Source organism: Centroberyx affinis, unplaced genomic scaffold (genome assembly GCF_046629955.1).
Source record: "Centroberyx affinis isolate AG114_WGS23_722 - 3 ecotype Tasmania unplaced genomic scaffold, CSIRO-AGI_Caff_v1 ptg000428l_1, whole genome shotgun sequence".
Taxonomy (NCBI): Eukaryota; Metazoa; Chordata; class Actinopteri; order Beryciformes; family Berycidae; genus Centroberyx; species Centroberyx affinis.
The window spans coordinates 520,001-578,058 of record NW_027279092.1 but is presented as its reverse complement, the minus strand read 5'-3'; the positions used below and the strand labels follow the sequence as shown (position 1 = coordinate 578,058).

Genomic DNA, 58,058 nt, shown 5'->3' with positions numbered 1-58,058 from the left:
AAAGTGTTGATCCAAGCTGCTTTGTCGTCCCCTGCTCGAAGTGTTTGCCAGCCTTGACAGTAAATCATCTTAACATGTCTGATGGAGTTTTAAAATCTAGTTTTATGCAAATTCGTTTATACATACACACACACAGAGAGACTCTCTCTCTTTTACACACACACACTCACATACACACAAAAAGACATGGTGCATCTGCTCCCTAGGGTGAACGGATGGGAGAGAGATTTACGGATTTATGACACACCCACCTCTGGTCAATGCGAGAGAGCCTCTCTGTCCCTGGAAAATAGCAGCGTGACCCCTGTTTCAACTCTGAGCCTTTATGCAGCTGCCATGGCTGCCGTTTAAACAGACTACACCATAACAATACTCTCGTCTCGAACCTTTCATTACGAACCAAAGTGGTTGAAGAAGACACTCACCTGAGACGAGTGGAAAATATTTTACTTTACCAATATCCAATAGACGGTACGCTAGGTAATAAACTTTACCATGGATAGCTGACATTTTTTGTTTCGTATTTGGTCTTGTTCAAACAATTTGATGGGTGTTTGTGTAAAGTTTTTATATCTTCCAAGAGAGATCCCTCGCCTGAGGCGCTCATAAATCAAAGTGAGCCTGCAGCAGCGCAATGTGAGCTGAAAATCATGTGAGATTCAACAATCTCAAATCATAAAAGGAACCAATGCAGCAGCATGCGTTAGTCTGACTTAGTGTAGAGGAATTTAAACAGTGAGCTTCAAACAAATAAAATAGACTATATTTTTGCAAGGTGGTAATATTAGGAATAAGTGCCATTTCTGAAAGTTATTAGCTTCAGCTGTAGCCGAAAATAATGGGCTAGGTTAAGCAAAATAGGCAGATATAAATGAAAATCAAAAGGGAGACTGTTTATCTTATAGCCTACTTTATCGGTATTAAGGAAGGCCATTCAATCGATTAAAAAAACAGATCAAACATGCGGCTATTTGGTAGCCACGGAATATGTTTTCATTTATGTTGTTGATCTTCTGACAGGTAAGGCTGCCTAAATGCCTTTGAGTGAATAGATTTTAGGATTATTTGCTTGCTTAGAGAGTGATTACAGAAAAGTAAACTTAAAAAGTACAAGCTGAGTGTTTGTCTATCCCCAAATATTATGATGGCATATGACTGTGTAAATATTGAGAAAGTTTCCATTGCGTGGAGCAGAAGTCTGTACGCATTAGCCTAAGGTTTAATAACAAAACGCGAGAGGCGAGACTGATTTACGACTGACGAACGACATGAGCTTTTGTTGAACTTTTTAACAATAATTTTAAATCAAATGTTGTTTATTTCCATAATAAATTAAACAAGGCCTAATAGGGGCCTTTTAGTTAAGCTCTTGGCAAAGCTAAGTCAATGTGGAAAAGATCTGCAAATTATGCATGATGCAGTCTACATTACACAAATCTCCGTTTGCAAGTGATTAAACTGCGATTATATTCTGTATACTGCACGAAATGAAACATACCATCATTGTTTGCAGTGCTACTGGTAATTTGGGCTGCACCTGTAGCCTCGGCTGTATGAGGAGGCTGAATTATCACACACAAATAATAGACACTGTGATTACTAGTGCAGGCTTCAGTGCCAACAGGGTGTCCAGTTTATCAACATTCAGGGAAGAAATGATGTCGAACATTTTGCCACTATAATCAGTGCTGCAGGTTTGGTCATGGACACATAAAAACCAAGAGAGACAATTCCTGAATTGATATTGGTCTCATTGGGGCCATTCGTGAAGAAGAAAACGTGATACTAGTGTGCTTTGCAAAACAAGCATATCATAATAAAATATAAGGCTGCTTGCACCAAGAACAGTGAGATTAAGAATAAGAAGAATAAGATTTCACAAATAAACCTTAAACAGTGACGCATATTTAGAAGACCCATATCAATAGCCTATTTGGTAATATCTCAGGTTGGCAGCATTGCTCATATTTGCAATTTTGTTTGTTTGGTTTTATTATTATCACCATTATTTTGGTTTTTATAACAGATTGCACTTTTTAATGGGACAGAACAAGAATTCATTTGTGAGCTATATAGTCGTATGCACGCTGCCTCATATGAGAATAGTTTACATGTGGCTAAAAATCAAAGTTATGGATGCGTGGACTCTCTCAGGAAAGTTTGCAGGATCCGATTCTAAAATTGACCACAGTGACCAACTTTTCTGACTTTCCCAATACATGCAGAGGCCCTCTAATTGGTAGCCTACTTTGGAATGGAATTGCTGACCTGAGGCCAGTTTTCCTCTAAAGTCATACAGAAGTCATTTGACCCTACCAGTGATACTATTCTGACTGACTTATTATTTTTGCAACTTTAGAAAATGCAAGTAGTACCTGGAATGCTGTTGTCGATTTCTTACATTTTAGTGAAATTATAATTTAAGATGCACACAAGTTACACCGTATTGATAATGTTGGAAAACACAAAAAGCCACAAATTAAAGTTATGAACATTCATTGGCCGAGATTTCTAATATTGTGTCAGACAGGCTCTGTTACAGAATCACAGCCAGTTAACACAGAATCAAAACCGTGTGAACTAGCCTACAAATTGAACCTTTATCATAATCACTCAATATCACACAATAATTCAAACCTGTGTGCTTATGTTGTCAATGCATCAACTCTGGTAAAAGTAACCACAAATCCTTGCTATCTCCTTTTGGACACGATTTTAAAAAGCATTCAAATAGAGGCTCCAAAGAAAACGCCTGTTTGGAAGTCCTGCAGATTCGTAGGATGTCCTACAAGGGTACAGAAGGGGACCGTCCGACAGTTCGCCACTCTCCCGGGTCACTATACGGAGAATAACAAAGGGAGCAACACATTCAGAGATGCCCTGCCACAGGCCTCTCTATAGGCTGAAAAACCCACAAAGAAAGCCGAGGCCAAGGGGGACCAGCGAGGGCACGCACAGAAGGTACACGTATAGAGAGCCAGTCAGGTCACAAGGTTGGAAAGGTCGGCCATCCAGACTGAAATGAGCCTAATGGGACAGAAAATGTGTCCTCGGAGTGAACTCGGCCTTCTCCCACTTCGCCCCAAACTTCAAAAAAGTACCTTTTCAGCTTCGCGACATGGAGGCGACAGGGCCTCGAAAGAGATTGGAGGGATGCTGCGACTGTGGCGTGCACATTAATTTCTCTAATCTGTCCAGCAACATAAAGGCTTCTGGATTCATTTTTCAGCGCCGTCTCACCACCATTCTAGTGCCTTTCCAAAGCCACGTCCAAAAGCAAAAAATGAACCGCTTTCGTCCATGTGGTTGAATTAAAAGTCCACTTAAACTCTCGAATTTCGTAATACTGGTAGGCTGTGGCCTGGTACATCATGTTTGGTAACATCAAAATTGTCTGTTGCCATTAGAACTATATTCCAGTATATAGCACAATACTCTGTAGTGCAAGATTGATGATGGAGAATACCTCTTCCCTTTGTGCTCTTTTGCCCCCCACTAAGCAAGGCATTTTATAATGTCCATTCATGTCACAATTTCAATAATCTATCAAATTCTTGCGCGTCTTTGGGCTTAAGTCATGTCTTAACTTAAGAATTCTGTAGGCCTAGTAGAACTATTAGGGAATTCCAAAAAGCTAAAAAAAAAAAAAAAAAAAAAAAAAAAACTAAAACAAAAAACTAAAATAAAATACATAAAGGCATCTGTGTGAGAAATGACTGTAAAAATAAATAATTAAATTAAGGGAATGCAGTTTGACTGATAATTTGTCAAATTGTTACACAGTCTGTAGTCCATATAGCAGGCCTACAGTCGTAAACACTCTCGCAGTGTGCTGGTCCTCTTGCCAGACGAAAAGGTAACGATGACGTTGTAGTGAGACAGGCTTAGCGCCGTTTTTTGAAATAGTAGGGTTTGAATTTGCCGTCAGCTGCTGCACACACTCGAGGCAAACTATCCATTTGGCAGTCCACAGTAAAATGCAGCACATTGTTTATACAATCAAAAGTCAAATGGTGAACACAAAAGAAAACATCAACATCATCTGTCCTCCTTAGCATTGTAGTTGGTGAGATACTGGGCTTATTCCAAAACAAAGGCCAAATAATCTACTAAATCATCATCTTTACTATCACTGATATTTAACGAAGACCACATGACGCATTATATTGAATCTATCTGTAATTCACGACTTTATTTTTTACATTTGAAAACTGAGTCGCATGGCGCAATGGACTAGAAAAGCAGAGTAACTAGTTAGGTTACAAAATGAATACGAATATTTTGACAACAATCTATCATTTAATTTCTAATACATTGCAAAAGGTCTTCTAAAGTATTCGCATGCAGCTTTATTTTCAAGTCAGTAGCCTAATGCGAAGGAAGCAGAGCTTCATTCGTGGCACTGGAAGAGGCAGTGCAGTGTATAGTGGAGGGCCTCAATGGCTTGTCTTTATGGTTAATTGAATGCCCTTCAGACTGATGAGGTTGCACGTATGCACAGCACAAAGTATTCCATTTGCAGTTTTCAGTTTTCAGAAATAATTTCAGTCCATTATGAGTGAGGGTTAAACACACACACACAGGACTACCTGTTTTTACCGGGCAATTGTCTATACACATTGCTAAGTTAAAGACGCAAGAATGAGCTGCAAGATTCATAAACAGGCTGTAGACACAGTGATTCTTGTTTCCCTCATGAAATGTTCAAATAGTCACACAATGCATCTGTACACTTCTAAGGCGATCACTCCATAACCAAAACAATAGTGGACCTCAGCTGGCCTGGAATGAAGTTCGACCAAACGTATATAAAACTAGTAGACACTCACTGTTTTATTGACCAATATGATTATCACAAGTACACTAAACTCCGTTTATTGCATTTCACAATAATCTGCTTTTAACGGTCTAAACACAACATCAACACCACAAAACTAAATTGTAAATCAAAATCCTGTTTTTGAAGTACACGAGGTAATTCACACATTGTTATTATCCTAAACATACAAGTTCAAGATCAATGGTGTGTTCCAGCTTTTTTATACCAAAAATAACTATTATAATAATGATTTCCTTCCAGTGTTGTTTGAAATAAATAGATTGTGCATTTCACCTTGGGCAGCAGGGCAAAAGAATGGCCCACAATAACATTTTGATAAAATGTACATTTTTTCTACATTTTTTTCTCCTTCATTCAAAACATTTTTTTTTTCATAAAAAACATCATTTTAATTCTGCTTCAAATAAATTAAACCCTGTGTCACGTAAAAATAATTCATCGGTATTCGCAGTAATCCATGCTATATAACATGCATTTTATATAACTTTGGACTTAAAGGAAACCGCACAAGATAGCTACGAAAACAAAATATATAATTGTTCTATAAATAACCAGTTCTTTTTCTATCCCCAATCTTGATGTGGTTTATAACCTGGTAATATCCTCGCCATGCTGTGCTCCGGTGAGTTCATCGGGGGCCCCAGTATTAGTGGCCGAGGCAGCGGCAACAGCGCCGGCTGCTGAGCTTGTGTTGGACCCGGAGGAGGAGGAGGAGGATCTCACTTTGGTGTTCGGGAGCCTGTGATCTTTTTTCCATTTCATCCTGCGGTTTTGAAACCAGATTTTAATCTGTCGCTCGGAGAGAACCAGGGTATGGGCGATCTCGATGCGCCTCCGCCGAGTTAAATATCGGTTATAGTGGAATTCCTTCTCCAATTCTAAGACCTGCTGCCGGGTGTATGCTGTCCTAGACCGCTTGGGCTCCGTCCCATTGTAACTCGAGTTCACTGGAAAAAGGAGAAGTGGAGAGAAAGGGAGACAGAGAAGGGAGGAAAGGAGGGGTAAACAAGAATGGCCTCAACTGAGATATGAGTAGAAAGATTTATTGGATGTGAATGTTTAGCTGTTTGAGAAATTTAAATGGGAAGTTAAGAACTTCTCATCGTAATGAGAGGACACTCACATCCAACTATGGGCTAAATTATTAATGCAAGATTACAAAGCTCAATCTTTTTTTTTTTCTTATTCATTTCTCCCCCTCTCTCTATCGCGCAATACATAACAGCAGAAGCCACATGGCGATACGGCTGCCCTGAGTATACCTCGGCTATAAAATTTATGGTGGGTGTAATTACCAATGCCGAGTCGTAAATCCGCCTCAATTGTGCCATTTCAAAGGCTTCCCTGCTATCGGAGCAGGGGCTGGCAACGAGATGGGAGTCAGAGGGACTGATAAAGGGAGGGAAAGGGAGAGAGGAGCAAGAGAAGCAGGAGTGCAGAGAACATAAACACACAAGTTGCCTACCAGTGCTGACGTGAATTTTCTTCATCCATGGGTACACCACGGGCTGCTTGGAGGAGGCTGTGCTGTTTGGATGCTCCGGGGTAGCTTGGTTGCAGGCGGAGGTTGCGGCCGGTGGGGTGGCGGGGGACATGGATAACTGTGGGGTTTCACATGAAGCAGGTTGCCCTTTCCCTGCCAGCAGGTGCGCAGAATGGGGTAGTCCATGTCCCCTTGGCGTGTCAGGTTCAGGGATGCTTGCACAGTTGTACTGGCGGTCTTGGTAGCTCGCCCGCGGAGGATATAACTCCTGATGGTGATGCTGGTAGCCACTGTCCCTTGCGCGGCTGTAATATTCTGGACTATGCTCAGGGATGTAGCTATTTTGCGAATATTCCTCGCATGGAGGAAATTTCGGATCAATGTAGTTAGACTCCATCAAATACGAGCTCATGATCATTAATTTCTGGAGTGGAAAATAATTTTTCTAGCTTTGTCGTTTTTCTGCTCCATAAAGCCCTCCTACTTGCGAGCAGCCCTGTAAAGTTACTTTTACCACGTGACCCCATGGCCCAATAGCAGAGTAAGAGGTAGTTCCCGGATAAGGAACCAGAGGTATTTAGCATACCTACAGTCGCCATTGTGGGCACAATTCTCTCTCTCTTTCTTTCTCTCTCTCTCTCTCTCCCCCTCGCTCTCTCTCTCTCTCTCTCTCTCTGTCTCTCTCTCTCTCTCTCTCTCTCTCCCCCCCCCTCTCCTGCTCTCTCTCTCTCTCCCTCTGGTTGTGTTACCAAGGCAATTGATCTAGGGGACAAAACTAGTAGCTAGTTGCTGACTAAGGAGAAAAATAAAACAGGCAAAATCCTCTGGACAATAGGTGATAACAAAGGATAAGATACAACAATAGGAAACCAATCCTTATTTTTAATGTGGCAAACATAGAGGTTACCTGCTAATTAGTGAAGGCACAGTCTTTGCCTGTAACATTTCAACTATGGCACAGATAATGTTCCATTAATATTGATATACATTTCAGAAGTAGAACTGCATCATTATTGTAAGGTGACTTTCCTGTTTTAACAGTAATATAATCTTGTAAATCCTTGGGTTAGGGTTGACCTGAGTGCAAAGATCCTCTGGAAGTCACTGTGGTTGATTTGTGAATGTAGGTCTAATAACTTAATTTGTAATAAGGGAGGCAAAGCAGAGAGGGAGAATCCAGCTTCCAAAACAATACCATTCATTCAATAGTAAGACATTTGGCTATTGAAATTACTTCCTGGTTGAGCCAGGCTATACACTTGCATTAAAAGGCCCAGCCTTCACGTTTTAATTGACAACCCCAGTCTCTGCTTTTGCAGGCGTAACATTAGGGGTCAAACAGATTTAAGTGTAAGCACTTTAAAGTTGAGCCTACAGACGTATACTTCTTTGAAAGCTACTTTGAGTGTCACAGCAGCAAAAACATGGAACAAAAAGGTGTAGGGTGCTGTTCAATAAAAAGTTGAAGAATAAGCTACAGTAAAACTCATGGTGGTCATAATCTTCAGTATATAAAAAGGCACAAGTAATAAGGCCAGAATGTAAAGGATAGTGCCTTTACAACAATATATTTTATAGATTTATAGCCCAGTCAGATCATGACAGCACCTGTGACTTGATAAAATGACACAATGTTGATACAATGTTATAACAAAAGTGTTCTAAATGTTCTAAATCAATATTCCAATTTCACTGGTAGAATGAGCATTGTGATGTCACATGCCAGACAGTATACAACGAGTAGTGTAATGTCACAGACCAAACAATTGTGAACTAGTGCCAATATGAGCGGACAGTAGTGAAACTCTACCATTATGATTTCATAGACCAGCCAGCAGCAGAACAGTACCATTATGATGTCATAGACGAGACAGTAGTGGAACAGCACTGTTTTGATGTCACGACCAGTCAGCAGTGGAACAATACCATTATAATGTCACAGGCCAGCCAGCAGTGGAACAGCACCTCTATGATGTCACAGACCAGACAGCAGTAGAACAGTACCATTATAATGTCACAGACCAGACTGCAGTAGAACAATACCATTATAATATCACAGACCAGACTGCAGTAGAACAGTACCATTATAATATCACAGACCAGACCACAGTAGAACAGTACCATTATAATATCACAGACCAGACCGCAGTAGAACAGTACAATTATAATATCACAGACCAGCCAGCAGTGGAACACCACCTCTATGATGTCACAGACCAGACAGCAGTAGTACCATTATAATGTCACAGACCAGACAGCAGTAGAACAGTACCATTATAATGTCACAGACCAGACAGCAGTAGAACAGTACCATTATAATGTCACAGACCAGACAGCAGTAGAACAGTACCATTTCAATGTCACAAAGTAGTCAGGCAAGTGCAATTGTGTTGTTGCAGACCAAAGAGTTGGATGTCAAAAGGATGTTACGCCAAAGCAGTTACGCCTTCTCAGCCTACTAATTGAAGAGGCCATTCACTACATGCAGGGCAGGTTGGCTTATAGGAGTCTTGCTTGTGGATTTTCAAAACTGGACCAATTTTTACTAAATTCAACCCACTGTTCAAATTCTTTTATACCATCAGTCTTCTGTTAACAAAAAATACTGCAGCTGGCTATCTCTCTCTCCCTACATCTCTCTCTCCCCAACATGGTAGGAATTGTCTTTGAAAAATTCCTACATGTTGTTACATTTGTTACAGCCTAAATAAAGCACACCAATATTTAAATGAATGGAATCTGTGTGTGGACGATTGTTGCTGCTCTGACCAGCACCTGAGAAGAGTACTGCTGTGCACAAGGCAGCCACAAGCCAAGCTAAATCAGTAGTATTATGGAGGAACATGTAGGCAGAAAGGAAGTTAGAAGTTATGCTGTATACCATCCTGACTTTGAAGCAGACAGTATAGCTATGGTATGTAGAGCAATATAAACAAACTTGATGTTTACATGAACATATTTATAATGCGCTCTACATCAACGCTTTAAATTAATAGCCTTCACTTATGCTATCTGCATCTACTCTATCTAAATCTCTCTATATACATATATATATAGTAACTTTCTAGGCTATCTGCCACTGGGAAAACCAGCTTCTGAAGGTTACATGGTAATCTATGCTGAAGCACTGACCATCAGCCACATTACTGGAATGCATTATTTGTTTTCTAGAGGTCTGGGGTATGCAGGGAGGGGGTTATATTGTAAGAGGATATTGCATAGCTGTTTAAAGTTATCTTATACTGTGGGCCGACCTATCCTGTGTCAAAGTTAGCTGCAGTCAAAGTAGTACAGGCTTATGGCTTAGAAGCCTCCCACCAACATCCAGATCTTATTTAATAGTTTTCTTCATTGTCATGTTTTTAGATGAGGACAGCAAATGCCAAAACAGAAACAAATGCAACAACAATAATCTAAATCCTTATAATAATCCTAATACTAATAGGCCAGCTACAACAATAAGAATTACTACTACTGCTATTAATACTGCTAATAATAAAAAATCTTACGAATATTCAGAATGAACGTCAGTGTCTTTTCAAATAGGCTTCCAACTGATGCAGAGACATTAAGGCTGAACAGGAGGGACACAAGACAATCGGTCATCAGCACCACATTTCAAGGTAACGGTAGGTATCTATTTTCACAACAATAATTACATAACAAGGTAAAAAAAATCGACGTCAAATGGCATATTTCTAAGGCTTTGCTGTTTGTACAGAATGCGCACGACATTTCTATTACCCCTAGCGAGGATGTTAGAGGCGTTTTATAGAGCAATAAAAGCCGTAAATCAGTCACTTTTAAACGACCTCTGGTTCCCTACGTGTTTTACAGGGTCTGACACACTAGTAGCCACACACTACACACATGGGTTTACTCACTGTGGCCTACCTACACAATCTATGGGTGTTATGACTGTGAATACATTTTATGACAATGTTATTGCATTGATAGTGCTTAGAAAAAAAGCTGCATATCACAGATGCAGGCTATGCAATAGCAAGAAAAGCTTCAAGCCGAAGAGGAGTGTAGAAGCAGACGAATCCATTGGCTGGCGTGGTATTTCAGTCGCCCATGTATTCCTGTAGAGACGTATTTGCGATTGTTTGTACTTCACACAAATTCGGTTCTACAGGGTACATATAGACGACTAATGTGTTTTACGTTAGGAACTGCAAATATGATCTCTCAGGCGAATATGCAAGCAGATGATCATCTTTAAATTGTGATTGGTAACCTAAATGTTATGCGAGCACTGTCATAAGAATTATAAAGACAACAGGAATATAACACAAAGCATGCACTAAAGCGCATGCTGCTTGCCAAGGTTACTGAGGCTCAACCTAAACCCAGATATACTTTAGAGAAAAACAAATCAATTCTGCTATTAATCCCGTTACAAACTAAAGAAAAGACTTTGATCTCAACAGTTTTCAAAATATTCGTGCATATGCACACACACACACACACACACACACACACACACACACACACACACACACACACCGTGAGCAAAGGATAAGGGGGTCTCTTTCTCCACATTCAACCCCTGCCTTTGAGGTAGCTCTTATATGAATATTCAGTCACGAACACGGTGGATACAAAGGGACGGCGTGACAGCACAGATGAAAAATAAGTTTCTATTGTTCCCAACGATTTCTTGTGCGTGCTATTACCATACTGACCGCTCGGTAACCTTTCTGCCTGCCATTCTGGAAGCTAATGAGAAAAGCCTCGATGAAAAATGCAATATCAGACATGTGACCTGTTTCAGTGTTATTAAAAACAGCAAACATGCTCAAATTGTGAATCAATGGAATTGATTACAGTGAAAATGCACACGGGGAATTCAAACGCTGTCAAAAAACATCTCAATCTTCATATTTCGCTGCATGCTCTCTGTGTATCAATTTAATAGATTTTTTTTCTTGATTGAAGGACAAGGCCTCCTAAGACACCAAGCGAACTAACGAAGAAGTAGTAGAAAAATATGGAAGCCATGTTCATTTTGCTTTGTGATATGCTCAACTGAATATGTGCTGGATTTTCTGTGCACCCCACCAGTCTGAAAGAGCTGCATGCACGCCCCACACTCCCTCTCGCCCCATGCTCTCTGGCGGACGCATTTTAATATTAGTTAGACAGCCTGACCCGCGTTTCACCCCTCGCGTTTGACTGGTTCCAATAGTTCACTGCCAAGGATTATTGATGGAGAAACAGCAATGAATTCTTTTTCCCCACAAATGGCTTTCAGATCGTGCACCTAGTTCAATAACTAGCTATAATGTAGAAGTACAAAAAATGAGGCCCTCAGGCGGACTAATTTGATGTTTCATTTGTTCATTTGAGAAATAGTTAAGCTTTCCCTTTCCTGCAAAAAATAACAGCTATACAAGCATGTTAACATATGTGCATGTGTAAACAAAATAAATCTGTGCAAAACCATAGGGGTTGTTGTTCTGTCCATGCATGGGTGTTTTAATTCAGTGGCCCAGCACCTGACCTGGATGCAGACAGTACACAGCAATATTCCGCTCCCTGATGAAAATGGTTACGATGCGCTTTTAATCAACGCCTTAACCTAATAGCCTTTACACATTTACTCTTCCCAGGTGGAATAACGTTAAGCTGTTGTATCTTCCAATGGAAAAAGTTTTAATGAAGTGCAGACAGACTGGTTGAATATGTGAATACCCTTTAAAAGCACAAGCCGGGATACCAGGTGAACAAAGGTGATTTTAGATACTAGATGCCCCACAGAGGCCATTGGTTGGTTTGTAATTCACTATGACGAATGTTGTGGTTCGTTAGATTAAGTAGCTACAAAGTCCTAAATCCACTTCAGCTGTGCAGAACAGACCGAATAGCCTACATCTCTTCCGCCTATTACCTAATCAGTTTGTTTTATACAAATTGCTGCTGAGCAATAATTCGTTTTTAAGTTGCAGTTGGCCTACTTGTCGTAATGTTAAAACCTTTGCATTTCCACAATACATAAATAATTAGGCTAAATAAATAAAAACATCTAAGTTTATTTTCGATTAATACAAAATCACTGTGATTGTTGTATCAGTGTCTCTGTGTAAAAACAAACCAAAATGCTTAACCAAATTCGTTATGAGTGGCGAGGCATCAATACCCATGATGTCAGTGCAGCCAGCTGTTTGCCTACAGCCAAATAACAAGCTCCAGAAGTGTCAGCTCACTTGACTAAAGGCAGGTGGATAGGCGTGGGGCGAAGGAGGACACTTACTGATAAATCCACGATCCCACTCATTTCGCCCCCGACGAATTTTCTGAAAAATAGAGGGAAAAACGAAAATTAGATCAAGAATGGTCCCAAATAGTCTACCTTTAAGTTAGAAACGGGCTTTCTTGCATCCAACCTGAAAATTAAAATGCACGAGAACTATCGATGCCAGGATTCTACCAAGTGTTACATTTCTGAAAAACAAACGAGCATTTACATGTCATTGGTGGTATTTTTTTTTTTATTATTATTATTATTTTTAATCAGAAATGGTCGGTGTCCGTTATATCAATTCAGTAACCTTTTATGTTACAGACATTAGGCCTTTTACGTTATTAAAGCATAACGGAAAGGATGCATTGTGCATAGGCATATTCCAATAACTTTCTTCGTTTTTTGCTCAGTAGATACATTTGACAACATAGATTTTCGTACGTATGTTTGAAAAAACAAACAGAAACAAACAAATCAAAAACAAAAACAAATGAAGACATGATCAACAAATGGTAGTTTAAAAAATCGAAAATCATATAGACGCAAATGATTTTCTAAATCATCTCATGATAACTTGTTTCGCAGTCTCCCAATTTTCAAATATAGCAATGAACCATTTTGATGTTGCATAATTATTTCACCTTAATGATCCCTCATCCTCTCCCCATGCCTCTGATCTCCTCTGTTATCTAGCCTAATTGAAGGGAGGTGCCCTAGAAAAGCTTTGACAAGTGTGGCCTCCTGCAGAACTGGGACCGAGGACAGAAATTTAGGACGGGTCATTTTCAGACAGTAAAACTAAATTTACAAGCATTTTGGTATTTCCTTGGGCAAATGTTCTATGAATAGAAATCCCTGGACTTCAGTGCGGCTGAATTATAGCGAGTCGTCAAGAAAAAATCACGACTTTGTCTTAACATTGGAAATAAATTCAGACTCAAGTCGAAAAAAAAGCAAAGTAATGGGAGTTTATGGTTCTTATTTGGACTCAATGTTAGACAAAGGGAAGTCTGTGCTCACCCGGAAATGACCTCTGTCGATTGAATAATGACAGTGTCAGTTCCACAGGTCAGAGAAAAGAATACAATATAACAGAACATGGCAGTGACAAGGGATGTTTAGATTAGGCCTACTGAACTTTTACTGTAGTGAGACTAGTGATACTTTTGAGCTGAAGTATCCTGTCCTCAAATTGGATCATACAAACAAAATCTTTGATTCAACCTTCATCACAAGATGCAATGGCTGGAAAGTCTTCACGGTAAAAATGGGAGCAAAATATGCCTGCACGCAATAAGCACATTGCAGGTGTCCCAAGCGTTGTCATGTCACACATCATATACGTTTATTTATTACTAACTGCATGGAAAATCCAAAGTAAATATTGGATATATCTCTTTGTGGGAAAATACAATTATGTCAGTGTTTCTTTTGCTTTGTCATCTTGCTAGGATGATTTTCCCTAACAGTCAGTATGATAACACAAACAGTCAAGAAAGTACTGCATAAAAGTAGGCGTGAATCCTAGGATCAAAAAGAGCAGGAATCCATGTTTTGGACACATTGCCCCTTCTAAGTGTATTCCCCATACAGGAGCGTGTTACACAGTGCCCCCTATTGGAAGTGTATAATTGATCACCCTCCACACCTGAAAGAAAACAGCCATGGACTCAAGCAGTAAACTAATTCTAATAGAGAGTTAGACAAATAGAGAGGCCAATACAACAAAGACTGTCTGGCATCACACAGGGAGACGGACAGATGGAAGTGTGTTGATCCATGCAGCTCATGTTCAACCCTCAGTGTGTTTGTGGATAGGTGTGTTACATATACCTGAGACTAGCCGGGAGACTCTTATTTTGGTTGACACTTAAATCCAAAACATTTCCATTTCCAACACATCTCATTCCAACAGTAACATCAAATCCTGTGCTGTAGTCTCATTAGGAATAAAGCCTATACATCCCTGGCGTTGCACCTTGCTCCATCAACTGAGCTATATTGAACCAAACAAGACATAATATGAGAATTAGCCATTTGCAATTCAATGCATTGATTAAGAAAAAAATGGCATTTCTTGGCTGAATTGCTTTCTAAGACATATAGGCTATTAAATGATCTGCCCTATAGAGCAACAGAAAACTATTGAGCTTATAAGATCACATTGCCCCATCAGTCTCCAAATTGATCGATTCAGTAATATCTCCCCCTGCAATGTGGACAACAAGCAAGAAAGGCTATAGAGGTGGTTGTTAATTCAATAGACAACAACTAATAATCCTGTATTCTTCAAGAAACATGCTTTTTATGTAAAAATGTGCAAGGAAAATGCATGTGAACAGGCATGCTCCAAAGGTTAAGGTTCACCTCCAGCTTGAAAAATTGTGTTTTTTTCAGAGAGTAGTTTGGGTTTGGAGGATGCCATAATTACATTGCCAAGAGCACCGCCTTTGCGTCAAGCCTTTCCCTTGGCCCAGATACTAACTTGACACTAAAGTAACAAGCTATTAGATGAAACTACTTACTGATGTGAAGTATTTGGTGAGGACATTTTGCATTTCATAGGCTTTTTTTGTATGGAAGATATCATTTTCAACCTATCTGCATACCTTATAGTATTACACAGAACAATAGTCACATTTTACTGGCTACACACCAAGTTTCAATTTCACAAACACCTCTTAGAACAACCCTGAGCCCCTATACTATAGCCTACTATAGAATCTAGTATAGTATAATTTCCCATTAGGGAAATGAAACAAGAATTGTCACTCCACAAATTGCATAGGTGTGTGTGTGTGTGTAAGTGAGTGAGTGAGTGAGTGAGATAGAGAGGGGGAGAGAGAGGGGGGGGGGGGGGGGGGGGGGGAGAGGGAGAGAGAGAGAGAGAGAGAGAGAGAGAGATGGGGGTGTGAAGGGTGGGGTGGGGTTGAGGCTAAATGATTTTTGGTAGTTCTGGCTGACTTTTGATTTTCCACACAGTCAAATTTGGCAAAGATTTTCTTTCTCTTACTGATAGGACCAACCGTGCAAAACAAACTGTTGAAACACACGGCCTCACAACTTTTAAACCTCTCTTTAATTATTTCTCCTAGCGAAGTATTAGTATATTGACTCCACATACATTATGTTGCCTTATTTCGTAACACTGAAATGTGGCATAAATATTGCACAAAAATAATCTTGGTGAAAACCAACAACCGTAATAGCCATTTCTACATAATCACAATTCTGGCGACCTAATTGTGCAGCGCCAAATATTTAAAAAATCTAAACGCGTTTTTTTTTCACCGATTATTTTAAAATCACAATTGTCCAAGATTTTGTAAAACGTAAGGCCTGCAATTGCAAAACAGACGCACATTCCCCACACAGTCATACTAATTAATCTAATAACCAAGCATGCGTCTGCAGAGATAAAAAGTCACGCTAATAAAAAAATAAACAATAACATTATTTTATATGACATAAGGCAAAATAACGGAGCCGTTGAAGGCCTGTAGGCAAAGTTAAAAAGAACTTACTGCAGCAGCTTCCAGTTCCCCACACCACTCGACTACAGAGTCCGGAGAAAGGTAGTACTGCACCCTCACTGCCACAAAGCCCTTTCTTCCTCAGATAAGGGGAAGCCGGCAGCTGCGATTCCGGACAGTTAAGATTATATATGATGTGTATATATCGAAGGTTTGTCAGCTCTTCCAGGCCATAAAACCCACTTAAATGACACCACGTGCTTCCTATGCACCATTCACAGGCCCTGCTTGGGGCAATTGGCATAAGTAACCTTGTAAACTTTAAAATACCCTAAAAGAAAGACATACAAAAAGGGATTCAATACATTGTCCACGTAAGGTTAGGCCTAACAGAGCGCAGAGAAAGTGGACGCTGCGCTAGCCAGTTCTCTAGCCGTGAAGGAAGTTCTATAGGAAGCTATTAGTTTAAGAGGTGAGTTGATTTTTATTTTCTTCAAAGTGCAGCTATCAAAGCTATACAGGAGCTATTTCATAACTTAGGGCTATAATGCGTCATATACTATTACTACTACTACTATTATGAATGTAGACAGCCAGCAACTGTCATGTCCTCTGTATAAGACCTGATATTGTTACTTTAACTACAATATAATTATGGCAGCTTCAAAGAGCAGGAAGATATCATAAAGTTGCCATATGGCACCGCAGTGATGGCGCGTCAGTCTGCGGCCACAGGAAACCAAAGTTTTGCATCCATGTTGTGTTGTGGGCGAATGTTATCACAGGCTATGTCCCTTCCTACCCTGACAAAACAGGAAACGGAGTCTGTCTGTGGTGGAGTGGTAGAAAAGGGGCAATAAAGTTTTATGAGGGCCTTAAACTTCAATGCGCGTTTGTCAGTCAAGGGAATTCTGTAAATAGCAAACCAAACCGCACGAGAAACACTTAAGAGTTGGTCGTGTCTCTAAAAGATTTAACTTATAGTCTTGACGATTATTATAGAGTCAGAATGAAATATTGGCATATTACAGAGTGAAATAAATTGGCATTAAAGGTGCAGTCAGCAATATTAACACTAAGACACTTCATAAATAAACAATAAACTAAAACTTTAGTTTTCAACATTAAACAATGATGTCACTGTTTTTAAATATTTTAATTCACTGTAGCATAAAAGTCATTAAAACGTAAGCGTGCTGTGTGATGTCATTGATTAGCCCCCTGATATAAGGAAGTAGGCCTAATTGTCTGGTGTAAAATAAGAGAAAAATGCGTACTGAGCAGATATACATTGGAAGATTGTTTACTTTAAATTGTCAGGTTTTATTGATTACAATCAACAAATATGCCATCTATCAATTATTCTAGGCCTTGTGTAAGCCAGGCACCTTAAGCCTACCAAGGGAAGTGGCTCCATTGCACATTACAACAATATTATCACATACAATTGTTGAATTATACATAATGATTTAGATTCACAAGGGTATATGACAACATGTATGATGCCTTCATATGACCAAAAGAAAGAAACCCTCTCACAGACACTGAGACACTGCTCACTGAACAAATCACACATCCAACCAAATCCCTAACTTGTTTGCATTGCAACACGTTAGAGAAAAAAATTAAAAAGGAAGAGGAAAAAGTAAATTTTTACTGGTGGAAAACTAGCCTATATAACTGTTGCTTATGCCAGTTTACCACTATTATAGTGTGATTTTGAAAGCAGTGAGAAATATGGATGCCTTTATTTTATTTTATTTGTTCGTTTATTTGATAATATGGAAAGAAATGGTACAGGCTATCAGCCAGCCTCTTCTACTCGTATCCTAATTAGACAACATAGAATATTAGTGGTACAGTATAGCCTTTCCATGCACTGCAAACCTAAGGCTTGCAGCGTAGAGGACCCAGCTCCCCTCAACCCCTTGTCCCTCCATGCAGCAAAGTGAGGTTATCATCGCATGGGCAGCAAATTAATTTAGAAATGTAAACCGATTGATCAAAGTGAGTGATATTCAATACATTAGGTCCCAAACTGCAGCAAGTGACACATAATTGGTGATGAAGCACATAGAGCGGTGTCATGATGTCATTGCTCCTAGCAGTTCATCCGGAGGTCAGGCAGCACTCCAACACTGTGCAGTGTGGGTTGGATGTGCAGCTCGTTCAGTGCACTTATTCCTTCACTTTGATCTTTGAGTCCTTCTTCCACTTCATTCGTCTGTTCTGGAACCAGATTTTGATCTGCCTCTCGTTTAGACACAGGGTATGGGCGATCTCTATGCGCCTGCGGCGGCTGAGGTACCGGTTGAAGTGAAACTCTTTCTCCAGCTCCAGAGTCTGGTAGCGGGTGTAACTGGTCCTGGACCGCTTACCGTCCGATTCTGAAGTGGTATTAAAATCGGTTAGCTTTCAGCAGTGGTGTAGTGGTAAATAATTTAAAAAAAAATTTAAAAAAAAGGTGGGTTACCTATGATCCAGTCCAACAACTACCAACATAAACAAAAATAAATTTATTTTCAGAAATGCATTAATTTGTTTTCCCCCTTGAACAACCCTATATCTTCATATAATGTAGCTTGATGCTACTTACTATTATGTATGCTGTGGATTTATGTTATAAAAAATTATGTCAGGCTAAAAAGGTTGTTAAACTCTATTCAGCCAATCAAATGTGTGGGGGGCCTGCACTGCATGCCTGGATTTCGGTCTCACTAAAATATAAAAAGTATATTATCACTTAAGAAATCGTATCCTATTATACTGTGTAATTACAAATTCGAGGAGTCAAATAGGGCAGCATAAAATAATAATGTGTTGGCCTCCATGCAAACATTGGCCTGGGCCTAAGACCGCTGCACAGAAGTACAATATGGGAGGAAAAACACATGTATGAAATCTAAGGAAGTGTAATTAAAAAAAAATATAAATCCCTGTTTTCTAGGTTAATGTAGAAAAACGTCCTCCTTAAACGTGCTCTAGTGCTGGCGCAAGGCAGCAGGCCCAGTCCTATTGGACTTAATATTAACATCTCAAGCTGTGTGTTCCTGGATGTGGGCTTATGGAGGAACACAAAACACAAGTAGCCTCTATTTGCAGGAAATGTGCTCACTGTCCATCTGTAGCCTATAGGCAACTAGTGGTTCCAATACAAGGCATGGAAAAGGAGCATGCCTATTCAAATCTTTTCGAGGTGAAAAGTTCATGATTGGGTCAGGGCAATGGTGTTTCCCAGAGTTCAATTTAAGGCTAAACCTTCTCTCACACAGAGCCTCTGAATGTAATACATATAGCTTGACTAAGAGTATAGACTAAGCACGGCAAAAACTAATACTAAGGCATGAATTTGTAATATTATTTCATAGTTTTATCACAGTTTTGTTCTCTTATCCAATTATACCACCATAAATCACCCCACAGATCACCTCTTCACCGTAACAGAGCAGGTTTACGAGCAATGGATGCCTTTGTCATAAAATTTATGACCGCGAGTTTTTATTATTTCCTGCGTTTGGCCTATAAAACTCAAGAGGGAAACGGGAACGGACGAAAAGAAGTGTTGCAGCGTTAAGAGTGAATAAGGGAAAGCATCTTAGTCGCACTTTAGAAAATAGGCAAACTTTACCGTGGCTCATGTGCAGTTTTGTCATCCATGGATAAATCTGTGGTCGCTGCTCACTGTCCTGACGTTGGTTCAGATTTGTATTTCGTTTCACCGCTTGCGTGTTCTCCGTTTTTCTCTCGCTTTCCTGGGTCTTGTTGCCGCTGGATTTTGCGCTCCTCTCCGCGTTTCTGTCTGTCCCTTGTCCCAGCAGCGTGTTACTGCCGTAGTTGAGCCCACTTGCGTCCACGGACGAGCTACTGGAGACCATGGTTATCTGTGGTCCTGACGGTAGAGGAGTATCCGTAATGCCACGCAGGCTAGTTTTCATCTCCTCCCGTTCAACAGAGGTCGTGGGGACGGGACAAGTGAATATCCCGTTCACATTAACACCCTCATAACGGCTGGACGTGCGCCCAGATAGGGAACCACAGTGATCGAAACTAAACATAGTGTTAGGAGAAGTTGTCTCGCTTGTTTGCCTGAGAATGGAGCTGTCAACATAAGAGCTCATGTTTAAGTATTGCCGATAGTTTCTTTTTATACTACAGAGGGCTGCGGGCTGTATTTTTCGGTTGTTTCGTTGTTTTGTTGATCATTGCTTTTCTTTGTAGCCGCTTTTGGAAAATTCAGAGCTGTCTGTCCTAAAAAAATAATCCAGGATTTATAGGTGGGGTAGGCTATGGTATCTTTTTTTTATTCTTGATCCGACGTGCGCTGCCCAAATATGGGGTATTTGTATGGGATCACGTGCACATGTTGGCCAGTCATAAATTGGCTTTGATACTCAATGGGGATATTGATGAATAGGAGAAACGTGTCCGGTAAACTTTGAGCTGTTGGTTGTTGAGGACCATGCAGGGATCTTAGCGAAAAAAGGGCAAGACAGTAAGACAAGAGCGTCATCTGGTGTCTGGTATGGGGCAGGACGGTCAGGGCTGGCCATTGCTCTCTGCCCATGCCAGGGTGCGTGTCCCACATAACCCCAGTAATAATAATAGTAATAATGATAATAATAATAATAACCATAATAATAATGATGATAATAATAATATTTCACAACAGCAATCCACAACTAATTCAGATGCGTCGAGAACTAATGGTGATATTCATGATTAAATTGGTAAAAAAAAAAATCTATTTTGGTAAATGCAGATTAGAATCTACACTTTTATATGTGGCTGTAATATAGCCTACTGTAAATAGCCTATACATTGGAATGTTGTAGTGTTTGATTATGCATTGACAGCCCATTCCTGCGTCCCTGAAGCCAATCGGAAGGTTGAATGTTTAATCCAAAGATGAAAGAGGCCAAAAGTGGCTAAGAAATCTGGGTTTTGCTTGGATTATTTGTTCCACACCTACTTTTAGAGTTTCTCCTGGCCAAAAGGTTAGGATGATTTTAAAATATAATATATAAGCCTCCACAATGAGTGAGGGGATACGTAGTGTAAGCAACCTTTCTTTATACGGTCATCTGAGTCATGTTAGGAAGTACCATACACCAAAAGAACAAGACGAGGGTGAAAGTTTTACAAATATTTTATTCCATGATACACAATTATGACAAAACATGAATTCGTAACCCCAAACAAAAGTGAAGTATTACTAGTGTACAAATCTATCTCACAAGGAAAGCCTATTGTGTCAAATGATCAAAAAGGGCTAAGCGCAATGTTATGAAGCGTCTATCAAAGCGGCTAAATGCACATAAGTCCTCACAGGATTTACATAATATAGTATTACTTTGATTATATACAGGCATTTCAGTTTTGTGTGTATTTTATCCCGTGCAACTTTCAGGATTATGCAAGACACTTTCTGCGGACGATTCAAGTACTACATTATACTGGGATAAAATAAGTGTGCGTCCGATCCTTTCCTTCATACGTGGAATGTTAATGTAAAATGTTGAGTTAAGCCTGACCAACACTGTAGTTTGTGAGGTGATCAAAGAGTTTACGGTGATGGATGGGGTGTGGGATGAATACATAGATTTTGCTTTCATGGGGAATAACGTTGAAATTAATACTTTTTTCCCCCTTTCACAACACAAGTGTGACATGGCAATGAAAAACTAATTCTGCGCTCAAATGTCAAGATATTTCGCATGGGCCATACTGTGCCTGAAATAATTTGGATTTCTTGTAAGGCTCAACGCTCCTGTGGTCAACATGAGATATAGTGGGAGAGCTGCAGAATAGCCATCATGCAATGAAGTCAGTCTCTGGTCCATATAGATTTTTTAGGTAGTTATGTTGGGTTTTCATGGTTATCTGGTGTTGTTTTTTACTCTTTTTTCTTCTCCTCCTCATCTTTCCCTTCTTCTATTGCGCCATTGCGTTCCTCCTCTTGAGAGACTCCTGTCTGTTCACTTCCAGTCACCGTTGATGTCAGGTTGCTCTCCTTCTTCCATTTCATGCGTCGGTTTTGAAACCAGATTTTGATCTGCCGCTCTGTTAAACAAAGCGCATTTGCGATTTCGATGCGTCTGCGCCTGGTCAGGTAGCGGTTGAAATGAAACTCCTTTTCCAGCTCAAGTGTTTGGTAGCGAGAGTATATTTGACGTCCTCTGCGTCTGTCTGTCCCGTAGCCGACTCCTACAGGGAAGCAAATCAGTTAGAAAATAGTCAGTAATTTAATTGTTTACACGGTGCACACATTTGTATCACATTTGATATTAAAAAATATGCTATTGTGGTCTAATATCATACTTTGAGGCAGTTTAGTATAAGTTTTCCCTCGTTATGAGAATCACAAGTCTAGTTTAAATCCATAAAGAAAAAATAAACGCATTTTAACTGTAAGACAAATCTTATCTCAAAGGGTATCGCTGCTTTATTATCTATAATAATGGCTTCCTCAGATATTTAGTGTGTCAAATGCTACTGATTATGACTATTATATCATTCTTAAAATGAAAGCTGTTTGTTTGCACATGAAAAGGCCCATCTACAAGTCGAGGGGATACAGTAATGGTTTATGGGGCCATAAAAAGTAACTTACTCTCTTGGTAAGACATATCGTAAAACTGGCCCATTTCCTTAATTTATTTGTCGTAGTAAAACTCACCGCTGTGTGAGTTCATTCGCTGCATCCACGGGTAGATCGGGATGTTGGTTTTCTGGTCTTGAGCTCCTGCTCTTCCTTGATCCAAACTGTACTCTTGAGCAATGTGGCTTTGTGTATTGAGTCCCATGTTTGTTTGTCTGCAGCTGGGGAGCACATCCTTGTCTTGAAGAAACACATTTGATCCATATTCATACTGTGCCCTACCAGACCCAAAAACGACATTATCTTGAGGAGAGTAGAAAGGTGCATATATCCGATTTTGGGTCACAGCAGCACCGTACGACGAAAAATGTCTGACGGTGTCATAGGTGGTGGAGTTTAGGGGTACATTGGGCAAAACGTCTTGACCACCAGATAAATGGCAGGAGAGCGACGGGTTTGCGAAATAAGAATTCATACCTTGCCTGTAACCCTCTCTCCAACTCTCCCCACTTCTTTATCGGTCTCTTTTCAGTCTCCTCCTCAGTAAATCTCCTTTCCGTTTCTGTCAACCAACCACACCTTTCTCGAAGGTCTTCTTTTTTCCACTTTCTGCTTCTCTCAATGGACGTGGTCTACTTTGAGGATTCAATATTATTAATTTCCAATCTCCGGTTAAGACGCACAAACCCGAGTGTTATAGCTGAGGCTTGGCTCGGTGAGAGACAATATGACAATGTCAGCTGACCATGCTCCACCAATTGAGAGCCAGGAGTTGAGGAGAAACTGTAGCTTTTAGCTCAGAGCTTGAACATTAGTGCTAAATGCCGATAAACACAACGTAGAGTTCGAGTAACACACAATACAGCCTGGCTGCATAAGAAACATAGACTTTAAGTTAATGGAAATATAATATTTAAGAGAAAAGTATGAAGCAAAATGTGATGCCATTCAGTGCAATGGGCATATTCTACGGGGATTCAAAGTCAGTAAAAATGCAGAAAAAATATTTATTTACTCATATTCAAAGGTATTTCAGCGGGGTTCATATGAAAAGTGATATCAACTTCATTTTCTAAGATATAATATCCTTACCTGCGTGACGCAGTGTTTGTGCGTGTGTGCGAGTATGTCTGTCTCTCTCTCTCTGTGTGTGTGTGTGTGTGTGTGTGTGTGTGTGTAAAACTCACTTAATTTTAATTTTACAACACCACTATGGAGGTACAATATCAATAAATAGAAAGGACCGTTGGGGGCCCATATAAAACGAGGGTCTTACGCACCATGACGCCCTGCCTTTCAATGAAGATTCAAATGAAAATTGGTGTTTAGTGTTTATCTCACCCATATCGAGGACTTTCTAACATACTCTTAATGCTTTCATTGTGTATTAATTGTACTATCTGGCATGTGAGCAATTATCATGCCTTTGCACTGAACTGGGGGAGGGTGTAGGTGGTAAGAATGCGTTTATGGTCTCTCTTCTGTGAGGGCAATAAAACAAGTGACGTTCCCCAGCTCACCAACAACTAACTCTGCAGCAAAGCCCTGCAACACGAGGAGCAATCTCCGGGCTCAGAAATGAAAGCACTGCACAGCATGTGGAGGCATAAACCAAAGGGAAATAGCGTGTAGGTCCAGTCGACTCGTAAAGAACTGCGTTTAAGAAGATATTTCTGCCACCCTCTTGAAAAATCCAATCAGTTATGCGACTGTCCAGCCTACGTCAGGCAAAAGCCTCCATAGGCTAACTGAGTCCGGTCTTCCTGTTCACTATAGGCTGATTGTTCACAGGTACAGTCTCTTCAATTCATAGCAATAAAAAAAAACAAGTAGGCTATCAATTTGAAAAGTACAAGCTGTCTGAAATACACTGTGTTAAAATGCTTATGCAGAGGCTCTGATGTTTTTTTCTGTTCAGGTTATACCTCGACATTCCTTTGACACAGGGAGGAAAGGAAACTAATAATTATCTCAGATGTAGAGCAGAAAATTATGGGTTTGGAAATGACTTTAGAGGTGTTCTGTAAAAAACTGGCAAAAGTTAAGCGCCTTTCTAGGTGAACTGTGCACCCTGGAAATGCGTAAATTCTCAAATGAATGGTATATTACAGTATACACTCTCCCCAATTGTATCTATATAATCAACATTGCCTAATTGTTTTTGTACAGTAGATGAGAGCGGATTTGGTACGGCCAGCATTTTTAATACAATCAAAGTCAAACGCATTTCAATTGAATTAAAAAAATAAAACTCCCCGCACTCGCCTGAAAATAAATCTGTCTTATAATTCACACTATCTTCCATTTTCTTAACAGGCCATAATTGATACCTTAATTAATCGATAGACTTATTGAAAATGTCTGGCAATTCTGTTCAAACGCAGTCGATGTGGCTACAGCCTTTTGGTGCACCTCATTGATTTCTTGAATAGGGTGAATACTTGCAGCCTAAACGTGCAACACTGTTTGGTCTGTTGTTTGGGATCCTGAATAGCCCATAAAAGAGACAAGAACAAAGAGAAGGAAGTAGCTGGTGCAATAAAAGTTTCCCTTCACCTTATTCGTGGCCATATGTGACATCCGCATCGCACAATTTTGAGGCAAATAAAGCTCAAAAGTCAGAGACTGTAATGTCCTAGTGCTGCTATCTTGGAGTTTTTTTTCCATTGGATATTCATTAATAAATCTGCTGTAGACCCATGTAACAGCTGATCGGTAGGATAAACCAACTTCATAATCCGTGGCAAGAATAGGATTAATAGGAGGCAAGTTCCAATTTATATAAATTAATTTTCTGCTCCTATAGAAGGGACAAAGTTATAGGAGACCAAATACTGTGAATGCATAAACTCGCCCAGAGCTTATCCACCTCTTTAAATGCAAAACGAAGTTTGAAATTGAATTCAACCTATGCAAATGAAACCGACATTTGATAAGATGGGATTTGGTAGCCAGTGGCATTTTAATATTATGTCTTGTTCATATCAGTGACAGCATGTGTGCTTAATTTGAAGAAGCCTTATTTCATAACAAGCTCCGTTACATAAAATCTTGCAGCCTATTCACCTTACAGTCGTATGTCATTGAGTATTAATTAAAAAGCTTAACAAAATAGAATTTAATGAATGACTGACTAGAAATTATCATGAACTAATTTATATTTCAAAGCATATTTTAAATTGTCGTTCATATTATCAACAGTAATTATTCACAGCTTAAATTATTAAGTCTTATTCATAAAGTTTGCTGTAAATAATGGTAGGCTAAACAGTAAAGCCTGTAGACTGGAGCGGTTGGAATGCAACAGAGGTTGTTCCAATGTGCAGAACTAGAAAGGTCTTTCTTTCCCCTGTGTTTTAGTGTTTTATTGCGGCCTGTGAGACAAATCACATGCGCGGCTTTTGATGCAGGAAGGAAAGGAGCCGTTTGGTGCATGTTTCCATGCTCTTTCACTTGTGACGAGCAATTCCCAATAATATTTGCGATGAAAGAAAGAACCTAATATCAGTTTTCCTAACATTCCTAAAGGTCTAACACGAAAATAATTAAATATTAACAACAGTAATAACCATGATGAATGAATGAACAGTAGCCTATATGCTGATAATTTGCCGTTAGCTACGGTAAATGCATAAGGTATTTTATATTATTATTATTATCATTATTATTATTATTGTTAGTATTGTTAGGGAAGCCAAAGCTGATCCGCTCTAACTTTACACTTTACGCGCATTTACTTCATCTTCTGAAGGCCTAATTTCAAACAGACCTCAGGGCCACCTCCCCTATTAGACCGGGGCCCATCTACGTCCATGCAAGAAATGGATTCTGCTTTGCATGATTGCTGATACACAACCACACATAACATCAAAACCTTACTCAGTATTAAATATATATATTAAATCCATAGATTATCAGCCAAAACACCATGGGAGAGAGAAAGAGAGAGAGAGCGCGCCTGGTCAGTGAGATGTTCCCTGATCCTTTTCTTCTAGCCCATGCACGTCTAACCTTACTAATAAGGAGTAATTCACATACTAACAACACAAAGCCCTCTATAAGCACTCTACCTTCACTGGCTAGCCCAATTAATGTCCGGAAGTGTGCGACTTTATGCTCGTTAAGCACTCAGGAAGCTGTTGCCCAATGAGCGCATGTTGGTCCACACATCATAAATTATGACCATTAGTAGGCAAAATTTTTGCCCTGTCGGGAATTTGTAAGTCGAGTTCTAAATGTGGTGATATGGATGGATTCATTACTTCATGGAGTTTTAGCCAAACCTATCTCTACTTTAAAGGCCTATACCAGGATAAAACAATGTGCCTCTTTCCTTATTTTTTAACCACATGTTTTTACGTAAACAGTTGGTAAATGTTAAATGTATTCTCCTTCTCTCTCTCTCTCTAGGCATATTGGGCGGCAGCGAACACGATCCATTGCAACAGCAATACTTCATAAGGGAAAAGCAAACAACGAGTGTAACAGTAGGTTGTAATACTTTAAAGGCTTCCTGAACAAGGCTTTGCCAACCAATAATTGTATTTTACAAGGCTGAAACGCCAGAGTGTTGAACAAGAGGAGACAGAAACATTAGGCTACATCACTTTTTCACACAAAAACTATTTTATGTCTGCGCAGACAATAAAACACAACAGTAGCGCTTTGCTAAGGAAGCTATAACACCCATACTGACATTTGTTAAAACAGTTGTTTTCAACTTCAAATGCACACAAAAAGATACGGTGTCAGACTGACACACACACACACACACACACACACCACACACACACACACACACGATGGTATTTATACGTTTGAATGCCACAATAAAATTCGTTTGGGTACAATCTGCTTTGTTTTGGGATGCAATAAAGGCTTTATATCCCCTGTCCCAAGTATTTCCTTACACACACAAACACACACACACAAACACACACACAAACTTCCAAACCTGGGATTCACTTTATCTGCGTCTCTATCTTCACTCTATCTCTGCTGTTTCACACATTGATTTGCTCTATATATTGTGTAAAAGAAGCCTGAACAACGCCTGTGTTAAATGTTTTGAAGAAAAGCCTGGTTTAAGAAATTCATGGACTGTTTGGCCACAAAAATATACCATTCGCCTGTGATTTATATGAAATGTTGTGAAATGTGCTGCCTCAGTCATAACACCTTATTTACTGTTGTGTTAAATGTTAAATTAAAAATATGTTATTGTTGTTGCTGCTGCTGAGTATGATGATGAAAGTGATATTGATGATGATGATAATGATGGTGATTTGTGCTCACGGTGTAAATAAAATGCCATGCTACTACTCATAATGTCGTCACTGGTTCTGTCTGAAGGCAACATCTTAAAACCCTCGCATCTCATTCTCAGGAAAAACACAAGTCACTCATCCTGCTATGTGACAACAGCAAATTACACAGTCTCAAACACTCCTCCGTGTCACCGCTGAAGTATTTGCAAGGCTCGCCGGCCACAGACGCTTTCCATTCAGCAGTGTATCAGCTAGGCCAGCCTACATCCGCAGTGAGCCGCCACTGAACCCAACAGCCATAAACAACAAGCCCAACACCCCGAACACCCGCCCACTTCCACTTCCACTACGTCTGATCGCTAGGGGGCACTGCCGGGAGCTACCGTGTGTGTCTGTGTGTGTGTGTGTGTGTGTGTGTGTGTGTGTGTGTTTTGTGTGTGTGTGTGTGTGTGTGTGTTTTGTGTGTGTGTGTGTGTGTGTGTGTGTGTGTGTGTGTGTGTGTGTGTGTTTGTATGTGTGTATTTGTGCGTGCGTAAAATAGCGTATACATGCTATTCAGGCACTTCGTTGAGATGGGATACATTGGCAACAAATGGGGGGCAAACAAATACAAGAAATGAGAAGACTGCCATCAGTCAACTCTATATTTAATTTGTCAGTACCTGATCAAGAGGGCCTGCATGAGTGATGAGAAAGTTTACTATCAGTATCTATCAATGACGCAACATAATGGCACAGCAGCCTCTAAAAGACTCCACTAATGTAGGCTAAAACTGTGCAGTAAACCATTTTGTGGTGCTGTACCAGCCTAGACCGGTGCTGTAGCCTCTGGATAGCCTATATCATTACAGTCGCTATGGGCATCAGCTGCCTCCCAGGCTACAGGTCAGGTCACAACTGTACAAAACAGGTACTTCAATCTCCCTTCCCTCACAGGACCTCCAACCCTCACTCCTCACCATCAGTCATCATTTGCAGTCAACGGTTGAATACCAAACATGTTTTTATAAAAGGAGAATAGTGTTATCTTACCCCAGCAGGCTCTCCGTAGTTTGTGGCTTCACTGTGGTCCAGCAAAGCGGCTGAGGGGTCATGATGGCGAGTGGGTATATCAACACAGCGCACATCTCCCGTGTACTGCGGGCTGGGCTATCTCCACATCCCGGCAAAAAGGAGTCTAGAGAAGCAGGCTCTCTGTTTGCTCGGAAAGCTCTTTTCTCACGGGCTTGCTTGCTCTCTTTCTCTTCCCAGCCCCGGTTATATTGCCTATGGGGGGGGGATAAACGCAGACAGCGGCTGGTAGAGGCGGCGACTGTCGCGAAGCTCCTTCTGTCAGGAAGTCGGAGATCGGATGGATATCACACGAAGGACCGCCAAAATAACTACGCACTGTTTTTATATCAGTATACGAAAAAAAGAGGTTTCTACGCCCCAGCTTAGTCCGCTGCTGATACAAGGGAAGGACCAGAGAATAGACAACAGCATAAAGTTCATGTTCATAGAGCGTGTGCCACGTGGCTCGCTGCAGCCAATCCCAGAATGGATTCAGTCGTAAACTTTTATTACTCAGCTGTAAATTTCTCCCTTTAACAACCAGGAATGTTTGCACCCATCTTTTCCCCTTCTCCTTTTTTTCGATCACACAAAACTAAAAATGGCCCAGACAATATGCAGTGTAAATGCTGAAATTTCCGGGGGTCGCAAATTTCAACGTGCGTCAAAATATGACAGTTCCCCTGGTGGATGAGCTGTATGCCAGGATGTGCCCAAGCAAAAAAAAAAAAAAAAAAAAAAAAAAAAAAAGTGAGATAGGCCTATGAAAATACACACCATGATGCTACCCACTCAAAACCAAACCTAAAGCAAGTATATGTGAGAGAGAGAGAGAGAGAGAGGGAGAGAGAGAGAGAGAGAGAGAGAGACTTACTAATTAATCCTTAATTAGGCTGAACTTATGTATGCTTCCATATAAGGGACTTTTCCCATTGATTTGATCCGAGGATGGATTATACGACAGCACTGAGGAGGCAGGCTAAACTATGACAAACTCAAGGATAAACCAACCAGCGTCAAGTGTATGCTCCAGGTGCATACATAATAAAGTTAATCTAAAGACGAAAATGATGCCAAATATCTACTTGGCAAGATTACAGTTTGCTCATTTTACAAATCGAAAGTAGGCAAGGTAAAGTTAGAGCGTGCAGAGAACGTGCCATATCAGTTATCAAACTTATGACAAGGAATCAATAGAAATCTGGTTTAAACTGTGCGGTCAACAATATATAAAACCCACAGAAAAATTATGCTTTTAGAAATGATGACATAAATTTGCGGTTTTCATTTCCAACAAGAGATTCAGATAATATACGCAAAGGACAGTGTGTTTATACGAAATATCCGTCACCTTCAGCAATTTAATTGTATCGAAACATAACTAAAATTGAAGGCTAGAAGAGCATATGAGGTCAGAGAAAACGGTAGAAGCGAATATTAGAAAATCATTTGTACCACATAATTTTGCTTCCATCCTACTGACAGAGCCGGACCTTTCGCTTTTTATAGCAAACTAACATGTAGCCTCAATAACGAATACAAATAATTCCTCTACCCAAATAAAGACAGAAAAATTGAATTACATACATGGAGGTGCGGGGCATCTTGTCCATGCAGGCCGTGCACTCTACACTGAGCCTCGGCACATAAAGACAAAGGATGTAGACCCATCCAGGATAATGTGAGCCGTGCCTTTACACCGCCAATAAAGTTTACAGCAGGTACACTAAACTTTATTGGCAATGTCAACCCTCTGGTAAAACTACACATACAATGGACCATGGTGGCTAAGAATAGCTGTCACTTGCAGGAAAACTTCCGGAAATTTCTAAAGCCTACACGCACGCAAATAGGGTCGCTTTAAAAGAAATAAACACCCTGAATGAAAAGGCTGCATTTTAGAAAACATCGTTTCATTCAGTAACAAAAGAAAAAATAAGACACAAAGGAGAAACAGCCCTAACGTGAAAACCTGGACCTAATGCTTTTGTGGTCTAGGCCTAGACTTAAAGGGAAATACTGATAATATGAAAAAGCATTTTGCAAACAACGTATAGGCCTATTTGCCTATTTTCTACGGGTAATATGCAATCGAAAAGCCTATGTTACATTGTACTTTTTGTGTTTTAAAAATTAAATAAGCAAAGCTGCTCTGAATTGCCCTAAGTTTTGTTTTTGGGTCACTTTATTCGTTAGACTACACTATACAGCTGCTTTAACAGTTCATTCTTTATAAATATACCGGTTTTTATAAATATATGTGGCTCTGTTATGATTTTTCTCATCACAAGTTCGCTTTACTTACGTTTACTACTAAAACGTTAGATTTTAACAACAAAACAAAAAAAACCCAACAATTAATGATTGAAGAAAATGGTGCAGCGAAATGTACTTCAAAACTCTATCAATTCGTTTTTTCTGTCTCTAAAAACTAGATGATTCTGTTCAGGCATTCATTTCCCACACCACATAAGCTATCTTCGTACTTAAGAACTAAATGTTTACTTAAAAAACACCTAAAAGTAACTTTGAGGAAAAAGAAGTGAATTAATGAGAGCTTATATAACTCACACACCGCAATAGCCTCTATGGTAAGGTGTTTGCCTCCATAATATCCCCTATACACATCGAATGGACAGCTTCAGTTTATTTAAATATGGGCCAACTATTGAACCAATATAAAGCAGATAGATGCACCAGGAGCGTTGAATAATTTAGACTGATGACACTGAAACAAGGACACGAAGCCAAGACACAGTTTCCTATTTGAAAAGTAGACAGTCTAATAAAGTATTAAAGATGGTATGAAATGAATAGCCTAGGATGCTAGCTGAGCCTCAGGTGGTGGAAGATCACTCCTCTATTGGCCTTCAAAGTAAAAGTGGAACTGGCATTTCAATTAAAATGCGGGCGAAATTAGTGCTTCAAAAATATACAGGCTGCATAGTCCAGAAACTGATTTCGCATGTTTTTAAAAAGCACGACCAGGTTTCTATTAGTATAATCGAATGGGTCGAGGCAACTGATTTTTGTGTAGCAAGAATTCAAGTGACCTAGCCAATACATGGCTGTGGGTTTGGGGGATGATGGAGTATGTGATACTGTTATATTGGACAGATTTTGGTGATTGTCTATATCATGTTATTCCAAAAAGTCGATGTCTTCACCATGTAAATCAGCAACAAGTCTGAGCTTACAGACACCAGATCGGATACAGGAGACCTGGGCAAGGTGCTACCTGCACTTGGCCTTTTATTTGCTTTGATTTCAAGGTGTTGATGTTAGCCGCAGGTTTGCCTCAACACACAAGTTTCGCCAACACCGTGTCTGGTAAAGCCAGACAGACTCCCATATGTTTTGCAATTATTTAGTCTGATTATTATGATAATACAGCAGGAGTTTGTTCATATAATATCAAACAGCCATTATTCATCCTAATATTCATTAAGAAAAGCTTCCTGTCCTCCCTGAAGCGAGGAACTTTCTTATTAAGAGGATGAATCAAACGGCCCAGCCTTTGGAGAATACGCACGCTGTGAATGAGATTCACAAGCTTTCCTTAAAAGGTAAAATGTGGCATCTGCAAAAGCCTGTCTGGCTTCTTTTTTATCGAACAAGTTGGAGAGTTTAAATTACCTTTATTCAGGAGGATATTCAATACACACGTTCCTTCTCCTCCCCTTCCCATCAGTGAACGCTTTAGGCGCATATGGCTAAAAATCAAGCAATCATCAAAATACACAACTGTATTTGCAGTTGTTCTTTCATTGAGATGTTCATGCCATTTTTGATTTTGATTCCTAAATTCCCGTTTGAAGTGTTCTTACACGAAAATTGGGGGTAATAGCAAAGCTCTGAAGGTTTCCCCAATAGCTAAAGTTTAGGCTATAAAACATCAGACTTTACGACTGAAAGTTAAACAGAAATACAGTGAAGTGAAAATGTGAAGTGGTGAAAACACAATAGGCTAAATGTAGGCTACATACATGTCTAGTACATTCCGCTATGGCTTAGGGTACCAGTGCACACATAGGGCCTGTATGCCCTTTATTTTTTATCTGTGGGAAATAGGGAACCGTTTCAGTCACCGCGACTATAATATCAATAAAAACAGAAATGATTGTGAGCCATCTTGTTTATTCGTGATTTTACATCAACAACAATGGCGGGGACACACAATTCCGTCTTTCACAGGAGAAACACCAGGAAACGAGCATACTGTTAACATCAATATATAACAAGACGTACATAAAGATTATATTCAGTGCAAAACAACTACGCTATATCACCAGCACATTAAAATAAAAATTCCTTACTTTAAAATCGTTGTAATTGTAGCAGGTATTATCATACACAGTAATGTGCGTTATAGGCAGTTTTAGTTGTTGGGGAAATAGCTTTCAATCAAAACAGAGCGATGCCACAAGTGTGGAATATAAATTCTGAAAAGGCAAGGCTCTGAGTTTAGGTAGTGCCGTGGTACAATCTCAAAATGGTTTGCTTGGCTTTGAGCTAATTGTCTTCCCAAGACTCACAAATTGTCTTCAACAAGTGTATACTGTATATTGGGTAAATAGGCTACTACATACATAACTTAATAATATAAGGTTGATATATAACACTTTCAAATAAAACCATATGAAATCTCTATATTCAGAAATCTCTATTGCAATTTCCCCAGGTTTAGGTAGCATCAAAGGATTTCAAACGATTGCATTTCCCTGGTAATCCTAGAAAAAAGATGTCTGAGGAGCTAATGGCTATCTTTGTCTAGGCCATTCACATGAAAACGAGTAAAACAATAACAGTAACAATAATAATCATAAAAACGTTTGTGTTTTATACATGGGCTGCTAGCCAATGTAATTGCTGTGATGATGTTGAACACTTACTACTAAGTTAGGCCTACATTTCGCTTACAATTTCGGAAAGGCAGCTATTTTGAAATGACGTCCATGTTCTTTTAAATGTAGGCTATTATCTATTTACAACACAGGTCGGCGTTGGTCATATCTTGATCTTTTATGGCTATGCTTTTGATATGGTTATTAAAAGTAAATTTGTAAAAGTAGCCAAGCCATTTTCCGTGTAACATGCGTTTTAATTTACCCCTTTGGCAAGGGCGTTACTTCTATAAAATAAAACATTGCTACACGTGTGTGTAGATATTATGGAAATCCATATGGCTCTTCTAACCATGTTTGTATCAGGATAATTGTGAGAAGGGAGAATTTTGCCTATTTATGACAGCAATATCTGTGGGATTCCTGTCCCCTCTTGACAAAATGAAAGGGTGGTCATAAAGTTGACGCTCTCTGCCTCCTTCTGACTCTTCGTCTGTTTATGGGACCTCTCTTTTTCTCTTTTTCAGCCATATAACCATAAAAAGACCATAAAATCACTCCTTGGTCTCCTCTTTCTCTTCCGCTTCTTTCTCTTCTGCCTCTTCCCCTTCACCGTCCTCGTTGCCCTCTTCCTCGGCCTCGGCTTCAGCCTCTCCTCTCTGACCCGGAAACTTGTCTTTGTTGTTTTCTTTTTTCCACTTCATCCTCCTGTTCTGAAACCAAATCTTCACCTGCCGCTCGGTGAGACTCAGGGCGTGGGACACCTCAATCCTCCTCTTGCGGGTCAGGTAAGGGTTGAAGAGAAACTCCTTCTCCAGTTCAAGAGTTTGGTAGCGACTGTAGGTTTGCCTCCCATTCCGTCTTCCTGGGGCTTGAATGAAATAAAGTCAGAGGTTAGCTGGACTGACCACGGTCCCCCAAGAAAACAATCAGATAACTGGTGATTATTTCTAAATTTGCTTTTTCCTCACCATTAATATAAATTGTTGAGCTTCTAAATTTAGCTTTTGAGTCCTACCAAATCATATTTAGCGGGGAGAGACCTTATTTTAGGTGAACTGGGTAAATTTGATTTGTAAACCAATCACAGTAATATCTGTTAGGCTACACATAGCCTAAACAGAAAGTAATAGAGCCCCTATTACTTGTGTAATCTGTAAATAATAGTCTACTAAGTAGGGCGCATAATAAGTATTTTTCCACACGTTTGTACCATAAATGTGCTTATTTCGATATCTGCCTGCAGAAGTGATCAGCTAACTACACCTTTTACAGCCAATTCTGTAAATGGTTATTGGGTGAGTGTGAGAAAAATACCTATGTCGTATCAATAAAACGATGGCTATCAATTATTAATGTATAGATCTATCAATATGAGAAAATTCGTGTTAAATGCTCTCAGTTCATTGATGCCAAATTCCTACACACATAAATCCATATATTCTGTTTTATGTTCGTGTTTAAACTGATAGATGTGTGTTTACAAAAAGAGATTTAGTATTATTTTCCACATTTGTAATTGGGCCTAAGCCTGATTAAGCTCTTTCAGTCACACACACACACACACACACACACACACACACACACAGAGAGAGAGAGAGAGAGAGAGAGACACACACACACAGACAAACATAGACACACACAGACACAGAGACAGACACGCAGACACACACACACACGAGAAAAAGAGGGAGAAAAGGAAAAAGCAGGGAAAAAACAGAGATGGGAGAAGGCAAAGAGTCCTGTAACAACAGACGGGCCAGACGAATAGTTCAATTTCTCTCGGGGTCTACATACAAAGAAACTATGAAGAACGAGAAAATCAACCTAATAACTGCCTGAAGGAAATGTAGATGAATGTTGGTTAGCGTGAGAAAAGAATGATCCATGGAAGGAAGGGGTGCTATCTGCAAAGCTGTTATAATTATGGCTATAAGTCTGAGTCTCTTTGGGCCTGTGGTTCCCATTCCCTCAAAGTCCCGGTTCCTAGGTGATCGGGGCATGTTGTGTTTTCACCGGGCTAACCTGCCTGTCAGTCTACTGGGATTGCAAGTGGTGGCCTGTATGATACCACCATGCTTTTAAAAACCAGTGACACATTCAGCCTTCCCTCCTTCGCATTTAGAGTTTGTGAAATATCTTATGAGAATGATAATTGACTTCAAAGAACTGGTTTCATGAGCAGCTGTGTGTTTATGAGCACTTTTGAAAGCAACAATGCAACCCCTGTATAGAAATGTGCTTCAGAGTTGTAAGCTATAACAGTAGCTTATAATAAAGGTTTTATATCCACTATCATGTTCCCTTACTTATTTAGCTTTATCTGTGACAAACAAACACACACACACTCTCTCACACAGGCATATTTAGCACACATGCACACAAATATCCACATACACACACAGACGCACACGCGCGCACACTCAGGCGGAGAAAGAGTAACATAGAAAGACGAATAGGAAATAATTGTATAGTTCTGACCGTGGGTCTCATCCAAGGAAACATAAGACTGGGAGAGGAGTTTTGATTTAAGTGGCCTTGTCCTTCTCCGGGGTTAGAGCTGCTCGACGATTTACAGTCTGGGTATTGCGCTAGGCTTGCGTCTTGCTGGGTACCATAAAGCGTTTGCCTCGGAAGGGCTTCATATCCATAAAATTTCGTTGCGTCTCCATGGCAAGCCAAAGCACAGGGGTTTTGCTGGTATCCGGGGTTGGAGATCCCCGTGGTCCCGTGGTGGAAAAAGTCCTGCACATGATGGGACGGGTGCTGAAAGCCCGGTGCAGCTGCTCCGGGTCCGTACACCAGCGTGTGGCTGCGGGCAACGCTTTGTGGAAACCTGCAGTCGTAGTAAGTTGGCTCCAGTGACTCGCCGCCTTTGTACTTGGAAAAAGAGGGTTAACAAAATAGGAGCTCATGTTTAGTTTGCATCAAGCAGACGGGCTCTCTCGCAGTAGAATATCTCCTTTAGGATGATGGCAGCCTTTTGTTTAGGGTCCCAACTCGCACAGCGCGCACAGGCAGACAAACCGGAACTAGGAGAAACGCTGCCCCTTTGGACAATCTACGGCAGCTCACTCTCTCTCAGCCGCTCCTCTCATCGGATTTCTCTCGCAGTATTCAGTGTTTTCCAGCTTTTGCAGGCTCAAACCCGGCTCATGGCATGTGCTTTGGATGTGCGTTAGCTAAGGTTAAAGCTGGCTTGCTCCACCGGCACAGTCACAGACGCTGCTCTTTTCTTTCTTTTTTTTTTTTTTTTTAGCTTCCCACCCAACCACCCCCACCACAACTCCCCCCCTCCCAACACCCCCTCCCTTCATCTTTCTACGACCGGTCAGACGTGGGCCTGTATACACCTTGAGAGGAGCTGCACTAATCATACCCAACAACACAAGAGGCTTTAAATATGATCAATGCTATGTTTATCACAATAAAGGTCTGTTGCAGTGATCAATTGAGTTAGGAAATGGTTAAAATATAAAGACTATGAACTAGGTGCTCTTTCAGTGGTCCAAAGTCATAGTGTAGCCTGTATATAGGGGTTATCTGGTGTATAAAACGGAGAAGGTCTAGTCTTTAGTATTTGGTATAGCTCTAATGGGTTTGTGTTAGCTCTTAGGCCCAATTTAAAGATATACACTATATTGTAGGCTACAGCTGACCTTTGGGGGGCCCCAGCAGGTTAACATAGCATTTGGAAGTTCATAAAAACCAGAATGTTACAACAACAAAACAATGTGACTAAAACTACAACTACATGATGTATACTGTATGTAAAATAATGAATGAAAAGAGTGAAAACATCCTCTGCATTGTAAACGAGTAATGGCCAGGGCAACACACTTGCACCAAGCGCTGTAAAACACCGACACACGCAAATATAAACACGACCTATGAATACTAGCTGCCACTTACTGACCCCGTAAAACCTACGAGGATAAGTAGTAAATCTCCCACGTGGAGGAGTTCATAAAATTTTACATTGGATGTTTAGCTATAATCAGCGCACATATTCCCAGCTCAATAGTTGTATAGGCTCTCTCTCCAAATATGCCAGTGTGGTTTTTGTGGGGTTACTGACGATTTTTACACATCATCGTAAAATATGAAAGGCGCACTGAGCGAATTTATAGACCTTTCACACTCTATAAATATGCAGATTGCCAATCATTGTTGCACACTTCTTGGGGACTTTGAACCGCTGGTACTGACATTACAATCGTAAAATATTAAAGATACAAATGACCCAATAGCTCTAATGTTTTCAACGACTTATGCAACGATGATGATAGGCTAAACCCTGCTTATTATAATTACTATTATTATCATTATTATTGTAATTATTATTATTGGTGTTATTATTATTATTGTTGTTGTTATTGTTGTTGCTATTTCTGTTATTGTTATTATTGCTACTAATGTTATAATTGTTGTTTACAAACTGTTATTAAAGTGCTCTATAGATCTAAATATTGTTTCTGACTGTTCATTGATGTTGCATTTGTTTGTTAGTATAACATATTTCATTGGGTTATTCCATTTTTTAACTACCCTACCATCACAAAAGTCAGAATTAGAAAATAACCACAAAAAACACGAATCCAGAAACAGAACTTATGAGACATTTTTAAGCCATCTAAATGTAGACGTGAGATATTTTGCTGTAACTAAAATCTGTTTGAGCCAAATTATATTATGTAAAATGGGCACATGTTGCAACTCAACTATGACAGAAAAGCCCACTTGCCTACAGAATTTATAAACTAAAAAAATTATGAGACAATAGGGGACAATACGTTTTTAGTGAAATTGAAAAAGTGAACTGAGTGAAATAAATAAAATTGATCTGATAGTAACAGCCAGATAAATGTGCCATTTAAAAAAAAAAAAAAAAAAAAAACAACAACAACAACAAATCAACTGTTTATCTATAAATGCTGTGCCCAACACAAAAAACAGCTCACGACATTCCAGAGTGGTACTTTGTGGCCTATTACACAAAATGCGGTGAGTGACCATATCTGTCATTTTGTCATCGATAGGCTACTCTTCATTTTTCAGCCAAGCCACAGAGCATGTTGTAAAAGCCATTCAAGAGACAAGACCTTGTTCAAAACATGGATCAACAGCGTCATCTAGTGTTGAGATGTAGCCCTAAACCTAACTGACTCCACCAATCAGAGACTACTGTAATGTAGACAGTAAAGGTCTTTAGATTTGTCCAAACCTGTGTTTCCTTGCCCAAATTCGACCAACCTGCTGCCATAAGAGTTAGAACTGAATTAAAGCAATTGTTTACCATGTAGAAACTATAGCAACATAGTTTCAGTCTCATCTTATTTCAGAGGAGCTCCCGAATCTGAATAGTTGTTGAGGTTTCTCTTGTCCTTTCTTGTCCGCTATCTGGTCTTATAAAGGAGATAACAGTGGTCTGCAGCACTTATATTTACGCACAATAACTATTGACTTTTTCCATCTAATTGTAGGCTAATAGACCTCTCATGTGATGAAGTGCAGGGGGGTTGCGGCTGCCCCATCAGGCAAAAGTCCCCTGAACGAAGCGCATGGCTCTCCTTTGAACGAGTCCACCACCACCGTCCATTAAAACCATAAAGTAATTTAGCCCAGACGTCTAGCCAGTTAGTCGAGTTTGCTTTGTTCGTCTGCATTTGAGACAAACAGCCGAGCTCCAACAGGGCTGTAAAACTGGCATTTTTGTCTTAGCTGTGCGGAAATGCACGGGATTGGGCTTTGAAATCACAGCATCCTGTCCGTATTGTTTGCCACCACAAAAAGGCAATTTAGGTCTATCCCAGGAAACAAATGCGAGACATGGGAAATTGTTTATTGCTACAAAAAAAAAAAACCTCTTCTGTTCAATTTAGTCTCAGAATTTCACAAATAAGCTTGGCGCACATAAGACTTGCTTTTTAATAATCTTATTTGGAAGGTAATTCCACTTATCTAGCCATAGTTGATGTTTACAAGCCAATAAGTTCTTGGAAATCTCACAGTATTTTACGCACAACCATTTATTAGCATATAGAAGGTATGCAGCATATTATAAAAAAAAAAAACTCCCACATGCCCTAAGCACTTATTTTTGGTTTAAAATAGAAAAAGAATGTATATACAATGAGAAGATAAATGAATCAAGTGTTTGTAGCCACCTAAAATTAGTAAAACCGTAAACAAAACTAGAGATTGTGCTAGTATTTGGCCCAAAAGCGGCGCTAAGTATGTTGGGGGACATTTACCTTCTCCTGTAGGCCAGACTAAACTACTGTTTATGGGCATGTATGTATTTATTTAATTCGTAGCTCTCTATCCTTGAATATATCCGTAACTGTGTCCGCGTGTGACAAATATATTAGGAAAGCCTCAAGACCCTAATCAAATCAAAATCAATTTGAAGAAGGTTAGTGTGTGAGGTGCTCACCCTAAATAGATTGTTTATACTAGTCTATCACAACATCATTAAAAACAATGCTGTCTTACTAAACCCTGAACTACGCTGACAACATAAGGTTTCGACCTCGCCATTTCCGAGCCATTCGCAAAGGCAGAGCTCATTTAGGCCTTACTTGTACTTGGAGGAATGCTCGTGTGCCAAAACATATTAAAGGAAGAATTCTGGAGGCATAATTATTTAGAAACCATCCATCTGTTTCTAATATGTATAATGTGAGCATGCAATTTGGTAATTCCATTGCCTGCAGTTATCCTTTAATCAACAAAATAGTTCGGCTGATATTGAATGAGACTCTGTGGCAGTGTGGCAGGCCTTGTGTACAGACATTCTCTAATTACCAAATGCGTATGGGCGGCAATATATGTGATGGTAACACTTGAGTGACAATAAATACAGAAAACAAGCACTTCGTGATTACGTTTGTATATATTTGCAGAGGCCTATATCTACACTCGATAATTAAACGTGTAGGCTACAGTCAAAAGAATGAGAGATGCACAAATAGTATACATCAACAGCTATCACAAAAACACAGGACAGACAAGTCAGATCGCAGATGTTCTGTTTCTGTACAAAATACTACACCTGCACAACAACTTACAAAGGAAACAAACATGAAAGAAACATTCACACGGACATCATAAATTATGGGCAGATGAAATTCAAAAGAATTCAAGTATTCTCTCTCTTATTCTTCGGACAGTATTTAACATATCCAAAATGCACTTGTATAATTCCTCTTACAAAAGAAACATAAATGAATTTCGAAGAAATTGTAGAATGTATTGTCTCCATAGAAGTTGTGGGGTTTTTTCTAGCGCTGGACACAGAAAGGTGCACTGGAAAAATAATATATTCAGCATCAAATAGTCTCGAAGTTAAGGTTAATACAAAAATCCAACAAAGTGATAAATATGAAGAAGGGAGCGTCGTGTGTTTTGGTATATCTGTGCTGTCCATGTGACTAGTGGTTATTATGGTTGTTTGACTCAGATAGTCCATTTCTGGGCGAGATTATTGTTCTTTGCTGTCGGTCTTTTCTTTGTTCATTTTCTTCATCTTCATTCGCCGGTTCTGAAACCAGATTTTGACCTGCCTCTCGGTCAGATTCAGGACCCTAGCGACCTCGTACCGGCGGTCTCTAGTAAGGTACATATTGAACAAAAACTCCTTTTCCAGTTCGAGAGTCTGGTACTTTGTGTAAGGGCAGCGCTTCTTCCTTGTCGAGCGAGCATGTATCCAGTTTGTCACTGGGTTATCTGCAAATAAAAAAAAATATATAAGAAGACAGAAGAGCAATGGGTCAAGACTGTCTGCTATTTTCCAAACTGAAACAATGACAAGTGACTGTGACATGAGTGTTAAGCCTTTAGGATATGTGTCTATGGATTAGCAGCCATACTATTGCCCCATCAGATAGTGCTATAATTTCCCCAATTGAAAACAATGTCAAATCTTGCAGAAATCCGATGTGTGTCACTAAAGCTTTGCAAACAGTTCACTTTTGGGGGAGAGATTCTCAGTCTTGGACTATCCAAGCCTATGCTGCTCTGCTTCCCTGTCCCCTTAACTTCTGAGTAACACCGTCGTAAAATACTCAATGCGCTTATTCACTTTATTGGCCCATAAAACGGCCTGTGGTTCAAGCCTTTACATGTCCGTGGTGAAAGTCCTAGAATATGTCCCTAACATTCCTCAAGTTGTTTGGAAGAGACATGTGAATTTGTTTTGGAATGGTTTCATTACAAGAGACTAGACCCAATTTGCATGTATAACTAGCCTATAAGCTGTAGCCTTATGCTTACCGCCTTCTCGATATTATATGGGTCTATAATCTATTTCACCACTGAGGCTCAAATATAATGTGGCGGTGCCCCACTGAAAGGGCCTAGTTAAAAAAAAAAGAAACTGAATTGAAAGTCGCCTTAGTATGCGTTGAAGTGCCGTATGTAATGGCACGGGGGTCAAAATATGGTCGTAAAACGAAACCATAAAGCTTTTACTGATGGATATTGATGAGATTTGCTGGTCTAGGGTATTTTTTATTAAAAAAAAAAACTATTTGCGTGTTTTGAAGAAAAATATATGCGACATCTTTCCAAATTCAAAGTCTTCCTGTATGTTTTCGAGTCCATGTTTACAACCCCTTCTCGTTTTATAGCCCCTATATTAGCCTACTAGCGTTTGTCTTTTATAGTTCCTAAAGCTATCCCCCTAGCAGAGGCGATTCAGTGCAGAACAGAAAAGGCAGGATGAAAGAGCATATAACCTCACTTTATGGAAGACGTTAGAATACCTTAAAGCAAATGCAGTTTTACACCATCCCATCCAAACTCCCACCCGGTTGTAAAAGGCTAGAGGCTTGAACTTACTCGGATCTAGCTCCGGCTTCTCCTCTTTATGTTTCCCTGAAGCCAGGAGCTCCGACTCGGTAGAAGGAATATTCTGCTGCGCCTTGTCCCGCATGTCAGTAGACGAGCAGTACAGATAATCCGTGTAGGTGCGTCCGCTGGAGCCGAGACATTCGCCGGCTCTGTGCTCCTGAAAGGCGTCGGGCTTCAGCCCATAGTGCCTGCTGTTCCCCGGATATCCATGGAAAGGCACGGCACCGGATATCGGCTCCAGCCATGACCGCATATACCTCGAGTCTGTGCCTAAATGAGGTTGGTGACTGTATGGATGGTAAACCACTGATGACTGGGAGTGCACAGGGGCCCAGGAGGTGGAGAAGACGGGTGCCTTGGGTGCGAAGCTGCAGGAAGGATAGTCAACACACTCCGGTACCAGGGAAGTCGGACGAGGGCCGGCTGGGTGAGAACCGGGCGCCGAAAACCGAGTCGCAGCAAGGACATCCTCGTTTTCATGGTTGATCAAGGAGTCCACATAATAATTACTTATGGGACCCGTGGTCGACATGTCGAAGCTTCCCCGACTCTTTTACATGCATCCGATTATTATATGGAGTGTATGTGTACTTTTTTATCTAGCCATAGAACAATCAAGGCAGGTAATTATTTCTCAACGCTCCCCGGGCCGCTATTGGCTGCCTCGCCAACACGTGATTATATTTACCCCCACAAAAATTGTACAGTGGATCAATGCGCCACTTATCCTGGGATACCAATGCACATGAATCGGATTAAAGAATATGCTCTTTTGGGTTTTCCTTGGACATATTCGAGGTAACTTCAACAATAATATATCTGTGTACAGGAAATGCCTTTGTAGCAGCAACAGTAGATATTTCTGTCGTCGCAGTACAGACCTGCGCAGACTAGGCTACGTCTAAAACCTTGCAAGGCACTATTTGATGGTGTAATCAATCTCTGTCTAGCAAAATCTACCATAGTCCCATGCTATTGCAGTGGGTGCTACAGCATGAAACTGTTTATTAAATCGCTTGTATGTTTTTTATCAATCCAACTGCACATTTGATGAAGTGAATGGTTTATAACTTCCTGTGCAATTAGGTTTATTTCTTGTTAGTCGCCTTCAGAGCACATGTAGGCTAAATGGACGAGCTAGTGAAGGGAAATACGGCATACAGGATACACCAACAATAAAGTTTGCACGGTTTCAAAGTGGGCACAATTGAACAAACATTTCCTAAATGGGATTTGCGAAGATAGGAGAGGAGGGGATTCAAATTCTTGAAAACCTGCCCACTACAGCGGCTATATTCGGCTAGTGACCGTTCATGTTTTTATGTCCATCAATAAATTTTTACGAGGACCATTTGATTGTTCATAAACGTGTCGTTAATAAGACTGCATCCGAGTTCCTCACTCAACATAAAACCAACACTGTGCATGTGAAACAATTCCTATCAAACAGGAAGGCCGGAGACAGGAAAGAGGAGACTGCTGAGCAGAGGAGGTAAAAAGGTTCGTTAAAGGGCTAACTAGATGAAAGCTTTCATAAGAGGAATAATGTTACTGTTGTAGCCTATCTAATGGCAGGAGTCTACTTTTATTAGCCTGTCGGTTCAAATAAGGGTCCAGAGTTGCTATACTGCAGCTAATAACAGCGTAATAATGGATTGGGAGTTGTAACCAAATAAGCTACAATAGTCCCATAGAGAACACAATTAGACTAAATGTGACACCTATCTATTCTAAAACCTTTACTCGTTACAAAGATTCACATGATGAAGAACATGATTTTGTGTATGAGCTAATAATAGTATAATATATAATAAACCACACTTCAATATGCTGATAGGAACTTTAAAGTTTAAAATTAGCTTATTGTGTTTAAAAAATTGCCAAATACAAAATTACAGATTGATCACGTAGGCCTCCTAAAATGTATTCCCAATTGACAGAAGATGTTAGTGTTATCTTATGATTAAAGCGCCCTTAGAAAGAAAGAAAAAAATAAATGTTTAGTTTTGTGATTTGAAAAACTAATCCTGTGTTGTATTGTCCCTCCGCTTTGTCATTGCCAAGCTGGGGATCACGTGACGGTACTAATTAGCCTAAATACTAATTAGGTTGAACTAAATTCTCACACTGAGGAATTATAGCGAGACCTGCTGATATACAACTCAATATTTTAGTTCCATGACGTGAAACAAAATATAATTTGTGCGCATTATGGAGAGTGTTGTTTGTCAGGGCTGCTGAGTTCAGATTCAACCATGAAATTTAAAAGGCCAGACGACAGACCTTAACCCCGTTAACGCCAACCAGTATCCTGGTGTGGGTTGATGAAGACATAGACATATGGCAAGTCAAATATATTCCCAAATGTATACAAAAATACCGCTATTTATGAAATGTGTCATAGCTTAAATCAACTTATTTTACAATTGTGTATTTTCTGCAGTCTAGGTTGAAGGTCTGAGCTTTTGTTTATTCTAATGCTTCCATTAAATCTGAATGGAAAAAGTGTCTGACGACCATTTATGACCATATTACATATTATATACAAACATGTACAGTAATTCGGTAATGTTTTATATGCTGTGTGTGTCTGTATGTGTGTGTGTGTGTGTGTGTGTGTGTGTGTGTGTGTGTGTGTGTGTGTGTGTGTGTGTGTGTGCGCGCGCGCCCGTGTGTGTGTTAATGAGAAATTAGGAACTTTTTTCCACTATGTGTATAGGCTCAACTATCTGTTGCACTTGTGTGTCCATGCTTATTGTGTTAAAATAAAACATTTTACATGACATTATCTTCTGTTATTATTCTTCTTTGAATTTCTGTCTTTCAACCCTGTTCTTCCTCAACACAATTGAAGTCGTGGCTGCATTAAGGCAAAGATAGGCGACATGACGTCTGATTTGCAACGCTACGAAATGATTGGCTTTTTGTTTACTTCGCTTAACTTTTTTTTTAAATTCATTTTATCTTTTCATTGTAAAGCCTACTATGGTAAACAAAACAAATAGGAGTGGTTTGTGTTCATACAGTTTTGGAACGTGTGGTCCAAAATCACAGCATAAAGACAACAAATGTTGGAAAATGATTGATAAAGCTACAGTAAATGTTTAGAAGCAGGCTGTTGATAAGAACTACCGGCTTAGCTTCCTTATTAGTTCGTATACTGTGTTTTCATTCATCTTGGCACATATAGTCAAGTGTATCCCGCATTTCCCATAATTGTATAAACTATAGGCTATCTCAAACTCCAAGTCTTTCATTTGTTTCAAATAGTTACTGATACATTGATGATCAAGATAATATGCTTCAAAATGAAGCTGTTAATGCGCCACAGTATGAGCATGGCCTTGAAATTCATTATAAACATATGTTTACCAGACACGGGATGCAATAATATTTTGAGCACAAGTACGCACGATACACTTATATGCCAATGACGCAGAAGTACAGTGCTCGCATGTTTACAATTTTACTGAAGTGCACGGCTTTCTTTTTCCAGATATAGACTTATGTCAGGCCGTCTTAGGTCTATATTTTCTGTTTTTCAACCGGATGGCAGGCACTTCCAGTGTATTTGCGCCCATCGCAATGAAGTAACTCTTTGTATTAATTGGTTTGAAAGAATTTGAACGAATATTTGTTAGAAGGGCCTACGCGTCAAATCTAATACGTATACGGAACCACGTTGATAAACAAGTTTGAGTCACCAAATGCTGCATCTCAAATACAGAAAGAGTAAAATACTGGCCAAAAAGGGACGCCCAACCTGGAACCTGAATTAGTTTGCATGTCACCAAAAGACCAAATCTTTAGACTGGTTAAAATGACTGTATAAATGTTCACATTTTAGACTATGTCATGTGGCAGTTTCGCTCATTGTTTGCATCCTTATGCGTTTATTGTCTTGCTACAAGCGGATAGAAGGACGGAGGTCGACAGGCCAATTATTAAGACCAATCCTCATATACACTTGAAAGTAAAGAGGATTCATCTAAGCTTGTGAAGTGAGCCTAACCTGTAATTACTACATGACAGTATAACCAGTTTGTATCAGCACTGGTTGGATGAATAATCAACGAACGATTTAAGCTATGCGATATACTATCACTGTTTCATTTTATAGACAATAATGATCACATTTGCTGGCTTCTGTGTGGTGACACAGTGAGGGTATATTATCAATTTTGCTCATATTAGTCGTATTAAATGTAGTTATCTGCAAGAAATACAACAAATGAGTAGGCCTACACTAGGTTTGCCCATGAACGCCCAGACACACACACTCTCACACACAAACACACACAAACACACGCACACACACACACACACACACACAGACACACAATGCAGCCTAAACCAAATTAGTCCTTCACCTAGGCGACATTTGGACCACATTATCTGTGCTCAAAGGAAACATATGGAATATCAAAAGTGAATATCACATAAGTTATTTATAAATCCCCATGTGTTGAACAGAGAGCTCTGCACGCTCAGATCTCCCTTTGTAATCGTCTGAGTGTCAACACAATGATCTGTAATACAGTTTTACAGAATCACTGAAGCTAATGCTACTAAATTATAAAGTCCCTTTCTAGACTATTTCAAAAGCAACGTGTTTGATTTGGCTATATCAAAAAATTTGGTCAAATCCCTCCGTTTATCTTAGCATTTATACGAGATCTAAGGCCTGTATTGCTAGGTATCGCATATAATCTCACGGAGAGTAGGCCTACCGCAACATTAGGCCTACATACTGTATTCTTCTGCATTGTTGTCCTACAAAACAGTTTATCGTGGGTGAGAAAGGCGAATTAATTTCAGGAGGAATACAGGACAATAATCCTTAGAGAACCTGCACGCTCCCTAAAGACATTTCTTGGTAAATGCTCTTAGTACGCACGCTACTTAAAGCGGTTTGGTTGAAATGAAGAATGCCTATTATAAAACTGTGGGAAGAGGCATTTGTTACTTAATCCTTTTTAATTATAGCCCCCCCTTACCAGACGCCTAATAAGCGAGATCCTTGCAGTCCCATTCTACAAACACAATTCAAAATGAAAAACAAAAATCTTCAATAACATTTTCCTGTGAACGTAATTGTTTTCTGTTGTATATCTGTCTTCTAAATATACTCTTACACTAAATAGGCTATATCTTTGAAAAATCTTTACAAAGTTCGCTTTACAAACTCGCTGAGGTGTTGATATCTTACAAGAAATTCCCAATGTCGTATATCTACTTCGTTTTACACATGATTTCCAAAAACATGCTTCCAGCATATTTGGTTCATGTCTGATCATGCCAGTGGCAGTAACAAATTTTAAGCTGTCCCAAGGAGGTGGCTCTCTAAAGGTTGCAGTTGCTCTGCGCCACTACAAAGTGAAATAAATTGCTTTATGTGTATATGGTTTTAGGGTGAATCTGTGCAGCTCTCAGGGCTGTTTCCAGTGCTGTAAAGTCTTTGTCAGGGATGCATTCCACGGGAGACACTCATTCACTGAGCTGAATGAAAGTGACTTTGGATTCCAGACTGTCTCTTCCAGTTGCACTACCGCCAAAGGGAGGGGGGCTGAGAAAACAAGGGGAAATAGTGAGCAGGATAAACACTGGACTCCCATGGAAGAAAGGAGATGCTGGCTGCGCCATAAGAAGACAGTATTAAATAAATAAGTTAGTGTGTTTCTTTTATATGAGTTAAACGTTTAGCTGGGGGCTATCTATTTTTGTTTTGTTTTAATTTTGTTTTGTTGTCCATGATCTTTGGCGAAAAGAGTCAAAGCTATTAGACTATTTGGGCGTTAACACCAAATTTATCCATGGGGTTTCTATTTAAGACGGGAGTGATTTGAAATCATCCATGTGAAACAGTTAGCGGATCATTGGTGTGCTAGTAATAGTTTACAATATTATAAATTAGTCCACATGTTCCAACAATTAGCCACATGAATCACAGTCCAGTTAGACTATAGGCTACTATCTAAGCATGTAAAATGAAGCTTATGTAGGATAAATCTATAGACGATCATGCAGTATAGAATTATAAACTACTATCTAAAACCTTCTGTCTGGATTGCTAAATGAGAGCATTGTGTGCACATGAAGGCTATGTTAAATGCTTTACGGGCCGGAAAACTAAACAAATCTAATGCTTAACTTCAAACTTTGCAATGCAACAAAATAGAGAATAGTCCAGTACAGAGTGAATTAGCTATTTAAGTCACCTGCATTAACATATTACATATTAAGAATAGGCCTTTGACGTTTGTAGACAAATCCATTCCATTAGCAAATTGTGGCCCATTCTCTGATAGAACCATAGCATAGAAGTAAAACTCACCACATTATTGAAGTTATTGGTTATTTGAAAAAAAAAAAAAACAACAACTTACAAAACAGCATTATTTTTAAAATATGCAATCATGCATATATTTTTTTAAATATTCAGTTATGAACATCAACAAACTTTTCCCCAAATTGGATATATAACATTTTGGAATAAAACCATCGCATGCACTACCAATTACAAAGTCTACAGGCCCATAAAAGGCGAATCCAACTTTATAAGACATTAATTGTCTGAGCTAGTGCTCACATAAGATCATGGAAATATCTGTACACATTCGTTTACAATAGGCTACTGCACCCAATTGTATATGTCACATCAATTAAGTCAAATATACTAACGTTGGACATCTATCTATCTATCTATCTATCTATCTATGGTAAATCTTCAAATCACTATAATGCAGCTGAAACCACGGAAACCTGAACAGAAAGCCAATGACAGAGGCAATACAACGCAGTCTAAAAGTTTACCCCATGTTGTTTACAACCTATTCTCCTTCTGAGAGCCTAACAACGTTTTACAGCCTGCCACAAAAATAACAGCAAAGAAAGAAAACGTCTCTGTCCAAGGTATTACAGCTCAGTTCATTTACAATGCCATTTGCGGCGACTTGGGTGCCTATAGGGTGTAATTCAGCGGAAATTGTGCCCTTGATGAAGACGAACTGACGTAATCAAGGCAGTTTCTTGTTGCCGAGCCAGGAAGCCAATCCCAACAACATGAAACTACCTAAACCACGCTTCAGCTTCGCGCAAAAGGAGGGTAAAATCCATGGAAAAGGACAATGCATGCAAAAGCCAAGTGAGGATTAATACTATCCAGCAGAAAGACAAAAGGCGAGTACCAACACAATAAAACACGGTCTATTTTGCTACTTACTTAACACTGCCTAGACAACTTTGATAGCCCCGCATGTCATCAGAAGCCTAATCAGCAAAAACGTGTCATTCCCAATATGGTTTTGATCCAATTATATACATAGCCCTGTAGCACTATAGCATGACAATGTATGCAATTATTCCAAAGAAGCAACCAAAAACAAAACAAAACTCGATATGATATTTCACAGTAGATACTCAAACCACATTGCAAAATAATTACCAGCAACCAATATTTTGATTCCAGTGGAAAAAAAGAAAGAAAGCAGCAACATGTTGGCTGATTCCACCTTGCAAAACAACTTCAGTCAACTCTATCAACGTGAGCAGACGTGCACCATGCGTGCCACAAGAGCTGTCAAGCAAGCTCCACTGACAGATGCGGCGTGCTTTCCAAATCGAGATAAAAGAAGACTAATTATAATGTGGTCCTACCTTCACTTTCCCTCTGCAGACGCCATTCCGGTGCATTAATTTATCCACGTGTTCGCCGTGTTGCTTGTTGTTATTGTTGCTCTTGTAGTCGTCGTGGTCGCTCTTGTTTATCCACCATCTTTCCCATCTCCTGCTTCCGTGGAGCTCCATTATCCCGGGTGGAAACGGCTGCTGCTTCCAGCCGAGCGCCTCGGTGGATCCAGCACATTGCAGTCTCTGCTGTGTGGATTAGCCCTCCTCCACACACACCTTTAAACGCATCTTTACTGCTGCAGCACATTATATTTGCAGATCATAAAATCCACCCCCAACGCTTTCCAGGGCGAACCTGACATTAGAATTTTATGACCTTGACTTACTGTGGTCACCTGGATAATATTTAAATCAACGTTATGGTCTCTCACTTCTATTAAAACTGCCATGATCTCCTTCTCTCATCCGCAGTGTCTCTCCCTCCCTCTCATTTCACCAGTATGCCAGGGGGATAGCAGGGGAAGGACAAAGTTGGTAATATCTTTCTATTTCCCCTCCTTTTATTGTTTTGGAATCGTATGCAATGACATAATGTCGTTTTTGTGCATGCAAATTACACAGCACGAATATCACATAGCAAGAGACATCAACTATGAAGCTGTACAAGTGACAAAACATTCATCAGCTCAACAAAGTGAAACTGCTTACATGCCAACAGTTACTTATAAACTACTTGAGATTGCCTTCTCCTTTAATTTGCTTTATTTTAGATTTTATTACCACAGCATGGTAATGGCACCTTGCTGCTCACTGTTCCAATGCTGCTGCAAGTGTTCACCTGAACCTAAAGTCTTGTAGTCTGCAGGTTGCAGTGTTTATTTCATGTATAGGAAGGCACGCCGTGTGTGTGTGTGTGTGTGTGTATGTGTGTGTGTGTGTGTGCAAAGAGAAAATGAATAAATGAGTAATTACTGCATATGTGTGTGGGCAAAAACATAATAAATGAATGTTTATGAGTCAGTGTGTTTGCAGGCGTGTATGCATGTGTGTGTTGGTTGGTGTGTGTGTGTGTGTGTGTGTGTGTGTGTGTGTATGTGTGTATGTATATGTGTGTACGGGGGTAAAATCTCTTCAGGAGTAGTTGTAAACTGCACTGTGCTCTCTTTCTCGGCTCTCCCTGTTGAGCTTCTTGAGCTTCATGCGTCTGTTTTGGAACCAGATCTTGACCTGTCTGTCGGTCAGGTTGATACTCCGGCTGATCTCCAGGCGGCGCTCCCGAGACAGATACATGTTGAACAAGAACTCCTTCTCCAGCTCCAGCGTCTGGTGCTTTGTGTACGGACACCGCTTCTTCCTTCCACTTTTGGCTTTTAACCAGCTTCCCGTTGTCTTTTCCGCGGATAAATCATCTGCTGGAGCAGGAAAAATGCAATCGTGAGCAACTCTGGCCAATTTGTAACCGTACTCTCGAATTGGGGTCATATGCAACATTATGTATCAATATAATGTACACGCCCTTTATGCACCCACCAATCTCAAATGCACATTCCAAATCGTTTCACTGGATCTATATATATGGATTTTATACATATGTATGCTATAGGAAATTGGTGTGGACTCTCCTTGAACATTTGAACGAATGAACAATGCCGACCAGCCCACCAGGATGTTTTCAGCAGCCTTTCTGCTACAAGTCATATTGCTTGCACGTTGCCTTTGTATGATCTACAGATATAATTAGATAAAATCAAACTAGGGTGTGTAAGCACTTCTTTTGTCTATGTTGGACCTCAGACTCTCATAAACTCAGGTTTTATTGCCTCTGCAGACCGGAGCCAAATTAAATTTTTGGAGGTTCATCGCAAAACAAAACGAAGTCTCTAAAGCGTAATACCAAATTCATCAAAAAACACAAAAAAACACAAACCATATCGATGATCCGAGGGTAATCATCGCACACTGCTGTACATTTAGTTAATTCCTTGATTAGGTTGCGGGCTCTAGGGAATAACACCCCCTTCCACACACTCACTCACTCACACACACACACACACACACACACACAGCAAGTTACAGTAATAATTAGCCTAATGTGAACACTCAGTGTGTGGCCCACATTTAATCATTAGTAAAACATTTAATTCTGTAATATGGGATTAACTACACACACACACACACACACACACACACACACACAAAGGACCGGATCTTATTTTCCCCAGTTGGGTAAAATAAAATAAAAGGAGCTTGTTGGTTGGCATGAAGCTTGGAGCTAAGTCCATAAATCAATAAATAATAACAAAACGAATTGACACTTCTATTTAATAAGGGCTGAGGGAAAATAGCGCAGGGATCTGCAGTAACATCAGTATTCTAGGTAGCAGGAATTTATTAGGAGCAAATGCTATAAAATGGTAACACTGTTGAACTACAATGTTAATAGTGTTATTATTGTCACTATTATTCAGTATATTTAGAAATATTATCAATCTATCATTAACTTTTAACTAAGATTCAGTTTAAACAATTTAATTAATTTCAACAATTTAGTTAATTTCATAAATTGCCGTAGGCCTGTACACGGAAAAAACGAATTCGTTGGAAAATCAAGCGGCCACACACTGACATGAAACAATTCATAGAAATTCTGAATTAACGTGGACTTTTAATTTTCCAAATTACCAGCAACCTAAAACTGCTTTAATGTTACATGGACGGGTGTGATTAGTGCAATATTCTTCATCATTGAATTAGCTTAGTATCGACGTAGAAAAGAGCAAATATAGCTTACTTCTGATCAATCTGACTTAAATAGGCTACTAACACTGAGAAAGGTTCCCTAAGGTCTATAAAATACCAAAGCATTATAACAAAAGGTTTTCATCTGTGTAGTAAAACCGTAGAATTTTACGTTGGCGTCATAACAACATTTTGATGCGTAAAATGGTGCTGTTAAAATGGTTAGGGGTATCCTACGTCTTACAATGTAAATGACCCATGTAGAGAGAGAGAGAGAGAGAGAGAGAGAGAGGGAGTGTTTGTGAATGTGTGTGTGTATGTGTGTGTGTGTGTGTGTGTGTGTGAGCGTGTTTATTTCAATGATAACTGCCCGCAACTCACATGCTCACATTAATAGAAAGGTGTTAAATGCCATGGGCACCATAACCCCTGTTAGGCGAGGCTGTCAAATGCCCATACAGCCCATATGACTGCTATCAAACACAAGTCTGCATTTTTGGGACATCACATACAATAACACTGACAACATGTTAGCTTTAAATGCAACTGTAGAATTGTTTGAATTTTTGGGTGAAACTCTGTGTCACAGTCAACTGTGTGTGTGTGGGTGTGGGTGTGTTAGTGTGTGTGTGTGTGTGTGTGTGTGTGTGTGTGTGTGAGAGAGAGAGAGAGTGAGAGAGGGGCGGGGGGGGGTACCTTTTAATTCCCCGTCGGAGTTATCAGAACAGCTGTCAGTCTTGGCCTTCTCTTCCTTTCTGCTCTCTCTCTCGTCTATCTTTGTAATCTCTCTCGCTGTCTCCTTCGCTGATTTGCTACAACTTATTGTCGATTCTCCTGCCGATTCAACAGATGTCGCCAAGTGGGTCAGAGAGAAGCCGGAGGGGAACTGATGGTCGTCTTGGCGCGGCCTCTCCGCGTTGTACACCTGGAAACAGTCGCTCGACGAACCGGCAGTTTGCTCAGGCCGGCTGCTATTGTCCCCGAGCCGGATGTAAGTGGCCGACTCTGTTGTCTCTTTCCCCCTGCCGCTGTCATCCTGATAAAGGCAACAAAACGCCTCCTCTTTGACGTTGCCCGCTGGGAACGAGCAGGGTTGTAAACACTGGGCAACAGGTTGCTCGTCCCTACTGGTTTTTGAGCCCGGAGTCCATGTGGCCAGCTGTGTTGACAGGTAAGGCGCATCCTGGAAGGCGCTGAGCGGCAGACCGCCCTGAGGAACCTCGTCTCTTTTGGAGAGGGAAGACGGTCCAACCTTTCCAATGTTTCTCATCACTGAATATCCGTACTCAGCGGCTGTGTGGATGTACATTCCAGGGTTGCTGGAATAACCCTCACCCCTGAAGGAAGATGATCCTCCCATTAAAGAATCCATCAGGAAGTTACCGGGCGCTATGTTATTCGGACATGACATTTTTGCATTTGGCAACACAGTTTCTTTTTGTGTGTTCCACTGGTAAGGACTACGGGATTTCTCCAGGAGAATAAGGACAGTAGGATGCTGACATCTTTTGGAAGGGGGTGCAAAAAATATCAGTAACATAATTATGGATGCTGGGAGACAGGTCATGTGATTTTCAGACCAATAGCGGCGTGGAAGTGGCCTTGATGCTCCAGACTGTGGTGACGTCAACGCGGTCAAGTTGGGAAACCTGGAGGGTTTTGCATGGAGCAAGAGCGCCACCTAGCGACGAGCTGGTGGTAAGGACAGCAGGCCCACACCAGAGGGAACAAAGGACGGCTGCTGGAGGAGACATTTTTCAAGGCACTTACGTGGCTTTTGAGAATTTTAATTCTATTTAAGCTCACTACTTTTGATTTGGACAGAAAATGAAAATAGTCAACATGCGACTGCCCCTTCCTGGCAACAGTGCAGTGCAGATGAAATCATCGAGGATTTGTCATGAGATATAGTGCACTGGTATCAGTTTTTTGGTTTGTTTTCATCGATTTATGGTTTGTTGTTGCCGCCAATTTGTATAGAAAGGTAAGCTATATGCAGGTGCTTTATCCAAAGATAAACCTAAGTTGTAACATTTTCATTTCTGATTCGAATTTTAAGACTATGAGAGTCAAATTGCAGTTTGTATGTGACTAGGTTTTAATCTATAATGTTATAAAGTAGTAGCCTAACTTTATTGGATCAAATGTTCGCATAAATATTAGCCTACCTGAAAGAAGACTGTGATGTATTTACCGGTAAACATATTACTAACAACCTGTATTGCTATTACTAGCAACATATTCCATGCACAAATTGCGAAAAACTCTGCCTCGGCCTGAGGTTTCTTATTGACCTTCAGTTTAGTTTTTTATTTTTTGCATTGAACATTTTCATCTTACTTTAATATGCCATCAGAATCACATCAAAATTCGTTTTTAAAAAACCTACATAGGCTATAAATTCACATTTATTAGACCTAGCCTATTGGTTAACATTGACTGGATTGGGTTAATTGGTGAAGTCACACTTGACTATTTAACTGGTTTTCTTCTTGAAATGGGCTACAAAATCTTCACGACGGATTTTTGTACACTAGTGGATGGTGGGCCTAAAATAAAATCTATTAGACTAGTCTAAAGGAAAGCATGTAGGCTACCCTTACAGAATTACAACAAGCGTAATGTTTGTTTGCTCTGTTGTTTTCTCTCTTTTAAGCTTAACTGTTGAAACAAAATGACGTATAGCCAAATACATGATTCATTGCAAACCTATTGTTAAACCCCACCTTGTAATTATTTTCAGTTATGTTGCTTGTTGCTTAACATGTGGTTTTACAATAGAATAGGTCTGAATTTAGCAGCCTTACTGGCGTTGTTGTTTTGCTGCTTGTTAATGTTTTTATCATATGATCAACGTACTTCACGTGCAGGCCAGAATTGAGACTGGACATCTCATCAAAATAAATGCGATTTTTGCATGTAAACATCCCGTCTGCCTATTTTGAAAAGGCGTGGTAAGCCCAATTAAATATTGCGGCATTAGCCTAGAATACAGGCGTGTTGGTTACTTTTTTCCCATTCAGTAGCCTAAATCATCTTCAACGATAAAGCGTGCAGAAATTATAAACTGTCTTTTCAAAATTATTCAAATGCTGTCCACATTATAAGCAACAGTTTTTATTTGCCCGTTCGCTGTGAATACTTAGATTGCTCTGCTAGACCACAAAACTACCTAGTGTCAGCAGAGACAATGTAAACAAACTAATGTGCTGCAGCCGAAACCATGTGAAGCCAAGCCTATGTTATTTAATAGCTACATAAGTTACGTCTGTGAAACATACTCACTGTGATCATGAGGAAATGTACTCAAATTGACGATTGGATACACGTAAGTTTTAAATATATATAAATAAATAAAAATAAAAAAACAATATGGGAATACTTTTATTGTGGTGTATTGTGGCAAATAACCGGCTTGACAGTCAGATGTAAAATGTAATTTGACTTGAATAATAATAAACATTTGTATTAGGTATATTCTTTGTGTATTCTGCATATGTTAATGAAATTAAGAAGTTGCTTAATAGCTTCCTACATGATACATTTTCTCACTGCCTATCTTGTGTTCAACTAAAAAAGTCCCGCTTGCACAGTTTCAGTGTATATAGGTAAGCATGAAGGCCTATTGTTTTCTTTGCAGTCAATACATGCATCCTTCTTTTTAATATTTAGTATTTCAAACTAGCAGGTAGGCTATACACAAAAAACTACAAATGTGATTGTTTGAACTTTGTAGGCTACTGATACTCGCCTACTGTTTATACGTTTGAAATAGTTTGTTACAGAATATACAATTGTTCAGTGGAAAACAAATTATGTAAAAGAATCCTGTTGGTTCTAGGATTTTATAAAAAAGGTTTTTGGGACAAAGATTCACAGTAATGTTTTAAATTACATTTAAGGCCTACAATGTTCCCTGTAAGAAAAAAAGCCGTCTTTGACTTGATGCAACAGGCCTAATATTATAACAGCTTTTTAGGATTGCAACAAGACTATGTCGCATTACCATTTTGTGTTGTAGCCTACATTATACCTTGACTGTTATTTAACTGGGGCGGCTTGAGCAGAGCCGATAAAATGCTGCTGTTTGCATATCAACAAATGAAATAGCTCGCTAACCTAAATTTGAACATTTAAAAAATCATAATGAAGATTTTTATACGTGTACCGCCTTAAACTGTTTGCTGTAATCGTTAACCACAACTAGAGAGTGCCTGCGTTTTTCTGTTTGCTTGTTTGTGTGTGCGCGCGTGTGTGCCTGTTTGTGTGATCAGTTCAGAATCATTTTCAAAGGCAAGGGCAGGATATCTCATTTGAACTTTCCCACATTTCTGACTATTGTGTTCTGTGTGCATATCAGCTCTAATAAACACATCAGTGCTGTTTCAATAACATGAAGCTGCATGGAACATTTGCTTGTCTTGTAATACATTGTAAGTGAAATAAATATACAACACGATCAGTGTCTTTGTGGTCCTTCGCCTCAACTAAATATAAAAACGATGGATCTTAGTTTAAAATGAGGGAATGAAATGATTATTCTCTTACATAGCATACTTAATCTCTTTCTCTAATCTACACACACCCACACACGCAGACTCAGGGGCACATTTATAACTGTACCTAAAAGTGCTTATCCCAACACACAAACTTAGACCAATGACACACACAAAAAGTCTCCATCACACTTAGCCTATACCTGCAACTTCACCCCCGCACACCCAATCATAAATTCTTTCTCACACAGATGAGCAAACGCACCTTTGTTTGCAGACAAGCCGTAGCCTATTTCACCACACTTGCACATAAAACTTCCCTGCAAGGAGTGAGCAACAAACGCTCGAATTCCACAAGAAACGCATAGAAGTGTATAGCAGAATTTGTACTGTGATGTCACAGACCTGAGAGTATAATAGAATGCGTATTGTGACGTTACAGACGAGGCAGTATAGTAGACTGGGTATTGTGATGTTACAGACATGGCAGGATAGTAGAATTGAGTATTGTGATGTCACAGATCTGGCAGTAGAAT

General features: G+C 39.8%; 6 protein-coding genes across 7 annotated transcripts; all 6 read right to left on the bottom strand.

Annotated features, from left to right (window-relative positions):
- Positions 1–4,885: 4,885 nt before the first annotated feature.
- hoxc4a (homeobox C4a) lies at positions 4,886–6,760 on the bottom strand. The gene is made up of 2 exons (XM_071516718.1): positions 6,306–6,760; positions 4,886–5,787 (listed from the first exon to the last, which is right to left on the bottom strand). Exons 1-2 carry the CDS (start codon positions 6,739–6,741, stop codon positions 5,426–5,428), a joined length of 798 nt encoding a protein of 265 aa, XP_071372819.1. The 5' UTR covers positions 6,742–6,760; the 3' UTR covers positions 4,886–5,425.
- Positions 6,761–18,221: 11,461 nt separating this feature from the next.
- Positions 18,222–20,161, bottom strand: hoxc5a (homeobox C5a). Its single transcript, XM_071516731.1, has 2 exons — positions 19,672–20,161; positions 18,222–18,430 (listed from the first exon to the last, which is right to left on the bottom strand). Exons 1-2 carry the CDS (start codon positions 20,159–20,161, stop codon positions 18,222–18,224), a joined length of 699 nt encoding a protein of 232 aa, XP_071372832.1.
- Positions 20,162–21,936: 1,775 nt separating this feature from the next.
- hoxc6a (homeobox C6a) lies at positions 21,937–23,116 on the bottom strand. 2 transcript variants are annotated; one of them, XM_071516722.1, is made up of 2 exons: positions 22,720–23,116; positions 21,937–22,247 (listed from the first exon to the last, which is right to left on the bottom strand). In XM_071516722.1, the coding sequence occupies exons 1-2, from the start codon at positions 23,114–23,116 to the stop codon at positions 21,937–21,939; spliced, it is 708 nt and encodes a 235-aa protein (XP_071372823.1). The 2 variants fall into 2 exon arrangements, with proteins under 2 accessions (XP_071372823.1, XP_071372825.1); XM_071516724.1 differs by having other exon boundaries at positions 22,723–23,116.
- Positions 23,117–34,359: 11,243 nt separating this feature from the next.
- hoxc8a (homeobox C8a) lies at positions 34,360–36,720 on the bottom strand. The gene is given in 4 exon segments (XM_071516720.1): positions 34,360–34,676; positions 35,831–35,834; positions 36,287–36,696; positions 36,699–36,720. Coding segments are annotated over 4 exon segments (753 nt in total).
- Positions 36,721–40,712: 3,992 nt separating this feature from the next.
- On the bottom strand, positions 40,713–43,209 carry hoxc9a (homeobox C9a). The gene is made up of 2 exons (XM_071516717.1): positions 42,647–43,209; positions 40,713–41,533 (listed from the first exon to the last, which is right to left on the bottom strand). Exons 1-2 carry the CDS (start codon positions 43,188–43,190, stop codon positions 41,289–41,291), a joined length of 789 nt encoding a protein of 262 aa, XP_071372818.1. The 5' UTR covers positions 43,191–43,209; the 3' UTR covers positions 40,713–41,288.
- Positions 43,210–51,418: 8,209 nt separating this feature from the next.
- Positions 51,419–54,437, bottom strand: hoxc10a (homeobox C10a). The gene is made up of 2 exons (XM_071516732.1): positions 53,753–54,437; positions 51,419–51,696 (listed from the first exon to the last, which is right to left on the bottom strand). The coding sequence occupies exons 1-2, from the start codon at positions 54,435–54,437 to the stop codon at positions 51,419–51,421; spliced, it is 963 nt and encodes a 320-aa protein (XP_071372833.1).
- Positions 54,438–58,058: the final 3,621 nt, after the last annotated feature.

Bases quoted from the DNA above. Each gene is read 5' to 3' on its own strand.
- hoxc9a (XM_071516717.1), bottom strand. From the start codon at position 43,190: ATGTCGACCACGGGTCCCATAAGTAATTATTATGTGGACTCCTTGATC. The intron at 41,534-42,646 runs GTAAGTTCAAGC...TTTTATTTGCAG, and splicing joins GAAGCCGGAGCTAGATCCGA to ATAACCCAGTGACAAACTGG.
- hoxc10a (XM_071516732.1), bottom strand. From the start codon at position 54,437: ATGTCATGTCCGAATAACATAGCGCCCGGTAACTTCCTGATGGATTCT. The intron at 51,697-53,752 runs GTTCTGATAACT...CTGCTCCAGCAG, and splicing joins GAAGGCCAAGACTGACAGCT to ATGATTTATCCGCGGAAAAG.
- hoxc4a (XM_071516718.1), bottom strand. From the start codon at position 6,741: ATGATCATGAGCTCGTATTTGATGGAGTCTAACTACATTGATCCGAAA. The intron at 5,788-6,305 runs GTAGGCAACTTG...TCCTTTTTCCAG, and splicing joins GAAAATTCACGTCAGCACTG to TGAACTCGAGTTACAATGGG.
- hoxc6a (XM_071516722.1), bottom strand. From the start codon at position 23,116: ATGAATTCTTATTTCGCAAACCCGTCGCTCTCCTGCCATTTATCTGGT. The intron at 22,248-22,719 runs GTGAGTTTTACT...GCTTCCCTGTAG, and splicing joins GCGAATGAACTCACACAGCG to GAGTCGGCTACGGGACAGAC.
- hoxc5a (XM_071516731.1), bottom strand. From the start codon at position 20,161: ATGAGCTCTTATGTTGACAGCTCCATTCTCAGGCAAACAAGCGAGACA. The intron at 18,431-19,671 runs GTAAAGTTTGCC...ATACCACTTCAG, and splicing joins AAAACTGCACATGAGCCACG to AATCGGACGGTAAGCGGTCC.